Source organism: Zingiber officinale, chromosome 11B, assembly GCF_018446385.1.
Source record: "Zingiber officinale cultivar Zhangliang chromosome 11B, Zo_v1.1, whole genome shotgun sequence".
Lineage (NCBI taxonomy): Eukaryota > Viridiplantae > Streptophyta > Magnoliopsida > Zingiberales > Zingiberaceae > Zingiber > Zingiber officinale.
Window position 1 is genome coordinate 1,483,381 of NC_056007.1, and position 71,286 is coordinate 1,554,666.

At 35.5% G+C, this 71,286-nt stretch overlaps 5 protein-coding genes and 1 pseudogene across 13 annotated transcripts; 4 read left to right on the forward strand and 2 right to left on the reverse strand.

The window, feature by feature from the left end:
* The first annotated feature begins 5,692 nt into the window (after nt 1-5,692).
* Nucleotides 5,693-10,359, forward strand: LOC122035084 (N-acylphosphatidylethanolamine synthase-like). Of its 9 annotated transcripts, none has more exons than XR_006126887.1 (6): nt 5,693-6,083; nt 7,078-7,205; nt 7,668-7,753; nt 7,856-7,993; nt 8,830-9,386; nt 9,731-10,359. XR_006126887.1 is itself a non-coding variant. In XM_042594467.1 (6 exons), the coding sequence occupies exons 1-6, from the start codon at nt 5,863-5,865 to the stop codon at nt 9,248-9,250; spliced, it is 702 nt and encodes a 233-aa protein (XP_042450401.1). In that variant the 5' UTR covers nt 5,693-5,862; the 3' UTR covers nt 9,251-9,444. The 9 variants fall into 9 exon arrangements, 4 of the variants coding, with proteins under 4 accessions (XP_042450401.1, XP_042450399.1, XP_042450400.1 ...); XR_006126888.1 differs by having other exon boundaries at nt 9,749-10,359; XR_006126885.1 differs by having other exon boundaries at nt 9,752-10,359.
* Nucleotides 10,360-14,843: 4,484 nt separating this feature from the next.
* On the forward strand, nt 14,844-29,855 carry LOC122033475 (kinesin-like protein KIN-14I). The gene is made up of 24 exons (XM_042592502.1): nt 14,844-15,270; nt 15,357-15,741; nt 16,689-16,761; nt 21,848-21,979; nt 22,070-22,308; nt 22,425-22,752; nt 23,328-23,427; nt 23,543-23,724; nt 23,791-23,906; nt 24,006-24,108; nt 24,529-24,681; nt 24,780-24,926; nt 25,051-25,251; nt 25,935-26,099; nt 26,197-26,301; nt 26,433-26,573; nt 26,751-26,945; nt 27,072-27,198; nt 27,302-27,504; nt 27,661-27,843; nt 28,199-28,294; nt 28,537-28,734; nt 29,019-29,290; nt 29,394-29,855. Exons 2-24 carry the CDS (start codon nt 15,587-15,589, stop codon nt 29,590-29,592), a joined length of 3,813 nt encoding a protein of 1,270 aa, XP_042448436.1. The 5' UTR covers nt 14,844-15,270; nt 15,357-15,586; the 3' UTR covers nt 29,593-29,855.
* Nucleotides 29,856-31,113: 1,258 nt separating this feature from the next.
* Nucleotides 31,114-33,171, reverse strand: LOC122035183. Its single transcript, XM_042594588.1, has 2 exons — nt 32,662-33,171; nt 31,114-31,478 (listed from the first exon to the last, which is right to left on the reverse strand). Exon 1 carries the CDS (start codon nt 33,081-33,083, stop codon nt 32,688-32,690), a length of 396 nt encoding a protein of 131 aa, XP_042450522.1. The 5' UTR covers nt 33,084-33,171; the 3' UTR covers nt 31,114-31,478; nt 32,662-32,687.
* Nucleotides 33,172-36,222: 3,051 nt separating this feature from the next.
* Nucleotides 36,223-39,030, forward strand: LOC122035182 (cinnamoyl-CoA reductase 1-like). The gene is made up of 6 exons (XM_042594587.1): nt 36,223-36,481; nt 37,519-37,691; nt 37,787-37,969; nt 38,308-38,470; nt 38,564-38,753; nt 38,853-39,030. Exons 1-6 carry the CDS (start codon nt 36,358-36,360, stop codon nt 38,986-38,988), a joined length of 969 nt encoding a protein of 322 aa, XP_042450521.1. The 5' UTR covers nt 36,223-36,357; the 3' UTR covers nt 38,989-39,030.
* A 13,105-nt stretch (nt 39,031-52,135) lies between these two features.
* On the reverse strand, nt 52,136-52,478 carry LOC122035265 (annotated as a pseudogene).
* A 2,716-nt stretch (nt 52,479-55,194) lies between these two features.
* Nucleotides 55,195-59,856, forward strand: LOC122035210 (cinnamoyl-CoA reductase 1-like). The gene is made up of 6 exons (XM_042594623.1): nt 55,195-55,439; nt 58,087-58,259; nt 58,352-58,534; nt 59,040-59,202; nt 59,296-59,485; nt 59,580-59,856. The coding sequence occupies exons 1-6, from the start codon at nt 55,316-55,318 to the stop codon at nt 59,713-59,715; spliced, it is 969 nt and encodes a 322-aa protein (XP_042450557.1). The 5' UTR covers nt 55,195-55,315; the 3' UTR covers nt 59,716-59,856.
* The last annotated feature ends 11,430 nt before the right edge of the window (nt 59,857-71,286 follow it).

Here is a 71,286-nt window from a genome sequence, read left to right on the forward strand (position 1 = left end):
TGAGATGGGACCTACTTCGCAACCATCTCACCAACCTTCGATTTGAAGAAGACGAAACCATTACACACCTTTACTCGAGGATTAAGGAGCTCATCACCGGACTTTCGAATCTCAGAGAAAAAGTAAGCAACCGAGATTCGCTAATGTATGCTCTTAATGCATTCCCTAGAAATACGAAATGAGCATCATTAATAGATGCCTGTTATATCTCTAAGGATTTAGAATCTGTTACCTTAGAAGAGTTATTTTCAACTTTTGAAGTCCATGAATCGAGATGTGCAGATACAAAGAAGGAGCCGAAGCACGACATTGCCCTTAAGGCAATGATAGATGAACAAGATTCAGAATCCTCTCTCTCGACGACGAAACGGTAATGATGGTAAGACGTTTTAAAAAATTACTTAAATCTAGAAAATCTAACCATCCGCAGGGTAGAAAGAGAAGAACAATTAGATGCTACCACTGCAATGAAGAATGGCACATTAAAGACAACTGCTCTAAGTTAAAGATCAACAAGAAGAAAAAAGTAAGAACAAGAAGCTCATTCAAAAGAACAAATACAAGACCCGAAAGGCAACGTGGGATGAAAAGTCATCCGAATCAGAGGTCGAAGCCTTTTCCGGACTTGCGTTGATGGCAAGTCATTAAGAAGAGGAACATGAAGAAAGCTCATCTGAAATGAGCATCGAGAGCATCGATGAAGGGAGAGTGTCAACAGAAGAAAGCAGCAGTTTAGGGGGAGCTACAGACAACGAGATCGACAAGGTAAGTCAAGTACATTCTCTTCCATCTAATAAGTTGTTTAAATGTGTTAAATTATTAACTAAAGACTGTTGTAAACTTGAAAAAGAAAACAAAGACTTAAAAATAATTTTAGCCAAATCATGTTTGTTAGAAGATTTTAAAAAATTTAAATTGAAAATGATAAGTTGAGGAAAAAAGTAGAAAACTTAGAAAATCATATATGTTTAACTGTTCAAGCTCAAAATTTTAAAAGATTAAGATAATATCTTAGATTTCACAGGGGTCAAATTAGAAAAATTCTAAAAAGTAATATACCCCGTAAATTTCTAATTAACCCAGTAGGAAAGAACCTATATTGGGTTCCTAAAGAATTTTTGAATTGAAATTTTCGTTAGGCTTTCAGAAAGTAAAATTAAATGTTTAAATTCTTTAAGAGGTTTTGTCTAGAAGTGGTTGATGATCTAATAACCAAGAAAGCTTAGTGCCTCGCCACAGCTTGGAAGTCAATTACTGAATTGAATATTTAATTGACAAATTGATAAGTATGAAATATTTAATTAAAATAATATTTTCAATCTATATCAATTGTTTGAAAACTTCATAACTTAAAAATTATTTTTTTTCAAAACTTAAAATATTGACATTGTAATTTTTTAATAATAAAATTATTTTCAAAGTTTGTCACGTCAAAATTATTTTCAAAAACTTGATAAGTTTTTCATTTTTTTTGAAAACTTGATTTTTTTTTTTTTTAGAAAAGTTACCCTTAGATTTTTTTAGTACCCTATTTTTTTATGTGATCAAATGGGGAGAAGGGAAGATTAAATCTAGGGGAGGTAATAGTTCAAATTTTAACTTATGGTATTAAATTCAAATTTTAATTTATAATTGAAATTTTTTTTACACTTTATTACCATTTTATTATCTTTACTTGGTATTGTAATTTTTTTTACTTGGTATTGCAATATTTAATTTATGGTTAGTTTACCCTAACTTAACTTGGGTTGCTCACATCAAAAAGGGGGAGATTGTTGGAACCCCAAGGTTATTTTTTGTGTGATCAACCAAGTTTAGGTTAGCTCCTGTTATGTTTTGATCCCTGTGTCTAAGTGTGCGAGAGCTTAGGAGCACATGAAGTCGAGCGGAAGACGCGGCTAGTGAGAAGGACGGCACGGGAGAGAGACGACGGGCTCGGTGCGTCTGAGTGGCGAGATGCTGTAGAAAAGTACACCGGTGGACGAGAAGGATGTGCACGACGTTCGAGGGAGGAGAAGCCGGAGCGGAAGCCTGCTCGAGGAGAAGGCCGGAAATTGGGTTCAGGTGAGCCCTATTTTGATTGACCGAAATCACCCAGACGATCGGAGCAGCGGAAGAGCTAAAGTGGAGCTACTAGAGGCGCCTTCAATAGGAGTTGAAGACACCTCCGCAACCTTCAGGCAGAAGGCGCCTTTAATGGTTGAAGGCATCTTTAATCAGCCATGGAAGGCGCCTTCGACCAGGCAATTCTAGTCGTTGCAGAAAATGATAAAGTTTTATCGTTGCCCTTGTTGGAGGCGCCTCCCAACCCTATGGAAGGCGTCTTCAGCTTGCGGATAAGATTTTTTAGGGGCTATAAAAAGACCCCTAGACCTAGGAAAGATATAACAACTTCTGTATTCATTTCCTAACAATAGTCTGAGCTATTAATGAGTGTAAGAGGCTTCTCCGTCTTCACCGAAGGAGACTTTTTAAGAGCTTTCATTTGTCTTGGATTAACAACTGCCTAGGTTATAACCAAGTAAATTCTGGTGCCTCTTTCTTTAGTTTCCTATTGTTTAATTTTATTTGTTATTGTTGCTAACCTGAGTTGAAAGATCGAGAAGGTGTTTGTTTTAGTGTTTCAGACAATTCAACTCTCTCCAGCCAGCCTACCCAGTCCAACAACCGAGGCAACCCTTATAGCTGAATTCCTTCCTAAGGACACAGAAAGCTCATTCTAGATTAGCATCGATGAAGGGGGGGAGTCTTCGGAAGAAAGTAACTCTACAGGGGGAGCATTAGAAGTCAACAAGGTAAGTCACGTACGGTCTCTACCTCCTGACCAAATGTTTAAACTTATAAAAATATTATCAAAAGATACTTGCAAATTAGAAATTAAAAATTATTAACAGAGAATAATGAGTTAAAAGGAACTCTAGCAACAACTTGTCGATTAGAGGATTTCGATAAAATAAAAATAGAAAATGAAATGTTAAAGGAACAAATACAAACTTTAAAAGTTTCTGCATGTTCAAAATTCTCTACTTCAAGTTTTAGAAATTATAATAGACTAAATTAGAAATTTAAATATCACAATGGACAAATTAGAAAATTGTCAAGAAAGCATGTATCTAAAAAATTTCTTGTTAATTCAGTAGAAAGAAATCTATTTTGGATTCCAAAATCATGCTTGTATTAATTTTTTTTTTTTGCAATTGAATTTCTTTAACTACTAAATTCCTTTTGAGTTTAATTATTATTCGAAATTAATTTGGTCCTAATTTTTTTTTTTTGAGAAAGTGGAACTCAATACTAACTAAGAATATTTTTCTAAAATTTTTTTTGAGTTATTTAAATATTTTTTTTAAAAAAGGAATTTTTGAAATCTTGAAAATGTATTTTCTTCTGTCAAAATGTATGCTCTATTTTTTTAGGAAATATTTCAAGATTTCTAAAATTATCTTAAGGCTTTCACTTTCTATTTTTTTTTGGAGTATTCTTTTTGACTTGTGTTTAAGATTCATAATTTTTTCCCCAAGTCATTTTAACTTGATAAATTCAAAGTTTTTTTTAAACTAAAAACTTTCTTATTTTTAAAAAATTATCCTTAAATTTTTTTTTTTGTAACCCATTTTTTATGTGATTAAAGGGAGAGAAGGGAAGATTAAGTTTAAGGGGAGATAACTTAACTTTCATTTCAAATTTTTGTATTTAATTGCAAATTATTATCTTTACTTTATGATTGGTTTATCCTAACTTAACTTTGGTTACTCACATCAAAAAAGGGGAGATTGTTGATACCCCAAAGTAGTTTTGATGTGATCAAACAAGTTAGGTTATGTCATATTGTGTTTAACTCTGTGTCTAAGTGTGTAGGAACTTAGGAGCATAGGATATCAAGCAAAAGACGCATCTAGCGAGAAGGACGGCACGGGAGAGAGTCAACGGGCTCGGTGCGTCTGAGGGATGAGGTACTGCGGAAGAGTACACCGTCGGACGAGAAGGGAGCGTGCGATGTTTCCGAGGGACGAGAAGCCAAGAGCGGAAGATTGCTCGAGGAGCAAAAGACGTAGCTAGCAAGAAGGACAACATGGGAGAGAGCCGACGAGCTCGGTGCATCCGAGGGACAAAAAGCTGTGGAAGAGTACGCATGTGGACGAGAAGGAAGCACACGGCGATTCTGAGGGACGAGAAGCCGGAGCGGAAGCTTGGTCGAGAAGGGCGGAAGTTGGTTCGGGTGAGCCTTATTCCGGATGGCCGGAATCACCCAAGTGAGCGGAGCCGGAGCGAAAGACTCGGACCGAAGCAAGTGGAGTTAAAGTTGAAGGCCCGGAGAGAAAGTCAACAAAAGGTTGACTTTCACCTTTGGGGCGCCCGAAACCATTCCGGACAACCGGAGCAGTCTAGGGTGCCCGGAACCCAAAACTTAGTCAAATTCAACGTGGCGCGTACTGTTACATCGGGGATAAAATATTATCTCATTCCAAGCACCTAAAACACTTCCAGGCGTTCCGAGCAAGGCTATATAAGCAACCTTACTCCAGAAGCTAACAAGAACGAGAAATATTCAAACAATACTTGTGCGCTTTTACTTTTATGTTTAGCTTCGTCTTTCTATGCGTTCATTGCTAAAATGAGGTTTCTCCGTCTGAAGGAGATTTTTAGTGGACTTTAATTTTCTTGGATTAACAATCTTCTCGGTTGTAACTATGTAAATTCTCAATGTCTCTTTCCTTTTATTTTCTTTATTATTCTTTTATGCAATTATTTATTTTAATTAAATTATAAGTTCAAGAAAAATTTATTTGCTTGATTTGTACAAGAGTTATTCATCTCCTCCTTAGCCGACCGCCGAGGATCCGACCAATTCATCTTTATCACGGGCAATTAGAGGGAAAAAAAAAAGTCTAACTCAATTCATTGACAAAAAAAACTTTTGTTTACCAGAAAATATAATTAGTTTTTATCTTTTCCCCGAGGAAAAAAAAAATAAAAGTTCGAAAACAAACCGTGCTCAGTGGTGATTTATTAGATGCTAATAATTAGTGTCTGAAATTTTCAACTCTTTAAATATAATGTCTAAATTAGCGAATGAATTTTTATTCAGTTACTAAATATTAAATATTAGTATATTAATTTAACCATTAAAATTATATTCCATCGTTACTTTGGTCGCTAACTCGATTGCTAAATTTGTGACCAATTTAAATTTATATTTAAAGATTGATTTTATTTCAGTTACTAAATTTAAAGATCTAATTTAAAATTTAGATGAGTCAAGAGGTGGAGAGCCGGAGAAAAGGTTATAGGTAGTATAAGTATAATGTTATACTTGCTACAGTTGAGAAGTATAGTAATTTTAATTACATGGACAAACTAAAAAATAAAAACAAATATAGCAATTCTTTGTTATGTAGCTCTTTTCTCTTAATATGCCAAATATTTTAGTGTTTTTTATTTCATTTGAAATGATAATAATTATATAAATTTAAAATTCTAGAATTTTAACACGGTGTTAACGGAGAGGTATTTTTTTCATTGAGTTTTTTCTTTCATATTTTTAAAATTTGAAATTGAAAATTGAAAGAGTAGAGTATATAAATCAGAAATCAACAACAAATAATAATAATAATATTTGTTATTAATATATTAATTTATTTATCTATATATCTCCCTTGTATCTCGATATATTTAGGGAGGATATGGGCCGGGCTTTTGGTCTACCAGCCCTAGTCTGATTATTGACTGAATAGCTTCCCCTCCCGACGTCCATCGAACACCGCAGCCGTCGTGGTCAAGAGGAGACTTCCGAGTCGACCGACCTCCTTCTCCCTGTAGATCGAGGGCCGCCGGCGACGGACTATCGAGCTCGGCTGCGGGATGGGCGGAGGAAGGAGGAGGATAATGGAGTGGGCGGGGCGGGCGGAGCACCTGGGCGGGATCCCGCGGGCGCTGACGATCTTGGCCGTGGGAGCCTTCGCAAAGACCGTCACTTGCTTCCTCAACTCCACCTCCGTACACAACCCTCAAACACTCATCCGCCTCGTCAAGTCCCGCCCTACCGGCGTGCCCCTCCTCACCGTCAGCAACCACATGTCAACGTCAGTCTTTCTCTCTCATTTTACTTGCTCGCTCCAACTGAGCTCGATGGAAAAATAATTTGCTAGGATTTATAGAGCAATAGTATTCTATGCATCTCAATATGATATAATGCATCTCTAGAGGAGTGATGATACAATAATGGAAAATGCATATTCAATAAGAAATTATGCTTCTAGGATAGTAAAATGATTAGATGCCCAGCCATGAACATTGTGATAACCAATAACAACACTCTAGAACAAGAGGAGAAATTAATACGGGGCTTTGCAGTCAAAATGGTCGGAACAAGAATTAGTTTATCAGGTTATTTACCCTATATTATTGGTTTGTTAAGATCAGTTTTAAGAATATTTTCCCATGATTGATCTCGCCATGAGGTCATGTCTTCACTAATACAAAAGATCATTTTGTTTACTTAGTTCGGGTTTCCTGTCACCATCTGACTTGAGTGGTATAATTATAGGATTGTGGTTTTCATTAAACATGATAAGAAGAGACCCTGATAGTTTGTAGTTAAGGAAATTATGCTTAATATTAAATTTTACATGGAGATTCACAATCTAGACAAATTGTTCTGCAAGTGGAGCTGTCTTACAACACACTAATTTTTGGTTATCGTAATTTTTCCCCATGTACTATCTTTGTCATCTGCCTCTTTAAGGTAAGTAACTTGAGCTCTTTTCTGATTCAACATATGTAATCAGAATCTCTCCTGTCTCAGCCAGTAGTATTAACTATTAAATGAATCTGAATATTTGTTCTGATATCTGAGCAAAAACTTTCACATCAAAAGGTTTATGGATCAAGTACATTGTGATTACACATGACAATGAGTAGAGGTTCATTATTCTTGTGATTCCTGTATTCTCGTTATTGATTTGTCACATTATTTTCTTGTTGAACAAATCAACAATATAGTTTATGTACACCATTTTTTTTCTCAAAAGTGATAGTATTTTTTTTTTTTCTAATTTCTTTTGCATCATATATCAGATTGGATGACCCACTTATATGGGGTTTTAAGGGTTTCCCAACTATGGATGCAAAACTTGCAAGGTGGGTTCTGGCAGCAGAGGACATATGCTTCAAAAATAAACTTCTCTCTTACATGTTTCGCATTGGTAAAGCTTGTTCCACTTTGTAGTAGTATTTAGTTATAGTTTTTCGTACATCAACATTTCACTATTCAGCTGCTATCATGTAAGTTGTATAATTCTCTTTACATGCATAAATAACAAATCGTATTAGAGAGATCCTCTCTCTATATAAGAGGAAGTATGCATTATCCGAGTAACAACTCAGATAACTCTATTTATCAAAAGAATTAATGGTTTGTTTTTAAAACTTTCTACTTCCTTAGATTAATGTTCTTTCTCCTCCCTGTTTCACAGATTGATTTTCTTACACAAGTCCCATTATGACAAGAAATTTAATTGACATTAAATTTTACTCTGCAGGCATTTCTCTAAGGTTAAAATAAGATGCTCTATAATATTATTTCACTTTCATATCAACCATATTGGTGGATGTCTTTGCATGTATTTTAATTATCCATTGGAAAATAATGAGAGTTTAATTCACAGGAAAATGCATCCCAATAAACAGGGGTGGAGGAATTTATCAAGAACATATGAATGAAGCTCTTGAAGTGTTAAGTCATGGAGGTTGGGTATGGTTCACTACTTTGTAATATTGATTTCGTCATATCTATCTTTTCCTTTAAGGAGTACCTGGCTCAAGTTTTCCTGATGGTATTATTATGTTTTAACAGTTGCATACATTTCCTGAAGGAAAAGTGTCCCAACTTAGTGCTCCTATTAAGCGTCTGAAATGGGGAACTGCTAGTCTCATTGTTCGTGCACCAGTCACCCCTATTGTTTTACCTATTGTTCACTCTGGTTTTGAGAAGGTATTGTTCATGCTCTATTACCTTCTTGAATTATTGCAAACCTCATTATTTTTGCATAGATGCTATTACTACTAATGTAACATTACATATAATTTAATTTAGGGATAACAACGATATTGTCTACTCCAAGTAATCCGGATTAATATTACTTTTTGATGAATGGTTCAGTATATTAATTATTTCTCGCATATAAGTCTAACTAAATCTTTGGTTCAACACGTAATAATGAGACTGACTATTCAGATGATTTTCTAAATCAGTTTATTCGAGCCTCATATTATTTTCTCCATTTTCAAAAATCGAACTTACAGGTCATGCCAGAGAAATCATTCTTTGGAAGGCGGCCCCCAGTACCTCTATGTAACAAAAGCATCAAGATTGTAGTTGGTGAACCAATCGAGTTCGACCTAGGAAGGTTAAAGCAGGAGGCTAGGAAAGCTACTCAAGATGCACCTTTCCATAGTTTAGGATGGCCAAAAACTTCTGCAGATGGCCTGGGTGAAATCCCGCAGCGATGGTTATACAATAAGATATCCGATAGGATTCAAGGAGTGATGGAGAAGTTACGGACCATTAAACTCCAGGCTATAGAAAACTCAGGATAATAAAATTTTCACCATATGTGACTGGAAACTAAATTAAGTTCCAGATTTAGGATCTCTCATATCAATCCATATTCTTTTAAATGCTATATGTATAAACATTCATATTTCCTCATTTTTGTCTATTTTTCTTAGACATTCAATCAATATCCTGGAGTTTCTATTTTACAATTCTTTGCAATTGCTTTAATGAACCTACCTTGTTGACTAAATCATTCATAACAAAATGACAAGCTTCTGAGACATCTTCTCTGCCTTCTGGGAACATTAGCACATGCCCTGCAAGCATCATCAATTCATCCATTCAGAATGAGTATGACAAAGGGAGGAGCCCACCAGCCACTCAGGTGCTTCACTATCTGTACAATTGAACCCCATTCCTTATTGCATGAATCATGCATGTGCATGTGTGTGAAACATGAAGAAAACAGTCTAGGCACATGCAGTGTCTTAATCGTGGATTTCTTCCTGATGCCATACATGTATTTCAGTTTAAGGAAATCTCTGATTATTGAATAATTTCCTCTCGATTGAAATTTCTTTTCTTCCAAGTGATCTTTGATGAGGTAATGTCATTAATGAGGAAGTGGCTTTTTTCTTAAATATCTTTTCTGAGCAATTTTGAGGAAATGTTGGCAGGTTTAAAAGGAGGTAGCTGGCTGTTGTTTCTTTCTCCAAGCTCAAGTTCTGGGTATCCATCACTCAAAATAGTCATGGAAAGTAATTGCTCACTAGCCACCATCAGTGTCATGCGGGAGGAGCTAACTTCATGCTTTTGGAGTTTATCTCAAGTAATCTCTCAACTACTGGATTAAATACTCCATTGTTGAAATAAATTCTTTGGCTTTACACAAACGTCTTAAGATATATATTTTTTATCTGCTATATCTTCCTTGCTTCTAAAGCCCACAGATGCTGAAAGAGAAACTGCTTTAGGAGTAGAAATAATAGTTGTGTTTGTTTCTCTGTCTTAAAAATTAACGGTGAAATAATTATTCTATTGTCTATAAATTTTTGTTGAACAAATAATTTTGTGTTGTATTGCAACAGTAGATCCTTTATTTTATTTCAAAATAACTATATCTTATCTATTTTTATTTTAAAATGAATATGTTGGACAAAACAACCTGAACAGATGATCTCATGCTACCAGCAGCGGTTGGTTTCTGATAGGTGTGAATGCTGCACAGTGTTGATAGAATGGGTTGATCGGCCGAGTCGTACGAGCGGATGCAGCAGATCAGAAAGGCCGATCGGGCAGAAAGGTTGATTGAGAGGACAGACAGACCTGGTGAGAGGCAGGCCGGACGATCTGGTGTCGGGCGGGCAGACAAGCAGGTCGGGCGAAGCAGACCGACTGAGCGAGAGGCAAACTAGGCAGACAGGTCGGGCGAAGCATATCGGCCGAGCGAGAGGTAGACTGGGCGGACAGACAGGTTTGGCGAAAGGCAGATCGGGCAAACAGAGAGGTTGGCTGGGCGGATAAAGAAATCGACCGAGAAAATTGACCGAGACGTGCGACTAACACAGTTTTCTTGAAACATATTTGCCCCACCTTCGACAGTGTTTCGAGGTTTACTCGGGTCGTCTATTTTTCATGATAGAATGGTTGATCATGATTCCACCAAGCACTGTTAATTGTTCCACTTTGACAAATTTTGTCTCAATCGATCTGGCATTCGACGTGCACTGGTCGTGCCCGCACACGAGTCAACATGGTTCAATGCAAATCTGAGCTCTGGATTTGTACCCCTTGCGCATCCACGCGTGAAAGAGAGTCTCTCCCCATGTATTTGTTCACATCCTCAATGCATGAGAATCAATATAAACCAACCAACATATCATAAAACTCTCAATGTGGGACTAAAGTCTTGTTCACCGTGAAATTTTTTTCCTCTTCTATCTCTTCTCCATTCACATCATTTATATTCAACAGAATATATTTAATGTCATGTAATTCTTCAAAAATGTACATAATAGATTAGCAAAATAGATAGACTAGACTTGACGATCATGAATGAATGAATTTAGTCATGTGGGTGTCGATGAGTAGGTTGAGTAGATTGAGAAAGGGGATTGTGACCCGGAGAGAAACAATGATGAGCATCTGGACTTGGTTTAATAGATCAGTCACACAGTTTAGAAAAATCGCATGAGATAGACAAATTAGAAAAAATATTTACAAATTATAATTATTTTATGGATCTGATTTATTTGTTAAGAATAATTATTTTATTTTTGTCTGTGAATCAAATTTACAACAGTTTTTTTTTTTTTAAACTCATGTCTCATTCAACCCCGGCCTCATTCTTATAATCCAATTAATTTTAAGACGACTATTCATCCCTATAAATTTCTTATCAGCCTCTAAAGATAAATGACGGAAGTTTACAGTAAATCTGTGGTAATTTATTTTTTTTACTGTCCATAAAAGTTCTTTCTTTCTCAGTTGTTAATAAATGACTGTGACATGATCTGGTACCACACTGGGAATCATTTATGAACTCTCCTGTAGGATGATCATACCACAAAATTCGCATTATTTTATCTTTGATCATCAATGTCTAGATTCCGAATAATATAAAATATTTGTTCTTTCGGGCGATCTAATGATTAACGGTTAACGTATGAGATATTATTATAATGAGATTTGAGGTTTAAATCTCGATAAAGTCGAGATAAATATCTTCTTTACGTGTTAGTCACTTTTTCAAAAGCTAGTAATCGTTCGTGATTTGTCTCCTCCGTGTTGATCCTGAGACGGATTGACAGGGGCGTTGGGGGCGAGCGTATTCGCCTTTTGTTACCGAATAATATAAAATATTAATATTTGAATTTAAATTTAAATTTGAATAATATAAATGATATTTAAATTTTATTTAAAATTCTAAAATACAAAAAATTATGACTTAAACTTATTCAAAATAAAATTCGAGGCAGGTTCGAATTGTTCGTGTATAATTAAATTATAAGTTTAAAATGACTTAAATTTAAATTTGGTTCAAATTATTTAAATTTAAATTTTAACATACTTAAATTAAAATTATGTAAAATAATCATAATTCGATTTGAATTTGACTCGTGAGTAGGGCTGTAAACAAGCCGAGCCGAGCCGAACTTAAAATGAATCAAGCTTTTGAAATGAGTGTTCAAGCTTGGCTTGGTTTATTTTTGATGAGCTTGAGCTTGTTTGAAGCTTGACTTGAGCTTGGTTCGTTTAGATGTTATCGAGCTCTCAATTCAAGCTTGGCTTGAGCTTGGTTCGAGCTTGGTTTGTTTAGATATTATCGAGCTCTCAATTCAAGCTTGTTTGATTGTTTAAAACTTTCAATTGTTTGATTGGTTATTGAGCTTGATAATTTAAATTTATTTATTTTATTTTATTATTTATTTAGTATATTGAAAAGAATTTTATTATTGAATATGGTTCATGAACATTGTTCATAAACGTTGTTCACGAACGTTGTTCATGAACGTAAACGAGCTGAACACATATGTATTCAAGCTTGTTTGTTTAGCTTAACGAGCTGTTCAAGCTTGTTTGTTTAGTTAATCTTGTGCATATTGAACGAACATAAACAAGCTTTTACCAAGCCGAACGCCAAGCTTGTTCACGAACGCTTGGTTCATTTATAGCCCTACTCGTGAGTAACTCATTAATAATCTAACAAAATATTAATAATCTAACAAAATATCATATATGTGAATACTGTTTGAAAAAAAATATTGTACCGTTTGATTCGAATTTGATAATTTTAAATATGAATTAAATATTTTTAAAGTTGGCTCGAAAAATTCAAGAATAAGTTCGATTCATTTGCACCACTAGTAGATTTACATATATTCAACTTGTAAACATAGTAAACTCTATGGAAATGGGCTAAAGACAAAATGATTTTTTTAAAAATAATTTAAGTACATTGGTTTTCAATCCAACTAGTTCTAGAGGTACATCAGCTATCAAGTAAATTTGGAAGCATGAGCGACTACTCTTCCCATAGCCAACGTTCCAGATTTTCCAAATCTTTAACGGAAAATGCTTTGAATCAAAATTCACATATTTGAGAAATTATTTGAGCACTTTATCACTATGACAATTTGTTACAAATTAATTCTGTAATTTATTACTTCACATAATTTAAAGACGGCCGGTAAAAGACACCTTCGCAATGACCTTTGCTGTTAAAAAGGGACACAGTATGAACTTTTTGTCATTTGGGTGAAAGCCTTTTCAGATTTCAATAAAGATTTTTGCAATTTTTTTGTCCAATTATTGACATTGAGGAATAATAGTTGGATTCCACATGCAGTTTGTCTTTTATGTCAGGAATAATAATAATAATAATAATAATAATAATAATAATAAGTCGTGTGATGGATTGCAAGAAAAGACACTCAAGCAAGCATAAGTTATCTGACTGAGTAGTGACCGGCCATGGCCGGACACTGATGCAATGTTTTGGTGTATTCCATGGTCGTGTAAGGCATTAGTTTACTGGGCCGTCTGGTTCAATCAGAATTGATTTTGACCGGACCGGTTCAAGGTTTAATGTCGGCAGTTACTCCTATTTTTTTGAAAATTATGCCTTACCATACCAACTTAAAGATTAGTGGGTTGGATGTGGACATGTATTCCATTATATTTGCTTGTGAATTAGGACACAATGATTAGAGAAGTTGTTTATATTTTTTTTCACACCCTAATCTTCTCTTTATTTGCCATTTGCCATTTGCATTAGGTGGAAATAGGTTGAAGGGATTCTTCTATTTTTTTTTACCCCTAAATCTCTCTATATTGTGCCATTTACCCATTGATATATGTTTTTTCTTTGACCCGGTGTGAAATCTAATTGTCATGAGCATGTAAAGCTGTCAGATAGTCGACTCGTCATCTAGATAAGTTGGAAAATCTCTAACCTAGTTCAAGTCAAGGTAATTGCAAGTTAAGTGAATCAGTCCATCAAATTTTTTTAAAATCTCTAGGCCAATCTGAGTTCGCCACGAGATATGCAATCCGCACCGGTAGACCCATTTAGAATTATTTTTAAATGGATTAATAAAATTTTAATTTAACTTGCTTAAATTTTTTCACGGGGCTATATCAATCGGGGCGGATCAATTCAAATTATGACCCTTGTTATCATTCTCTTATTTTGATAATTATATATTTTTGCATTGTAATTTTTTGATGTCCTTAACCTTCTTATATCAAATCTGGATATTATCATTTGTGCCCCTCAAAACTATGATGCAGTGAAAAGATGTTCAATTATTAACCAAATACCTATCAACTATGCCACAACGCGTATGGTTATTTTTTTTAATTTTTTGATATTGTCATTCGCATCTAAAATTATTTTATGTCTAGAATTTCTTTTTCTTTCAATTTTATCACCCTTAATCATTTCATTTGATTTTAGAATACTACTTTATTATCTTCCTAACTTAAACTTTCCTTATCCATTCAAATTTTAAGTTGATTTATAAGAAAAATCAAATTACTAAATACTTTCTAATATTTTTTAATTGACACCATATATTCAATTATTCAAACGGATTAATTTTAAGATTGATCAATTTAATTTTACAAAAAATTTCTACAGACTATCAAGATAGATTGGGAGGTGTTTGTGGTGTTCTATCAAATTCATTTTCTCAAGTCCGCTACCTATTAGACGGAGACTTTTCTACAATTCACCGTAACTAAATCTCAATCCTAAATTTATGGCATATGTACTTAGAGATCTAACTACTATACCATAATTTTGGAGGCTATTAAGGTGACGTTTGATTAAATGAGCGGAATGACTATTGATATGAGTTTGATAGTAAGGTGGAATGAAAATGAGAATGAGAATAGAAATGAAACCCATATAGTTATATGAGTTTGGTTGATTCCCATAAATTTAGAAATCATTCCTAAATTCTCATTCCAAAATCCACAATCCAAACACTATCTTTTACTATCATTCTATTCCCTCATTTTTAAACTCATCAACCAAACACCCCCTAAATAGTTTCTCATGTACTGTAATCCAAATGATTTACACCTTAATTATTAAAATTTTATTTTTGAATAGCTTAGGGTCTTATTCGAAAAAGACGAACATAAAATATTCATTATATAAAAAAATAAAATAAAATTTACTCAATTAATTAATTTTTGGCTTAGGAAAAAAAAAATGAAAAAAAAAAGAAAGCGACCTTTGCCTTCAAGTCTCTCATTTGCTTCTTCTTCTCTCTCTTCCTCTATTTTTCTGTGATTTCTTTAATCCTCGTGACCCGCGACGTCTTCCCTTTTGGCTACTTCGAATCCGGCCTCCCTCTTTAATGCCGTCCGATTAGATCTCGACATCTCGTCACGGAGGAGACCAGAAAAGCGGAACCCAACGCTGGCAGCAGCGGCGGCGGCGGCGGAGGCAGCAGCCGACGAGGAAGAAGGAGAGCAGATTGTGTTGCTCGCTGCTGTCGGTGAATAGGGTTTGATTTCTTTATTTGCTCTCTCGCCCGCTCATTGTGCGGGTGGGGCATTCGACTTCGTGCCGACCACATTTGGGCCTGGATTTCGTCTTCTCGGTTTCCAAGGCGGTGACTTCGTTGCCTGATCTCTCATTTTCGTTCCGACCACAAGTTCCCACCTCTCGATCTGTTTCTCCTCTTCTGGAGGCGTCCAGTGTAAGCTCAGGGCTTGTTGTTGTTCGAGCTGATGCTTTCTCTAGATTTCGGCTGTATTTGTGTGGCTAATCGCAGTGATTTTGCAGAGTGAAACAAATCTCGTGCTATAATCTCTCTTGTGGTTACCAGAAGATTCCTCCTTTCAGCAACAAGCGTTTATATGAATCCTTCCGGGACTTCATCTAAAGACTTCTTTTTTCTGGTCGGCAGGATTAATGTAGCATGAAGTTTGTTGTTCTTTAGAATCATCTCCGCTTCTGTTGGAAGGTAGAAAATTAGCGAGCTGAATCAACGGCAGGTGGTGCACAAGGAGGAAATGGCTATTGATAATCCCTCTGCAACAATACAAGTTACTAGACCAAGCCAATCGTCCTTTAGCTCCAGCAGTGACAATATGACACCTTTGCACGTCTCTGCTGCCAGCGTAAATGGGGATGGTTATGACAGTGATGGATCCTATTTTGCTCCTCCGTGAGTTGATACCTCCTCTTATTTTTTCATACAACACGAGAATCAGAACAAAAACTTAATTCTCTCAAATTTTTTTTTATAGTTTTTTCTTAATAATTTCAGCTCGGACTCCTTGTGTCATCATACCAGCTGCAAAGAAAACTTAATTTAACAACATTCAGGATTCGCTTATTGTTTGAAGTTCTGAATGCTTGTTTACAAATTATGGGTGGGAGTGGGCTATACCAATCTACAAGTTTCCTCACCACATTGATACAAAGATTTTTTTTTTCTCCATCTTCTATGAAGAATAATTTGTCCAAGATGAAACAAGTGGTCCAATTATTTTTTTTTATAGCTATTTTCTCATCTTTGAACCCATAACTTCAATTGATAGGGTGTTTGACTCTCTTACCATATGTACCTTTTTGTGGTAATAATCCAATTGTTAACTTTGGTATATTTTAGTAACTTGCTAGAATCAATGATGAAAAAAATGTTATATTTGTAGCTACAACTCAGTTTCAATCATTAGCTCTCATTGCTTGCTAAATTATGATAACTTACAAAATCTGACTGTGTTGTATATCATATACCTTATCCAACATGAGATGTTCACTGATTTTTCGGCCTCATTCTCACACTCAGCTCTGCAATAAGATTTGTAGTTCTACAAGGTCTGTATAAATTGGTCGTCTGAATTTTCAGTTGAACTCCTTGAAGGAATTATTGTGCAACATAGCAGTTGATCTATCTCAGTCAAATATAGGGCTGTTCTGCCTAGCAAATCTCATTCGTAAATTAAGCAAACATTGTTGCTCATTTATTTATTTTTCATTGTCACTCAATTCACATTTTTGCATTTATTGTATTTTATAAATTCATACATCTGAAGCCTCTAGTAAAGCTGCTTAGCTTCCAGCTTTCCATATGCTTGTTTCCTGATGCGTTTGCTTTTGTTTTTGCAGCACACCTACAACTTTATCAATGGCTCTACCTGCCGAGCTTGCTGGGGCTATATCTTTAATCGATAGGTTCCAGGTATGCATAGCAATCTTCACCAACTCTATCATTTTAAGAACAGGTGTTCCATAATCCTTGACTGTTTTAACATTTTGTTGTTTTGTGCACTGCTGCTTAATTTTTTTGTTTGAGGAATTCTTTGTTATGTAAGATTGTGTTGGTCCTGGTAGCGGTCGGCTAGAGGGGGAAGAATAGCCCTGCAATAAAAAATGAACCTTCCTTGAACTTTTATAACGTAATTAAATCTAACACTTGCATAAACGGAATTAAGAAATTAGATAAACGAAAAGAGGCACAATCGATTTACTTGGTTACAACCGGGGAGGTTGTTAATCCAAGGAAGTTAAAAGCGTATTAAACTCTCCTTCAGGTGGAAAAAGCGCGGAGGCGCCTTCAACTTCCATTAAAGGCGCCTCCAGCAACGCTTACAGTCATGTTATGCTCTTTTGCATCTCTGATCGCTTGAGTGATTTCGACCAATCGGAATTGGGCTCACCCGAATCCTTTTTTTTTTTTTTGGCCTTCTCCTCGAGCAGACTTTCGCTCCAGCTTCTTGTCCCTCGGACCGCCGCGCGCGTCTTTCTCGTCCGTCGATGTACTCTTCCGCAGCACCTCGTCCCTCAGACCCACCGAGCCTGTCGGCTCTCTCTCGTGCTGTCCTTCTCGCTAACCGCATCTTCTACTCAACTTCCTGTACTCTTAAGCTCTTGCATACTTAGACACAGGGTTAAACACCAACAGGACCTAACCTGACTTGGTTGATCACATCAAAACTACCATGGGGTACTAACAATCTCCGCCTTTTTGATGTGATCAAACCCAAGTTAAGTTAGAGTAATTAAAAAAATTTCTAATTTTTGCAAAAAAATTTGTAAGTAAGAAATTATTTTTAAGTAAAATTTGCTAGAAAAATTTTACAAAAATTTTTTTTACCAAACCTTTTTGCAAAAAATTTTTTTGCAAGTACCCTCTATACTTGTTCTTCCCTACTCTCCCTTTTGATCACATTAAAACTGGGATTCATTTAAAAGTCTAAGAGTAAAAATAATAAAATCAGTGAAAAAATTTTCTAACTATTTTAAAAAGATAAGAATTAACTAAAAAAATATTTAATTAGTTTTTATAGAAAATTAAGGCATTTTTATAACTTCTAAATGCTTAACAATTAGTCAATTAAATACTTATTTCAAAAATTGACTTCTGGCGACCCATTAGGTCTTCATGAATATTGGAACAACAACCACTTTCTAGATAAAACCTCTTAAAAAATTTAATATTTAATTTTCTATGAAAGACATAATTTAAAAACATTCAATTTAAACATGATTTTGGAACCCAATATAAGTTTCTTTCTATTGGGTTAATTAAAAATTTCTTAGGTATGTATTTTTGTGAAATTTTCCTAATATGGCCCTTATGGTATTTAAGGTACCAATTCAATCCACTATATTTTCTAATATATTGAATATTTGAGCATGCACGATTTTTCAATTTTTCTATTTCATTTTTCAAGCTTTTATTTTTATTTTTTATTTTTTATTTTATCAAATTCTTCTAATCGACAAGATTTAGCTAGAGTTGATTCCAATTCTTTAATTTCTTTTTCTAGTTTACAACAATTTTTTGTTAATAGTTTTATAAACTGAAATAACTTATCAGGAGTAAGAGACCGTACCTGACTTACCTTATTAATCCCGTAATCCGAAGCTCCCCCTGAAGTACTGCTTTCTTCCGATGTCGCTCCCCCTTCATCGATGCTTTCAATGCTCATTTCGGACGAGCTTGTTTCGTCTCCTTCTTCTTGGTGACTTGCCACTAGCGCAAGTTCGGCGATGACTTCAATTTTCGATTCGGACGATGTTTCGTCCCACGTCGCTTTCATATTCTTGTACTTGTTCGCTTGGGTCGGCTTCTTGTTCTTGCTCTTGTCCTTGTCTTTCAATTTAGGACAGTTATCTTTCATATGCCCTTCTTCATTGTAGTAGTTGTATCTTATCCTTCTTTTTCTACCCTGTACTTGATTAAATCTTTTAGTTTTAAATAACTTTTTAAATTTATGTACAATCGGTGCTGTTTCATTATCATCGAGAGAAGATTCTGAATCTTGTTCGTCCGTCTTTGCCTTTAAGGCAATGTTATGCTCCTTCTTCGGACCTGCACATCTCATTTCATGGACTTCAAAAGTTGAAAATAATTTTTCTAAAATAATTGAATCTAGATCCGTAAATATAATAAGCATCTACTAATGATGCTCATTTTGTATTTCTAGGAAATGCGTTAAGAGCGTACCTTAGCGAATCTCGGTTACTTACCTTTTCTCCGAGATTCGTGAGTCCAGTGATGAGCTCCTTGATCCTTTGGTGAAGGTGTGCAACGGTTTCGCCTTCTTCCAGTTTGATGTTGCTGATCTGGTTTTTGAGCAGATCTCGTCTCGCGAGTTTCGCCTCCGAGGTTCCTTCGTGTAGTTCCAAGAATTTCTCTCAGAGCTCTTTTGCAGATTCATAGGCTCCGATCCGGTTGACTTTTTATGGCAGTAAGACGTTTAGCACCGTTTGCCACGAAATCGGCCTGCTCCTTTTTGGTCTAGTGGTATTTTTCTTTACCTTCGGTTGCTCCAAAATCAAATTTCATTATTAAAAGCAAATCGAAATCAGTTTTGAAAAATAACTCCGTCTTCTTCCAGTTGGCGAAATCCCCCTCGAACTTCGGTGGGTAGATGCTTGATCCGGTCATCTCGTATGCTTCGTTCGACAGTTAGTCCTCATGAAGCGAACCTCTCTCTGATACTACTTGGTGGTCCTGGTAGTGGCCGGCTAGAGGGGGAGAATAACCTTGCAATAAAAAATGAACCTTCCTCGAACTTTTATAGCGTAATTAAATCTAACACTTGCATAAACGGAATTAAGAAATTAGATAAAGGAAAAGAGGCACAATCGATTTATACTTGGTTACAACCGGGGATGTTGTTAATCTAAGGAAGTTAAAAGCATACTAAAACTCTCATTCAGACGGAGAAGCCTCTTTACAGCAATTTGCACACTCAATTATAGAACAGAACTCAAGAAGATTCAATTACAAGTGTTGTGTTCTATTACCTAGGTCCTAGGTAATTTTATAACACTTGGAAAATCTTATCCTGGGCTGAAAAGCGTCTTCCATAGGACTGGAAGGCTCCTCCAGCAAGGCGCTAGTGGATAAAGGTTTATCCACTGCCAACGGCAAAATCTGTCTAGTTGAAGGCACTTTCCATAGGGTTGGAAGGCGTCTTCATACTGTTCATAGAAGGTGCCTTCCAGACAGAAGGCGCGGAGGCGCCTTCAACTTCCTTTGAAGGTGCCTCCAGCAGCGCTTACAGTGACGTTATCCTCTTTTGCCACTCCGACCACCTGGGTGATTTCGGCCAACCGAAATAGGGCTCACCCGAACCTTTTTTCCGGCCTTCTCCTCGAGCAGGCTTCCGCTCCAGTTTCTCGTCCCTCGAATCGCCGCGTGCGTCCTTCTCATCCGTCGGTGTACTCTTCCACAGCACTTCGTCCTTCAGATACACCGAGCCCGTCGGCTCTCTCCCTGCTGTCCTTCTCGCTAGTTGCGTTTTCCGCTTGACTTCATGTGCTCCTAAGCTCCTGCACACTTAGTTTAAACACCAACAGGACTTAACCTGACTTGGTTTATCACATCAAAACTACCACGGGATACCAACATATTGTGCTCACTGTTTTCAAAATTATCAAGGAGTTGTTTCCATTGGGGCAATGAATGATCTGTTTTCTTTATCCCATAGGCATTTCATTGGGAGCAAGGAAAATACATTACATTTCAATCATTTGTGTATCAACCAGTCAACTTGTTTAATAATATGCTTAACATGGTCCAAAGAGTAGGCATTGTGGTATTTGTGCTTGAGAGTTTAATCTTCATATCATTGCTCCTGCAACTACATATATGGTCAATTTGTTTGGCGTTAACATTAGATAATATCATCACATTTCATAAATATTATAGTGATATATCTAACATTCTATCTGCAACTAGTTGGACCATTTAACTTGATAATTGTTTCCTTTTGACAATCATTTTGACTATATCAGTATCAAAGTTTGTATTGTAAATTGTTTGGGTGAATTTTGGATCATGAATTGTAAGGTTCAAATAAAATTATTAAATATATTGAAAAAGAATTCTACTTTGTTTGTAATTATTTTGATATTGTAAAATATGCAACTAATATGATAATTTATTTAGTAAAACAAGCTGATGTTGATCCATAACAAGTATGTATAGGATTATTTTTTATAATGGTGACAATGGATAATTTATTGCCCATTTAATCCGTGTAAGATTTGAAATGAAACGAACAAAAGAAATTTTATCTTTGAATGCTTTTGATATAGAAAAATCATCAATTGGTTGGACTCTTACTATCAATTGAGTCTTGAAAGCATCAATACAATTGAAGAGAAAAAAAGAGGCAGGCAACAACAATGCAACTGAACAAGAGACATGGAAGATAACTATGACATAATTATATAATTTACCAATAGTTTCACTCTCATTGTCATTTTGTATATCCATGTGAGATGACTTGTTCTCATTCGTTATTAGGTGTTTGAGTCTAGGCTGTTGTCAACTTTGTGTCTCTAGTGACAAGATCTACTTCACGTCACCTTTGACTCTGAGATTCCACTCTTCTTTTACTTTAATCATAGAACATAAGATTCATCTCTACTCTCAAATTTATAAGAATTTTGATTCAATTTTGAATATATTGGGTTTGATTTATTGCCTTATTGAGTTATAAATACTTTTAACTGGTTGGATTTAACTTCCGTCGGATTCATATGAAATTAAATTCATAAGGAATCACTCAATGAAACCAAATCATCATAGTGAAAAACTATAAGATAATATCATTTTAATCAAATGACAACTTTAGTCTACATTAATGGAACAATTAATACAATTTACACAGGAGCTTTTTGTACTTGGCATGCATGTTATTGGTCACTTTAAATTCTCTCTCACAATATGATATGTGGTTCTCTTGTTATTTGCACTTAATTTACTTGTCTCTCCTCAGTATCTTATATTTTACCTTCCTTTTTAGGTTGAGGGATTTGTGCGATCCATGCAGAAACAGATCCAATCTGCTGGAAAACGTGGGTTTTTCTCCAAAAAATCTGTAGGTCCTCAAGTTCGTAAAAAGTTCACGTTGGAAGATATGCTTTGTTTTCAAAAGGTGAAGCTTAGCTGAGCAACATAAGCTTAGACATAAAAAGAAACATTCTCCTCGGAACTTATTTTGATATGCTAAATTATGGTATGGCAGGATCCAATACCTACTTCGCTCCTCAAAATAAGCAGTGACCTGGTGAGCCGTTCTGTGAAGTTATTCCAGATGATCTTAAAGTACATGGGAATTGATTCTTCTGATAAAATAATGCCATTGAGTGTTGAAGAAAGTGTAGACCTTGTTGCAAAAATCTATAAGCATACTCTGAAGCGTTCTGAACTTCGAGATGAACTTTTCGTCCAGATTTCAAAGCAAACTCGTAATAATCCTGATAGGTATCTGATATAAGCTCGTTAAAGATAAATACATGTTGAAATATATGATTGAGTTTTCAGATAATCTTGATAGGGACAAAGGAATTCTGATAATGTTGAAATGTTCATTGTTGCAGCAAGTCTCTAGAAAAAGCTTGGGAGCTTATGTACATATGTGCTTCTGCCATGCCACCAAGCAAGGATATTGGAGCATACTTATCAGAATATGTTCATTATGTGGCTCATGGGTTGAACTATGAGCCTACCATACAAACCCTTGCTTTGAATACATTGAATGCATTGAAATGTTCTGTAAAGGCTGGACCTAGATTAGCCATACCTGCACGCCAGGAGATTGAAGCTCTGTTGACCGGCAAAAAGCTTACAACAATAGTATTTTTTCTAGATGAAACTTTTGAAGAAATTACTTATGACATGGCAACAACTGTTGCTGATGCTGTAGAGGTAATAAAGGATTCTTATCTTCTTTTCCATTTGGGGATTTTACACCATTCATTAATTATTTTTCAATCACACTTAACAATGCATACAAAGATTTCCTCTTGTTTCTGTTGTTTTATAAGCATGTTACATCTTTAGTATGTTAGAAATATCAAACAATAATTCAATTTAGTGTCGACAGAAGACACAATTGAAAGTTAGATTATTTCTAAATCTGAATGAGGACTAAATTCATTTTTTCTAACAAGGACACACTATATTAGCAGTGTGACTGAGTGAATGAATGAATAAATAAATGTATAAAGAGCCATTGAATTACTAGTCATTCAACCGATTGAGTTGTGGAATCGACAATCGACTTAATTATGGCTAGGGAAGCATGTCTCAAGTTAATTATGTGAAGTTGGTCCCCTCGGATGGGTCTAGTGGCTAACGCATGAGGTGTTGCCTCAAAGTTAATTATGTGAAGTGCTCTTGGCTTTGGCTAATTGTTGTGATATTTGGTTTTCATATGTACCTGAAATATCTATATTATTTATTAATACGTGTTGTTAAAAGTTGAAACATTCTTCTTGTAGGAACTTGCTGCAATTATCAAACTATCAGTTTATTCCAGTTTCAGTCTATTCGAGTGCCGAAAAGTTGTCAATGGTTCAAAATCTTCTGATACTGGAAATGGTAACTATTTCTTTAAAAAGATTTGAGTAATGCAAAAACTTTAGTTATTAAATACAAACAATTATGTCTGCTATTTTGATCATAACTCCATTGATCAATCTTGTTATGCATGTAGAGGAATACTTGGCTTTAGATGATAACAAGTATATTGGCGATTTATTGGCTGAATTCAAGGCAGCTAAGGATCGTAGTAAAGGAGAGATTTTGCATTGCAAACTTATCTTCAAGAAACGATTATTCCGTGAATCAGATGAAGCTGTAGCTGACCCAATGTTTGTACAATTGTCGTATGTACAGGTATATCATCTTGATTGAAAATTGTTTGCAACTTCAATAGTGATATTAATGTTATTTATGTTCCAGTTACAACACGATTATATGCTTGGAAATTATCCTGTTGGAAGAGATGATGCTGCTCAGCTGTCCGCCTTACAAATTTTGGTTGAGATTGGGTGTATTGAGCACCCTGATTCATCTATGTAAGTGTTTCATAGCTCACTATTGAAAACATATATAGTTTTTTTTGTCAATCAAAGGTTGGTAGTAGATTTTCTTCTAAGTTGATAATGGTTTTGCAGTGAGTGGATATCACTTTTTGAAAGATTTCTTCCTAGACAAATTGCTATTACACGTTCGATGCGAGAGTGGGAGCTTGACATCATATCTCGCTATCGATCCATGGTAACGCACACCTTTCACTTAGACATTGTTCTCATTTGTCTTTCTTTCCTATTTCCCCAGGCTAGAAATTGGCATCATTTTTGAGTGGAAGTTGTTATGAAAATGTTGTATAACCCTGTGGAATTTCAAATATGTTGCTCTAGTATTATTCTTCATCTATAAACTAATGGATAAGGATTGATATTATTTGTTTAAGACACTTTATTTAATGTGATATACATTTATTTTCATGTTCCTCTATATGATCACGCATAGCATATACCAAGAAATGTTTCTGTGTTTACCATTTGTTGATTTTTGACTTGATTGTAAACCAAATAACACGCTTCAATATTCTTATAAAAGACCTTTGCAAAACATTCTTTTACTAATATTCACCATAACCATTCATTGCTTATTTATATTTGTGCTTTCTGGCAGGAGCACTTGTCAAAAGATGATGCTAAACAACAGTTCCTTAGAATCTTGAGAACTCTTCCTTATGGGAATTCTGTTTTCTTCAGTGTACGGAAGATAGATGATCCTATAGGCCTGCTACCTGGACGAATTATTTTAGGAATTAATAAGCGAGGGGTTAGTTTAAACATATTGTGGGTTATGTTTCTACTTTTTTGGGGCTCATCTACTTTAATTTGGCGGATTTAATGAATCAATTGCTCCTTATGTTTTAGGTTCATTTTTTCCGTCCAGTGCCAAAGGAGTACTTGCACTCTGCAGAATTAAGAGATATTATGCAGTTTGGTAGTAGCAATACTGCAGTATTTTTCAAGATGAGGGTTGCTGGTGTTCTCCACATTTTTCAGTTTGAAACTAAACAGGTTTTGGTGTATAAATCATTTTTCCCACTAATTTTGTTTGCGTTACTTGTGGGCTCTCTCTATTCTTCGTATTTAATATTTTTTCTGAAAATGTTAAATTTCATATATAACATTTGTTTTTTAGGGTGAGGAAATATGTGTAGCGCTTCAGACACATATAAATGATGTGATGCTTCGTCGATATGCAAAAGCCCGCTCAGCTACTGTTGGAGCTGTTCAGGGTGATTTTTCTCATTCTGGTAAAGCACCATCCTTAGATATGCACGAAAAGCGCATTCAAGAGTTGTCCAAATCAAATGAAGAATCACAAAAGAATGTTGATAGAGTAAGTAGTCCATTTGATCATATGTTTTCATTTGATCTATTTTATCATAAATGGTTTGTCCAGATGATGATTTCTATTAATAGTATTGAATCCACTTCTGTATTCCAATGGTACCATTCTCTTCTATAGCTTGGTACAAGCTTATTGCATAATGTAAGTTATACATGCTCTGCCTCTACCATGCATCATTCTGATCAAATATATCAAAACTGATGCAAGAACACTGCACTTATTATGCCCCCCTTGCATAAAATAAAATTTTTACATTAATTACTTCTTTAACCTTGTCAACTACTAGTCACATGCTAGGCATCTTTAAAATCAAATTTTGGTACATCTACGAGTTGATTCGTTAGAACATATAAAACCAACTTTAAGATGGTGCACAAATCTCCATTGTCCTTTGGTATAAGATCACATCTCGAAGATTGTATTCAAATTTGTTCTTTAGAAAAAAAAAGGTTAGTGAAGTTGTTCATTAGAAAAATCTCTGATCATGATTTAGCATGTGTTGCTGATGTTTAATTTGGATAACAAGTCATTATAGTGACCAAGCAACAAAGTTCTCGAAGTACATAAACATTCTTTTCTTACAACATTTTCCTTTTGAATTTGTTAAAAAAAAAACCTTTTTTGTGAATTGATTTTTGTTAAGGAATGATCTCCTTGCTCTGCACCAACAGTTGTTACAAGAGTTGCATTCAAGAGAGAAACAACAATTAGAGATGCAGGAGGAATTAGAAATGCTTAAAGAATCATTGAAGTCAGAGAGGCAACATCTAAGAGATCTAACTTGTGATTATGAAAAACTCAAACCATTATTTGATGAAAAAGATTCTGCATTGCAGGTAATCCCTTGTGAATAGATAGATATTGCTACTTTTTTCTTCTAATTGATGTTAATTGTGGAATCACTGGTCCTGTCATTCACATGTGTATCCATAGTCTTCATTGGTGGATAAAAGTAGTTTGGAGGCTGAACTAGCAAGAATGAGAATTAAAGAGCATTCTCAAGTTCAATACAATCATGAAGAATGTGTTGATACCAAGGTATGTAAAGTCAATTATGAGATTTATTTGGTTCTCATTCTTAATTTCCATTGGTTATTTTATCACTTGAAACAAACATTTATTTTGAATGTTACAACTTGGGTCATTTATTCCATATGCTCTTTACAAAGATGTTGAAAAAAACACAAGAGGATTTAAAAGCATGCATTAAGGAGTTGCATGGATCAAAAGAAAACTATAACAGTTTGCTGAAGGAGAAATCTTTGCTTGAACAAAAGATCCAAAACCTTATGGAAAAGAACAGTGATGAGGTATTGATCCATTATTCATATGCTTTCTTTTCTTCAAATTATGTTCAATTTTACTATGCATGATCTTGTAGCCAGTAGCCAATTTTGACATTCTGAGATGCACAACTATCCTAATTTCATTTTTCACTTGTCTTCTTGCTATAAGATAATATTTAACTTAATTTTCATTGACAACAGAAGAATGATCTAGAAAAAAAATTCACAGAGGAGAAAAGGATACTCAAGATACATATTAAAGAATTGGAGCAAAAATTACAAAGTGCCATACACGATGTGAATATTGCTAATGCCACTATCACCATAAGAAACTCAGAGGTAGATGAATTACAAAATAATTTAAGAGAGCTGGAAGAATTGCGAGAATTCAAAGAGGTATTGTCTATCTCATATTATTCTATAATTAGTTTCTTATAAAAAAATTAATCTAGCATATGCCATGGAGACATGGTTTTCACTAGAAAAATCTAATGCATTATGTTCCACATTTTATTGTGATAGGATATTGATCGGAAGAATGAACAAACTGCTTCCATTTTAAAGAGACAAGGAGCACAAATCATTGAGTTAGAAGCACTTTACAAGGAAGAGCAAATTTTACGGAAGAGATATTATAATACGATTGAAGGTTTTATTAAAATTGAAATTTGACTATGATTTTGTTACTATTTGCATAGTTTAATTGTACCGTCTCACAATGATAAATTATTCCTTAATTGTTAACTTAACAGATATGAAAGGGAAGATAAGAGTGTATTGTCGTTTGCGCCCTTTAAATGAGAAGGAGAATATTGAAGGGGAAAAGGCTATAGTTTCTGCTCCTGATGAGTTTACATTGGCACATCCTTGGAAGGATGAAAAATCGAAACAACATATCTATGATCGTGTGTTTGACGAAAGTGCATCTCAGGATGTAGTTTTTGAAGATACAAAGGTGACATATTCTTTAATGTTAAATATGTTCTGCTAAATAGATTTATCCTTAATGAGGGACAATTGTATGGACATGTTTTGTTTCTCATCCGTTTTACTCTTTTTATGTAATTTTTCTTGCATTTCATGTATTAAATATTCTGTAATCAATGTGCAGTATTTGGTGCAATCTGCTGTTGATGGGTACAATGTTTGCATATTTGCATATGGTCAAACTGGGTCTGGAAAAACATACACGATCTACGGTTCTGAAAGCAATCCTGGGCTTACTCCAAGAGCAACTGCCGAACTTTTTAGAGTCATAAAGCATGATAGCAACAAATACTCTTTTGCCTTAAAGGTGCGTTCAAAACTGAAGAAATGCAAATTTTGCTTTTGTTATAGTTGTAACATTTTTAACAACTACGTAAATTGAATTCAATTCAAGAAATTGAATTTGAGCTGTTTGTACAATTGAAATATTATTTAAGACTTTGGTCATTTCTCATCAGAAGTTCAATTCTTGGTTGCATGTTGTGACCGCTAAACTTGTGATTATTAGTACTTGAAACTTTAAAAAATTGGATAAACAATGACATTTTTAAAAGTTTGATTTTGAAACTTTAGGCTATGATTTTTTTTATTTATTATTATTTGAGCATTTCTCTCTTGGTTTGTCTTGATATTTGACAAAAAAAAAATTGTTGTTATTTCAGGCTTATATGGTTGAACTGTATCAGGATACTCTGGTGGATCTATTGTTACCTAAAAATGCAAAGCGCTTGAAGTTAGAAATAAAAAAGGATTCAAAGGTACCATTTTTCTTCTGTCTTTGATGTCAGAGTTTTGGTAGAAGCATTTAGGTTTTATATACTCTGTTCTCCTGTTTGATTAGACATTTCAATCAAAGCTCCATCTGGCATCCACTATTAATAGTATTTTGTAGACTATCTATAATGTTGTTTTCACTTGCAAACAAACACAACCATGATTTCTGAAAAAAATTTATTCTTCAGATCGAGCCTACTGAAATTTATGGGTTTTCACTCTGCAGGGTTTGGTCTCAATTGAGAATGTGACAATATTGCAAATTTCTAACTTTGATGAACTAAAGGCTATTATCTCAAGAGGATCAGATAAACGACATACTGCTGGGACACAAATGAACGATGAAAGTTCCAGATCACATCTAATACTATCAATTATTATTGAAAGTACCAATCTTCAAACTCAATCTCTTGCTAGAGGAAAGGTACCCAGATTTCTTCTTTTATGATCTATTTCTCACTATGTTTCATTATAGAAATTCATTTATTGATCACATTAGTGTTATTGGATAAGTGAATATAAAGGATTTGTCCCACAAACTAGTATTAGACATATCTTTAAAAGCTATAAAAACACCAAATGCTTAGCTGGAGAAGAAACAAAATCTCACTTCCATCTGTTTACACTATATTTGAATTTAGCTTCTCTCAGTTCTTATTGCTACTCAATTCTGTTGCCCCTTGTTAATTTTCCCTCCTCAATTTACAGCTTAGTTTTGTGGATCTTGCTGGTTCAGAAAGGGTTAAGAAGTCTGGTTCTTCAGGAAATCAATTGAAAGAAGCGCAAAGTATCAACAAGTCTCTCTCAGCTCTTGCAGATGTGATTGGTGCTTTATGTTCGGATGGACAACATATACCATACAGAAACCATAAACTCACAATGCTTATGAGTGATTCCCTCGGCGGCAATGCAAAGACTTTGATGTTTGTGAATGTATCTCCAGCAGAATCAAACTTGGATGAGAGCTATAACTCTTTAACGTGCGTATGCCATTTTCTTTCATTTGAGAAACATTTATAATGTGCAACCTATGTTTCTGTCAAACACGACATTCTCTAATCTTTGTTTGATTGTGTTTTCCAGGTATGCATCGAGGGTTCGATCAATAGTGAATGAACCGAGCAAGAACGTCTCCTCGAAAGAGGTTGCGCGTTTGAAAAAGCTGGTGACTTATTGGAAAGAACAAGCAGGAAAGCGAGGGGACGACGAAGAACTAGAGGAGATTCAAGAAGAGCGAAATTCGAAAGACAAATCTGAAGGTGGTGGTCGGCTTTTCACTTAAAATGTAACATGTCTCCCCCATTGCTTCAGTTTTCCCTACAGCACAGTTAAAATGTTCTACAAAGTCGATGTACAGCCAAAAGACTACACTAGTTAGATCTCAATTATAAGAGAAGAGATGATACTGCCCTTCTTTTCAAGTCAGAAAATATCAGTTAGAAAAACCGTAAAAATATGATATGTTATGTAACAAGTTGTTAGGCGAGTTAGATTTAAAAGACATTTGAGTTCATATGTCAATAGAACACTAGTTTAAGGTACAAATGAGCATGCCGTTTCCGAGCTGTTTGAGCTGTTCAGTCCAAGTTCGACTTGAGCTTGGAGTTAACTGAGTTCGAGTCGGCTCGTTTAACATTCAAGTTGATCTCGAGCTCACTTAATATTGGTTTGAGTTCGGTATATATAATATATTATTTTTATTTATTTATGTAAATATCGAATAATTTAGTATCATGTAAGTATTAGGTAAAATTTTAAAATTTAGAAGTTTATTTTAAAGGAATCAAACCGTTATTATTTCTTGATTTATAACATAAAAAAATTATTGTAAAATTACTTCTATTTTAATTATAACTTTAATTCGAGCTTTTCAAACCGAATTGGTGTATGTGACTAAATAGTCAAGCCGAGCTCAAATTTGTAAGCTCAATCGAGCTTGAGCTGCTTAGGTTTTTTGAGTTCGAGATGAGATCAGGGCTCGATTATCGCCCTAATTCTTTACTCTTTAGTAGCCACAATATCTATGGTAGTAAAAGATAAAATCTATCATCCAACGATTATATACAATCGGTCCATGATCATATATGAAGAGATAAATTGAAAAGTTATAGTTAACTAATGCGGAGGAGTATTCTTTTTCTTCGACTTTATCGAGATTCAAATTCTTTATAGTAACAACTCTATTCTACAGTAACCAACTTAATCTTGTCCCAACTTAACCTTGTCGGCAGCCATATTATCTACCTCCAACATCTCGTGGTCAATAATAATAATATTTGCTACTTTTATTTTTTTTTACAAAAAAAAAAGAGAATTGGAAGGAAATTTTATTAGTTTTATTAAGTAGTGAAAATGTACAGCTCGTGCTTAGTAATAGTATTATTAATTTCGGGTTCAAAACCGGCTCATTATTTTAAAAGACACTTTAAGTAAAATAATAATAATAATAATAATAATAATAATAATAATAATAATAAATAAAAAATAAAAAATAAAAAGAAGAATTGGGTAATATGAAATTTGAAATGACTGATTTAATTTTATAAAATTTTTTACTGATTATCAGGATAAATTGAAGATTAATCATGATGGATGACCTAAAAATCTAGTATCTTGTGATTACGTATCTTATTTAGAAATAAAATCTCTACTAATATATCGTAACTGGAAATTGAACCACAAATGTACGAGTGACAACTTAAACTCTTCTACTGCACTACAGCCACGGGAAAAAAAACACAGAAAAAAAAACACGTTTAAGTGATGAAATAGTTGGTTGTGGCAGGTGAACTATACTTAGAGATTCTCCTTAATCAAAGCATTAATTCACGTGCACAATAAATCTAAACATCAGATTCCCTTAGAATATTCAAGTAATTGAACAGATTAAAAAAGAGCAACCTCCATCTCAATTTCTTCATAAATACAGAGAATTGTAATATGTGATTTGAAGAACATAGTGCTCATCATGGAGCTTTAAAGAAGGCACCTTTATGTTTGTCTTTGATCATCCATTCCATCTCAACTTCTTTACAGATACTAGTGAATGGAGTAACCTCCGGCCAACCATGGTAGTCGTAAAACTAAAAAAGATGCAATGTGCTTTCGATGAAGAGTGACTTTCGCGTTGAGCTTGCCATGAAGAATCAACTAAGCAAATGCCTTGACCTTGATGAACAAGTAGGAGGACCAAATTAGATGGGATTACATATCCTCCATTTTTCAATGTGACAAATAAGCATAAGCTAAACTAACAAAATAAAATACTTCGAGGTCGAGACTAAAAAAACAGAATAGAACATTAGCAGGCCATCTCCAAAGTCGCATCAATTGTGCACAAGCCTGCTAGAATAATACATACTACATGTCTAAACTCCAAAGAGCATCTAGATGGATAAAACTAACAAAGGAAATCCCATGTATAGTAGAAGAGAAATTACATTGTCATAAGAATAATATACTGCTTAATTAGCACATAAACAATTGTATTTAGTTGTAATGTCTCTTCTAGAAGGAGCCTTAGCGCAAAGGTAAAGTTGTTGTTATGCGAACCAGGTTTGAGTCCCGTAAACAACCTCTTGCTTATAATAGATTCAATGTGGTCCAACCTTTTTCCAGGAGGAACTTCGTACACCGGCCTACCTTTTAGATGTAATGTCTTTTCTCTAGTAATCCATCCAAATCTTAGCACCAAATCAAATAGTATAATTAATTAATTCTTTTTTGTACTCTTTTTTAAAGTGTTTAATAGTACTACGTATTTAAAATAATTTGCTCTTTGTAACTACTACAACTAGTGGTTTCAGACCTACTGTCTTCAAATTCCCCTCCAAAATTACATAGTTTCATGCCTCACTTTACTGCTCTCTTTAGCAACCTAAGAGAACCTTGTTAGAACATACCAATGAAATGGTCAGAGATGGCACCGGCTAATCAGTTTCCAGCCGGCTGGTTGCCGGTTTCCAAGGTTTCATGCGAGACTGTTCAGGTTGTTGAAGTTGTGCATTGACCTTCTGTTGAATTGGTTTCTCTCAACACAGTTTTCTGTTTACATTTTCTAATTTTATATTCTATCTATGTTTCATAAATTTTTGTTCTTATGTTGAGAAAGATTAAGCATCATTTGTCTAAATCATAAATTTTATGCTGATCTCACAAGCATTTAAATTGAACATCTATAGTTTCAAAGCATTGATGGCCATGTACTCTCACAACTTGTAGGTCAAAGTTGGTATTAGCATTGAAAGATTTATGTTGTTCTCACAAACATTTGATCGAACACCTATAGTTCAAAACCATCGATGGCCATGTTGTTCTCACAGACATTTAATCAAACACTTATGGTGCGTACCGGATGAACTCGACGATAGGAGGGGATCAAGGTCGGGCGCCGTTGGGATTATCGTGGATGATGAGGTTGACGCCGTGGGAGCGAAGGGCGTTGAGGATGGCCCAGACCTTGGTCTGGTTCTTGAACCCCTTCTTGGCCACCTCCTTGGCGGCGTCGGCGTGGATGGGCTCCCGGGCGAGGCCGTCGACGCGGAGGCGCATGGCGAGGACCTCGCCCACCGCCGCGGCCGCCTTGGCGTTCACCGTGCGCCCGCACTCGAGCCCTTCCTTGAGCGGCTTCTCCACCGACGACGCCGTCGCCGCCACGCGGCCCAGGCGGCGGTCCACCACGTTGGCCGTCACGTACTTGAGCGAGATGAAGAGCCGGAGCACGTACCTGTTGCTCGGCAGCGGAGGCCGCAGCGGAGGCAGTGCCGGCGGCATCAGATCGGCGCTTAGTCGAACAGGGGACAGGGATACGCGACCCTGTTTAGTAATTCCATTTCGGGCCTCTGTTTACGACGACGGAAGCAAGGGGACAGAAAAGAAAGGAGAGAAGGTCAAAGCATTCTGTTCTGTTTCAGTTGACCGAACTGATAAATGTAATTTAAGAAAGTCGAGGCGCAAGTTTAAAAGAAGCAATAGATTTGAAAACTTTCGGGACAAAAGTGAAAATTTTCGAAATTTAATACATACCATAAATGGACTGCTGTGTGACAGCTTGCTGTCCTCGTTTGGTTGCATTGGGTGGGGGTTATGGTGCCGTCGTGGTAAGATATTAGGGTAATTTTGCATGCAATTCTTATTGACAAATAAATCTTTGCATGCAGTCCTCATCCATTAAAATCTTTGTTTTCACTCCCAGTTAAGCATCTTTACCAAATTGCCCATGATATTTTTAGGTACAAAAAGTCTAAAAATCAGTATAAATCCTCTTAAATTGAGTATATTAACTTAGAATTTAGTATATTTTCTATCAAATTGAGTACGATTCTAAACCCTAAACCCTAAACCCTAAAACCTAAACCCTAAAACCTAAACCCTAACCCTAAACCCTAAACCCTAAACCCTAACCCTAAACCCTAAACCCTAAACTCTAAACCCTAAAAAATAAGAGGAACAATTTTGATAGAAAATATACTCGATTTTTAATATAAAGTACTGACTTTAAGAAAAATTATACTCATTTTTGGACTTTTTGTACTCAATTTTGAAATTTTTGTACTAAAAAAATCTGAGGGGCAATTTAGCTATCAATATTTGCATGAGGGAGTTGAAACAAGTAATACTTTGCATGCAGAGAGTGGAAACAAAGTTTTTTGGACATGGGGATTGCATGCAAAGTTAACATTATGATTGGGGATTTTTCTCTAATTTACCGAAGATATTATTCAAATATTTATAATTTAATTTTTAATGATAATAATAGGTTGTCTTCAGGGTATGACATATACCGTGGACATATGATATCTTTGAGATAATAATCAGAGATCGTTTTTTAAAAATTAATGATCTAAAATTTATTTCATCATGTACCTATGACCTATATATTATATGTACCTTCTTCTCTATCCGTAGAATCGGTACTAGGGGTCGCTAAGGTAGCGGATCTATTTTTTTTAATTATGATATGTTTATAATTTTTTTTTAAATGAGATGTATAAGTAAAAGATGTTAGACTTCTGAACTGGTCTGCTATGTGTGCTTATCGATTTATTCAAATGATGGGTGAGAAAATTTCATGGACCATACTGATCACTTTAATTGTGGACAATAGCTAGATTTAAGGTAACGTTTGGTTAAATGATGTGAATGATTATGAGTATGAGTTTGATAGTAAGATGTAATGAGAATGAGAATGGAAATGAAACCCACTTAATTATATGGGTTTGATTGATTCCCATAAATCTAGAAATTATTCTCAAACTCACAATCTAAATATCATCTTTTACTATCATTCTATTTCTTCATTTTTCAAATCTATCAATCAAACACCCCTAACGATGATAAATGGAGAAACTATACAAAACTAATCATTGAAATTAACTAAACTTATCAATTTTTTAAAACATGATTTAATTTTTTTTTTATGCCCGTTAACTTTGAGTTTGAGCTGTAAGTCGAGCTCGGTTTTAAATATTATTAAAGAGAACGACATTTCCCACTCGCCTGACACCTCCCCTTCCGGTCCACATTAATTTTTTACCCTTATACCCTTCTCCTTCTTCTACTGTCCACGTTTTTTTTCTAAATTTTGTTTTTTTTAAAAAAATTTGTTTTTAAAAGTTTTTATTGGTTTTTCTGGTTAATCAATTTTTTTATACTTTTTATTAATTTTATTTTTTATTAATTTTTTATAATTTTTAGTAGAAGATTGTATTTTGATGTGATAATAATTTTCAAAAATATAGATTCTAACTAATATATTTATGATGTCCATGGTTTAAATAAATTCAATGAGAATAATAGATTGATTATCAAATTTTACTTATTATATATTTGATGATGTATCTATTATTTCATACTATAAATGGACAAATAATAAAAATAATATAAAATAAAAAATTGTTGAAAAAATAATAAATAAAATTAATTAAAAAACAAAAACTAAAAGAGTTAAAATTAAATAACTTATTATTTTAAAAAAGAGGTGGTATACAGGTAATTTAAAAGGGAAAAGAGGGTGGGTGCTGTCGGAGGAGTGGGAGAAGGAATTTACTTCAGTTTTTACGGAAAAAGCGCCCAGTTAAGACGGATGTTTTATAATAACGATCAATTATCTTAAAATTACTGATAGTAAATTTAATTTTGTGTTGGAAAAAATTTATTTTCATTCTTTATATTCTTTATATGTGTAATTTTTTTTATTTCAACTTCCTTTTACCTTCTTACTGCACATCAATTTTAGTTTTTATTTCAACTCCCTTCCAACTTATTAATGCACACTAATTTATCTATTTTTTTATTAAAAAAATTTAAAATAAGATATAAATATTTTTAAAATAAATGTAATATATTTAAATTAAGATGCAGTATATTTTTTTTTATCAAATTGAAGATGACTTTTTTTTATCTTGATCAATAAATTAATATATTCAATTTTAATTAAATGATACTAAATTTAATAAGAATTATATTATTATTTTTATTTAAATTCAGTATTATTTAATTAGAATTGAATGTATCAATGGATTAGTTAAGTGAAAAATAGAGTTAAATTTGATAAAAAAAAATATATATTAAATTTTAGTTTAAATGTATTGAATTTAGAGAAATTATAAGTTATTTTAGACTTTTTATTTAAAATTTAAAGGTAATTAGTTAATTAATACGTATTAAAGAGTGGGAAGCGAGTTGAAACAAATACAAAAAATTTAAGGTAGGAATAAATGTTTTTCCAGACGTAGCCGTCGTGAAATATAATAACTATCAAACCGTAAATGTTGTTGTTGTGTCCACTATTAATGTTTTACTTAAATTGGAGGTGAAATTAATGGAAGGACTATAATGTAAAAACCGTAGACGGGGTTGCTGCTGTCATGATAAAATATAGCCCCGTCCTCATTTGGAATAAAATGGCGACTGTATGATAAATCCTCCACCTTGTAGTAGCTTGCTGGTCCTCGTTGTCGCCGAAGAGTTGCGTTGCACAGCTGTGTAGCAGCTGGCCGCTCATCATTTGCCGTCGGCGAAGAGTTGAGTTGCCTTGCGTTGCGATATGGATCCGGCGGCAGAGAAGAAGAGGGTGTGCGTGACCGGAGCCGGAGGCTTCATCGCCTCCTGGCTGGTGAAGCTGCTGCTCTCCAAGGGATATGTCGTCCACGGCACTGTCCGAGACCCGAGTAAGTCCAACTATCCGCCTCTTGCCACTGGCGGAGCCAGGATTTGTAGCCCGCCTGGGCTGCAAATCTCCTCTAAAGGTTTCCCGGGCTAAGACCCATTTTACTCTATTTGGGAATGAAAAAAATCAATACAATCAAAGTTAAAAATTAACACAACTTTAATTGGGCCACCGGGCTATAGCCCAGGTATCCTAAAGCCTGGCTCCGTCCTTGCCTCTTGCTCAATGTCCCCCAAATATCGTCCGGTTTTCATAGTTTCTAGGGCATCGGGTGCCCTCCTCGTTGTTGTATGAAGGTAGTTCTTTCTTCATTAGGTTGATCATAATGGATTGATTTTGAGCTTTTCCAAAATTCCATTTGTTGGGGTTTAATCAAAGTACTATGTTGGAAAGATTTGATAAAGATCATGAGTTTAAAAGTATGAATATTTCAATTGACATAAGGTCTTTTGGAAAGAGTCCAAGAGCAAAGTCATGAGGGCATAGTCTCAAAGTGGATAATATCATGTCATTGTGGAGATATGTGAATATCCTTTGAGCATAATAAATGATATCAGAATCATGATCCAGACCAAATGCCATGTGAGGTGGTCTTGAACGAAGTTGAGGATATTTGCGGGGAGACCTAGAGCAAGTCAGGATGACCAAATGCTTGCGGGAGGCACATATCATGAGAATAATTGTAGTCCTTCATTTGAGGAGAGAATTATTGGACTTCAATGAAAGTCCCATATTGGAAAGATTTGATAAAGATCATGAGTTTAAAAGGATTTAGGATATCTCCATTGACATGATGTCTTTTGGGGAAATCTCAAAAGCAAAGTTATTAGGACCTAGATCCAAAGTAAATAATATCATGTCATTGTAAAAATATATGAATATCCTTTAGATATAACACTATTAAAATATTTCTTCTTTTTTTGCTTGGATTGTTCGTGGTGTTGCTTCTCCAAAGAGTTTTAATTTAACTCTTTAAGAGGGATAAAAGAGATTGTAGGATCTGATGGATACTTGATGTAAACATTAAAATTTATGCAGGTGATCCCAAGAATTCCCATCTAAAAGAACTGCACCCCACAGCCACTGAGAACCTCCAGTTGTTTAAGGCCGATTTGCTCGACTACGAGTCTGTTGCCTCTGCGATTACAGGATGTGAAGGGGTGTTCCATGTTGCCAGCCCTGTCTTTTTGGCCAGAGTGCCTAATCCGGAGGCAAGTATCTCAAGCATGCAAGCATATGAAATGTTTTAGTTATGCAGTCTTTGCTACAATCGTATGATATCTGAAGCTCTTTTGATGTGATGCAGACAGAGGTCATTGAGCCTGCTGTTACAGGCACTCTGAATGTTCTCAAGGCATGCTCTGAAGCAAAAGTTAAGCGAGTGGTAGTGGTTTCATCAATTGCTGCAGTGGCAGTGAGTCCAGATGCGAAGGATAAGATCTTAGATGAGGACGCATGGTCTGATGCGGAATATTGCCGGAAAATTGAGGTAAATTGGTGAAAATTTTCTTTCTGTAATCATTGGAGTAGCATCATTGGTAACAAATTAGAATGTTTGAGTGTAACACATGGGTCTTTGGTATATATTCTCGTTCTCTTGGTGTTTACTATTGTTATTATGTTAGGCTCTAAGGGGAAGATAATGAAAGCAATTGCAAATGTCATAGCTGTGAAGGATTGCTCACTTTAATTGATACTAAATAATTCAAACAAACAAGACTTTGATTTCGATGATAAGATCATGGCTGTGTTCAAATGGATATTGCATATGCTGAATGCTTGCCTAGAAGACGCTTATTTAATCTTTGATTCTCTTGGTGTTCATAGACTTGGTACTGCCTTTCAAAAACACTAGCAGAGCGCGAGGCATTGAACTATGGCGAGAAACATGGACTCAATGTTGTGACTGTTTGTCCATCTTATGCCATCGGACCGTTGCTCCAACCCACTTTGAATGCTAGCAGCATGGTTCTCATCAATATGCTGAATGGTCTATCATCTATACTTTTCTTTTGTACTATTAGAACCCTTGAAGATATCACACATGGTCTGATCCTATGCTCTCCTCATCGCCATGTTGCAGGTACACACAACTCCATGGAAAACATATTATACTATTTTGTGGATGTTCGGGACGTAGCTGATGCACTATATCTGGTCTACAAGAATCCAGAAGCGTCAGGGCGATATATCTGTGGACCTTGTGAAGTGAAACTCTCTGATTTAATACATATGCTAAGGAGCTTATACCCAAACTACAAATATTCTGAAAAGTGAGTGATGTAAAACTACTGCAATTCAATTCAGAATCATTTCAAAGAACTTGCTTTCTGTCAACTTTTATGTATCTGGATTTGTTGAACATCATGCAGATTCACAGAAGCAAAGAGTTTCACAGTGCATTCTGAGAAGCTGGAGAAGTTAGGGTGGAGATATAGGACACTGAAGGAGAGCCTCATTGATAGCATTGAATTTTATCGAAATGCCGGTTTTATAGACAGAGCTTAAACTACATCTTTCTCGTTGATTTTGTATTATTGGGATGCTAATGAACCAATAAAGTTTGTGATAGCATCTGAATGAATTCATTTTGTTGTTTGAATCAAATGAGTTGTTATTAAGATTGTGACACATGAATTCTTGTGAAAATGAGGATTTAGAGATATTGTCCATTTAATTTGGAGACGAGGAGCAATGCGAACAAGTCAACCATGAATTTAGGATCTCTGACTTTAGCAAAGTGTTTTGAGAGAGTAGCACTATCAAGAAAAACAGATGCAAATGCACTTTGTTAAGATGATCCTGATGCTCCTTGGACGGGAGGGTGTAGGCTTTGTCATCTTCATTAGGTCCTTCAAACTGAAGAGACCCATTTTGGGCCTCTGTTTAAAACGGTCGATGTCAATCCTAAGTCCGGATAAGCACTAAGTCTCTATATTTCTATATTAATCATGGACGATATTATTTTCATAGATGAAACACGTGAAAAAATAAATACTAAATTTGAATTTTGACGGAAAACGTCATAAGTGAAAGGTTTTTAGAATATAAGAATTTAATAATATTATACATATGACATAATTGTTAAAATAGGAGATGATGAACTCTAATTGAGAGTTTTTAAGTATTTAGAATTATTTTTTATTAAATGATCGATGGATTAAGAGAGATATCTTACATAAAATATAAGTAAGATTATTGAAATGAAGAAGAGCGTTAAATATTTTTTTTATGATCTATCTCTAATATTTTAAAAAAAGGTTTTACAAAATAACAATTAGACTTGTTATATTATATGGAATTGGAAATTAAACTATGACTCGAGTACATGAATAGAAAATGAAAGTTGCAGAGATGAGAAAGTTGTTATGAATGTGCGAATATATAAGGATGGACATGAAAACAAATAAAAAAATATTAGAAAAAAAAACTCCTCTGAAAAATACATTTAAAATGGTACCGACATGTATTTAGATAATTAATAAATAATTTAGTTAGACAATATAAAATTATAACAAATGTGTGTATCACACGAGAAAGAAGAAGATAAAAAAAATGGTAAGTAATATATATATATATATATATATATATATATATATATATATATATATATATATATTTTAAATATAAATGATGATATTTTAAGAAAGAGTTTAATGGCGTAAAGAATCCATGTAACTAATCCTATAGAGATAAGTTGTTATATTTCGGGCCTCTATTTACAATGAAGGAACCAAGAGGGGTGGATAGGAAAGGAGAGAATGTCCAAGAATAGTGTTATGTTTCAGTTGACCATTGATGCGGTAATGAAGAGGGGTCCCACCAAAGGTAGATCAGTTGACATGGAGGTTGAGATTGACTGACGTGGAGGTCAAGGTCAAAATAGTCAAAGGTCTCGGTCGACCGCTCTGGCAAGGATGCCGAACGACTCGCCCCAATGACGACAGATGGAGTCGAGAGGTAGATGATGATCCACAACGAGCTGGTCTCACTAATCGGGCGACACGTCTGGTCGGACGAAGGTAACCAATGACAGTCGGGAAGCAAGGAAAGGGACGAGCCATCATATCCGATGGCCACGACCGAGTGAGGGTGTCTTGGCCAATCGACTGTCGTTCGGCCGTCAACGGGACCTACCTACATATCTCCCCACATCCTTTTGGAGGTTTGTGCCACTGACAATGGAGAATGTTCTGCAGGTAGATGGTACTTTGGAAGCTTCCAACCTACCATATCAGAGATATGGATTCTCGCTTACGGAAAGATGCCAAGGACACTTTTTGACTTGTCTTTTCCTAGGACACTTTGGAAAATGTGCATACGCTTTGAGATATGTGCACAGACACTACAGTGACACTATAAAAGGGGATTCCCATCTATAGACAAAGGTATGCACAAGTTCATCATTCTACACGCTCTTTGCTACAGCATTCTTGTTGCTATCTACATCGCCGAAGACTGACTTGAGCGTCGAAGGGCTGATAACCATAATTTTGCTACATTATTTTGATTCATAATGCATGCTTTTAATGATATTTTCATAGATTGAACTTATATTTTCATCATGTTTCATTAATTACATTTAATTTTGGACTTAATTGTAAATTAGTTTATTATCATGGTATTTGATGCTAATATTTGATTATTATTTATAGGCATCAAAAGGGTCATGGACCCGATCAGATCAGACCACACTTGGGCTCAAATCTAGGGCTAAACAAGTCGATCAAGCCTTGGAGCGATTGGGACCGTTCATTGAAGATCGGAGAAATCTGATCCATCCGTAGAGGATCTGGCCCATCCAACCTAATGAGGAGCAGATCTTGTCTGTTGATGAAGATCTAGAGATTTTGATCCAGATCCAAGACGATCTAGCCATTGATCAAGACCTGAATTGATTTGGACCGTCCGATCAGATTTGAGAAGGGTTTAAAAGCCGTGAGAAGTTACAATGCCCTTTGAGCTCGGTGTTTTCGTGACATTTTCTACTGTTCATCCTTCGTCCTCGGCGCTCCTTCCATATTATAGATCCGAGATGCAGAACTTCTTCATCGACGACGATTGCTGATTGCCGGCGTTCATCTTCCGATGGTAGAGAGCGGCAGAGGACGTTCCCAGTCCACGAGTTGAATTTCTGATCCGCGACCACAAATTTGAGGGCGTTCCCCAATCTATGACTTCCATCAACCAACGGAGCTCGAAGGGCGTTCCCAGAAGCTTCAGATTTCATTCGATCTTCCATTTCATCTGCTGCATTTGAATCGAGCTGATCAATCGATCGAGTGACGCAAATTCTAGAATTCGACATCTGTTCTTTGCGCGATGAGAGTGCCAGCTAATTGGGAGCTCGAAGGGCATTCCCAGAAGCTGTGATCGTAAGCTTGCATTAGCTGGGAGCTTGGTTTTTCGTCGGTGATTGTTTGATGGACGTTCCCTGATTCATCTCTGTTTCACAGCAGAGAGAAGAGGTTTTGTTCCGGAATTTGGTTGTGGAATGCATTTGTTTTGTTAGTTTTTCTGTACATTTCTTATATCTGCTCAGATCTAATGATCTGATTTCTTAGCTTTGCAATTCTGTTTTAATTACCTAGATTTGCTATCTAATTTCTTTAAATTCCTGCAATCCAATTTCTGTTCAGCAATTCTGATCTTGCAATCTATTTTTGGTATGCATATTTACATTCTTAGTTTTATTTAATCCATTCCTATATCAAAGTCAATTGATCTCAACATTTGATCTTTGGGACTGTGAACACGCTTGTATGAACGAATGCTCAATTTGAGATTTCAACGGCTACTGTGAATATTAATGATTAATGCTTGAATGTTTTACTACTATGAATGTAATGGAAGCTATATTAATTGATTCATTGATTCAATGATACATGAGAATGGGATTTAATGTTTGTTTACTTGATGAGATAGAAGAGGATCATGTTTTGAGGAGAATAACCTTTCTTTGACTCTATTAGTGATTTTATTAGATGAAACCAATTTGTAATGTGAATCAAATGGAAAAACTTAATTGACTTTGTGATGAAATAATTTGATTGAATCAATTCTAGAATTCGCATACACTTACTAGTTATTTTTGGAGAAATATGACTTGGAGCTCGTTACTACATCTCTTATTTAGTTTGGTTGAGTTCTCTATTTTTATTAATTTGGAGCGCCTAGTGACATGCAAAACGGCGACTACCAAGGTGTTGGAGTGTATACTGAAAGCCTAAGCTTTGTAAACATTCATTATGAATAAAGAATCACATTTGGTCAAATTGTCTACATTTGTTTGTAGTTGTTCATTTAATTTATATTGTAGATAACATAGTATGTGGTGTCACATGCAGAAGATGATGTTATCAGTACCTTATAAATTATAAACAGTAGCTCACGACCAAAATGGAAAGGAACAAACCATTAGAAGATCGTAGTGTAATTAGGTATTAGTTTATTTGACTATATAATTACACTAGTACACTCAGAGTGTATTGAGTAGGACCATTTGAGGTCGTTTCTTTTATACTGACTTTATAAAGGAACAAAAACCTCAGTTATTATGGAAGTGTGTGCTCTTAATCCTAATATAATAACAAGCACATATATTTGATATTTATTTCTTTAATTTATCAATGGGTGAGATTTAGTTCGATGAATCAATAAGCCCGATAAGTTGGGAAATGATATCACTTATAGTGTGTGTTGTTGATTATAGAAGGAAACTGTGTCCTAGAGATACTAGGTTGATAATGTCCCCAAGAGGAGCTCATAAGGATTGTCATGTTAAACCCTGCAGGTGGACTTAGTCCGACATGACGATAAGGTTGAGTGGTACTACTCTTGGACTTAGATATTAATTAAATGAGTTGTCAGTAACTCACTTAATTAGTGGACATTCGATATCTTAAACACAGGGAGACTAACACACTCATAATAAGAAGGAGCCCAAAAATATAATTTGGGATTGGTGCGGTAGTTCAATAATAGTTCTCTAGTGGAATGAATTATTATTGATAAAATTAAGTTGTGTGTTAGGACGGGATGCTTAATTTTATCGGAGACCAAAACCAATTCCTCCTCTCGGTCCCTATCGTAGCCTCTTATTTATAGAGTACTATACCCACCTATACCCACCTTCTATACCCACCAATAGGGGGCCGGCCAAGCTGGGTGGTCGGCCCTAGCTTGAACCCAAGCTAGTGGGGGCCGGCCAAATTAAATTAAAAAGGAATTTTAATTTTAATTTTTATTATGTGGAAGAAATAATTTATTAAAGAGAATTAAAATTAAAATATCTCTCTTGTAAAAGATCTACAACAGATTAAAGAAAGAGATTAGATCTCTTTCCTTATTTGTAGATTGGTGAGATATTTTATTTTCTCTTTAAAATTATCCACATGTTGATAGAATTAAAATTATAGAAATTTCCTTTTATCAACCATGAAGAGATTTTTAAAGAGAAATTTTAATTTTAAAATTTCTGGAAACAAATTAGGAAGTTTTAATTGTTGATTAAAACTTGTCTAATTTTACTCCTTTGATGTGGCTGACCATTAGAGATTAATTGGGGAAATTTTATTTTATTTTTCTCAATTAAATCATGTCAAGAGAATTAAGGAAATTTTATTGTAATTAAATTTCCTAATTTGCCTAGGCCAAGGAATATAAAAGAAGGGGTGAGGGTGCCTTCATGAGAGACAACCTCTATTATTTCTCTCCCTCTTTTATTCCTTGGAGTGGCCGGCCATCCTCTTCCTCTCTCCCTCTTTGTGGTGGCCGAATCTCTCAAAGGCTTGGAGCTCTTGTGGCGGCCGGATACTACTTGGAGAAGAAGAAGAAGAAGAAGGAGAGAAAGCTAGCATCTCTTGGAGCTTGGTTGGTGTTTTGTTCTTCATCCTTGGTTAAGCTTCTTTTGTGGCCGAACCTAGATAGGAGGAGAAGAAGGTGGTTGGTGGTTTCTCATCTTGGAAGATCGTTGCCCACACAACGTCCGAGGTTAGAAGAGGAATACGGTAGAAGATCAAAAGGTTTTTCTACAAGGTATAACTAGTAATTTTTCTTTCCGCATCATACTAGTTATTTATGGAAATAATACCAAATACAAGAGGCTTACGTTCTAGAATTTCGAATATGTTTTTCGATGTTGTGTTCTTTTGTGTTTTTTTTTTGTGATTTGATTGTTCTCTTCGGTTAACCTAAAGTTATTTTAGGAAATTAAATATTAGATTTCTATAAAAGGTTTTGTCTAGTCGGTGGTGGTTACTCCCATATCCAAGAAGGCCATGTGCCTCGCCACGTCAGTACTGGTAACCGATTATGGAAATTAATATTTAATGGAATTAATAACTTAAGGTGATTTGGGTCGAACGTGTTAAGTTCCACAGGAGATCCAAGTCAAAACCTAAAAGAACAAATAGATTAAGTTTTGGATCAAACATGTTAAGTTCCGCAGGCGATCCAAAATTTAATTTAAAAGAACACATGGTAGCTAGGAAAAGGTTCAGACCTTTGTACAAAATTTTTGTACAGTGGAACCTCTAGGCTTTCCGAGTAGCAACCAACACAAGGGCCAATGCTGGGAACCCCTTCCCGGCCCGACACTGACGTTTTTGTGTTTCAAGACCACATGGAGTCTTTGCTTTGCCAACCTTCAAGACACATCCCCATCTTACCATCTTCTCTGTTTTCAGTCAGGATCATATTTGGCGTCATCTGTGGGAAGTATACCTGCATCCAAAATGAAAAGATGGAAGACGTTGGATGACTTACTATGGTAATGCTAATGCAAGAAGATTTGGAGATGTTGATACAAGCATGAGCTACGAAGATGATGAAGCATTAGCAAATAGTTGTCGATGGCTGAGCGAACAACCCCGTGATGCCGACGACCGGCCAGCAAGCTGATCTCAAAGCCTGAGCGAAAAACCCTGCCGGTCGTAAGCCAAGCAACAGGCCGATCGGCGACTTCGGAGAAGCGCCGAACACGCCAATCCTTTACCACCGTGCATTATTCCGCACGCCATCCGAAGAGCAGGGCTGAGCAGATAGGCTACATAGTTCCTCTTTGGAGGACACACTTGCTCAGGATGAGCGGAAAGGTAAAGCACCCCGGCTTGACGACTCACCTGAGCGGATAAATATGCAGTTCTCTCAAGAGATTTTGGATGATCAACTGCCACGATACTATAGGCCACTGACGATCGGAGAATATACAGTGGCAACTGACCCCGAGAACCATCTTATCAAATTTGAAAACATGCCCACACTCCACTAGTTTACTAATGGAGTCAAGTGCCGAGTATTCCTCACCATGCTTTTCGGATTAACACAAAGGTGGTTCAGGTGACTGCCGATTAGATCGATATGTAACTTCAAAGACTTCTGAATGACATTCCTCTAGCACCATGCAAGCAACCACCGCTACCAGAACACTAATGTCAACCTGTTCATGATCAAACAAGGGCCCAAGGAAGCATTACAGGCCTACATTAAGTGGTTTAACCAAATGCCCATGGAAGTTCCATCGACCACTCCAGAAATCTTAATAAGTTCTTTCTCCCAAGGACTTGTAGAGGGCGAGTACTTTCAGTCACTCATCTAGAAGCCTCTGAGAGGCTTCAATCATTTGCTTAGATGAGCTACCGAGCACATCAATGTCGAAGAAGCGCAGACGGCTCAGAAGAAGGAAGTGATCCCTGGGTCGGCCGCTTTCTCAGAGCACCGAGCGACCCACACGCACTAGCCGCCCAAGTGGCCCCGAGCGGGGCATATCAGTTTGATAGCTATTGTATGATTTTTGGGACTAATGCTTTGATAAATTAATTTGTTAGGTGAATTTACAAAGCAAGGAATATATGAAGTTGATTTTGTTTATTGCTCGATATTCATGATGTTTGCCTCATTTTGTAGGAGGAGGAGTTGGGTTCATGCAACCAAGAAGAATAGCTAAAGCTATGCGAACCAACAAAACCCAACCTAAGCCATGTGACTCAACCCATTTGATCAGCCATTGTTGAACCAGGTTGAAACAGGGATTTAAAAGCCGAGTTTGGCACGGTGAAGAGTGGCTTGTGCTACTATTCACCGTGCCATCTTCATTTCTAGGCGCAGACGCAAGCTCCGTTCCACCTCTCAGATCTAAGATCCAGTTTCCCCTGTCCATGTGACCTGAGCAACCGACGATCATCGTTCGAGGATCAGAGTGCAAAAGGCGGTGTTTCCCCTTTCCATGATTTTGACTTCTGCGTTCCCAGGCGAGCACAGATCAGAGGGTGTTTCCCCGATTTGAGCTTCCATCATCCAACGGAGGTGGCAGCAGCGTTTTCTCAGCATTTTCGATTCCATTTCATTTCCAAATTCATTTGTGACTTTTGAATCGATCAGATCATTCGATCAGAACTAGCGAATCCGGATTTTGAAACTCTGTTCTTCGTGAGTCGAGAGTTTCATTCGATCATGAGCTTGAAGGGCGTTTTCCAAGAGCTGTGAGCATCATCTGTACTAGCTGGAGTTTGGATTTTCTTTGTCGATTGCTTGAAGGGCGTTTTCCAGGAGCATCTTTGTGTGACAACAGAGAGAAGAGATTAGTTCACTGATCTGGAGTTTGTGGAATGTTTCATCACTTAGATCTGGGTCTTATTTGCTAGATTGAATGCTCAGCTTTATTTTTCTTATCCTTGCAATCTTGACCTTATTGGCATTATGCACTTTCAAGTAGTTGCACTTAAGAACTCTGTTTTGGATCTACATTTCAGATTTCTCAAGTTAATTGTTACACGTTACAATTCTGCAATTGATCTCTTGATCCTATTTTAGTTAGCTTAGCTTTTGCATAAGTCGTGTTCGGTAGTTACATTTCAACGATTTTATATTTCTGTTCCTTAAAAGTCATTTAGCTTAATTTGGATAAGAGTAGCTTAAGTTAGTGTTAGTTGTTAAGTAGTCCATTAATGTTCTTAGGTCAATTTCTGCATTCACTTCAATGCATTTACTTCATTTACTTCACATTGTAGTTGTTACAATCAACTGTTTTCAATTTGATTTAATGAGTTGCATTTTTTTCTTAGTATAGTTATTGAGTTTAGTTAAGTTGCTTTTCAAGTCTAGTTGTTCGTTTATTTGTTAGAGATTAGTTTTCTTAAAAATAAGTAGTTTAGTTACAGTTGGGATTTAATTTCTATTTTAGATCGAATTAGTTCAATGGAATTTACTTATTATGATTGCATTTCATCATTCATTTAGCAAGAAAATTGAAATCCAAATCCACATTCTAAATAGAAAACCCAAAAAGAATTTTGAATCTAAATCAAGCACACATTTATTAGCTATCCTTAAAAAAATACGACTCGAGACCTATACTACATCTTTTCTTATGAATTAATATGGGTTTTCAACGATTAATAATTTGAAGTGTAACGTGACATGCAATATGGTTCACATCAAATTTTGACATCGTTGCTTGAGAAATCACTAGTAGTGTGTGTTTGATTTTAGATTGTGCGTAGTTTTTATTTTCTTTTGTCTTGCATTTTTCTTGATTTTATTGTATATTTGCTTGAATTCTCATTTTGACTTGTTTTCATGACTAGCACTTCAAAAGACAAATTATTTGAGTTACATTCAGAGATTGAGAGAACTTTCAGGACTTTGAGAATTCAAGAGAGATGATCAGAAGTTTCTGAGAGTAGTTCTTCACATATAGACACTCTTATGACTAAGCATCATAGGACTATGAAGGAACTTGCAGGTCCCGATGAGGCATTCAAGTATTCATGTATCACTTATCCAGATTTGGCAGGAGATTTTGAGCTAAGATCTGGACTGATTCATTTGCTTCCCAAATTTCAAGGATTATCTGGAGAAGACCCTAATAGGCATTTACATGAGTTCCATGTGCTTTGTTCTACTATGAAGCCACAGGATATTTTAAAAGAGGATATCAAGCTAAGGGCTTTTCTATTTTCTTTAACAGGGGTAGCAAAGGATTGGTTATATTATTTGCCTCTTGGATACATTACATCTTGGATTGATATGAAGAAGACTTTCTTAGAGAAATTCTTTCGAGTTTCAAGAACTGCAACTATCAAAAAGAGTATCTCTGGAATTCAACAAGTGGTGGGAGAGACATTTTATGACTATTGGGAGAGATTTAAGAAGCTATGTTCAAGTTATCCTCAGCACCAAATCAGTGAGCAGTTGCTTGTCCAGTACTTCTATGAAGGTTTGCTACCTGTGGATAGAAGTACGATAGATGTAGCAGCTGGAAGAGCTTTAGTGAACAAGACTCAAGAACAAGCTAGAAACTTATTTCAAATATTGCTTTGACACAACTACTACACGAGCTTCTACGCGTCCGATCAGCTTTTCGACTACTCCGGTTTCCTACTACTGCTTCATAGAAGTTTGTCTGCCACCAAGCTGCTCTTCCGAATTATCCGATCATCTCCGACAAACCGACAACAACACACGAGCACTCTTAGTTGTTGATAATATTTTATTAAGTATTGCACCTTTTATTACTATTTTAAAAAAGTGAAGAATAGGCTGTTACAATATCCTTATCTCTTGTATTCGATCATCTCTTTCAGCGGTTCCGGCAGAGGCATTTAATGGATTGTCCATCGATAGATTCGCAGGACCTGAGTCTTGGTGTAGGAGTCGTCGAAGGTTCTAAACCAAGTAAATCCTTGTATTCCTATCTTTTTCCATTTCTATCTATTTCCTTTTCTGCTGCGTACTTTTGTTTTAAAATGCAAAAAGATGAGTTTTTAAAAATCACATGATTCACACCCCCCCCCCCCCTCTCATGTGTGTCTCGATCCAACAACACGTGATATTCAATTATAGGTGACATTAATGAGGAGGGAGAACACATGATTAAGGGGCATGACCAAGCGTGCTTGACATTAATAGTAGGGGATTTGAATGATTTTCGAGAAATTATAGTGACGACAGTAGCAATTAAAAGGCAATACATGGAATGAGCAACAACTGAGCGACAACTATAAACCCTTGAGCGAAGAACATCACAGTCGAGTGACGACTATTAACCTTTGTGCGATGAGCAATAGCCGAGCAATGACTATAAACTCTTTAGTAGAGAACATCATAGTTGAGCGACGACTATAAACTCTTGAGCAGTGAAGATTACAATCAAGCAACGACTATAAACCCTTGAGCAGCAAAGATCACAGTTGAGCAGTGGCTCTAAACTCAAGGACACCAGGTCAGGAAAAAGAGTTCCAGAACACGCTAACTGTCCTGTCAGTCGAACTTGCAACCTCCTTTGACTAGACTTAAGGAGAGGGTTTGTGATGCAGTAATGAAGAGGGATCCTACCAAAGGTAGACTGGCTGACGTGGAGGTCGAGACTTGTTGATGTGGAGGTTGAGGTTAAAATGATCAAAGGTCTCTATTGACCGTTTGGGCAAGGATGCCGAACGGCTCGCCCCAATGACGGCAGATGGAGTCGAGAGGTAGACGATGATCCGCAATGAGCTAGTCTCACCGACCGGGCGACATGTTTAGTCGGACGAAGGTAACCAATGATAGTCAAGAAGCAGGGAAAGAGACGAGCCAACAGATCTGATGGGCACGATCTAGCGGGGGTGTCTCGGTCGATCGGCTGCCATTCGACCTTCCGCGGGACCAACCTACATATATCATCATATCTTTTTGGAGGTTTGCATCACTGACAAAGGAGCATGCTCTGCAGGAAGATAATACTTTGGAAGCTTCCAGGATATCACATCAGAGATATGCATGCTCGTTTAAGGAAAGGTGTCAGAAATACTTTTTTATTTGTCTTTTCCTAGAATGCTTTGGAAAATGTGCATATGCTTTGAGATGCGTGTGTAGGATCGATGTGTGCTAGAGGGAGGGGGTGTGAATTTTCATTCGTGGAATTTTCATTCGTTTCGGAAAACACAGAATAACGCAGCGGAATAAAGAGAGAAAACAAAAGCAATGCTAACAACCTGTGACGACTCCTACTCTAAGGCCTGTGATCGTTGATCACTTTCGATGGGCAATCACTAATAGTTTGAACAAAGATTACAGACTTGAAGTATAACATCAATATAATAAAGTTACCGATAACAATAGAAATCATTCATCGATTGTCGGAGTAGTGTAGAAGAGAGCAGCAGTTGTTTATTCTTGATCTTAGAAAGTGCCTTGTCGAGCCCTCCTTAAATAGTCAAGCTAGACCTGATCTAGATTCACTGATCTCGGGATCATGTTTGACTCGTCGATGATCAGTTAACTGATCCTAACGTCCGATCGACCGATCTTGTCTAAATCGGTTCATCTTCCCATCTAGATTCAGCTTCGGATGAGTCTTTGTTCGATCGACAGATCCCTCTATTCGGTCGACTGATCCCACTATCCTCGTTGGCTTATCTGGTCTAATCCGATCAATCCAGCCTAATCTCGGCCACCACATCCACTGTTCGATCGATCGATCCCGAGGTTTGGTCGACTGATCCCTTGATCGAACCCGATCAGTTAGCTGGAAATCCGATCTGTCTACTTGGAGGTTCGGTCAACCGATCCAGAGGTTCGGTCGACCGATTAAGGCCGAAACTAACCCTGTAAAAGTGTTAGTCTCCTGTAAAACAGAGTTAGAATAATAGCAAATAATAAAGCAATATAAAAGATAACTTTTAACAGTCTCCGGACTGTCCGGTTTAGACTTTTGAATTTCATGGAAACACTAGGTCGAACCGACGCCTACTGCTCCCTCTTCGGGGAACAAGTCCTCACCTACTGTTCTCAGGAGAGTTTACCTTTTACCAGATTGGTCCTCTAGACCGTCTGGACTTTTGCTCAGCGTCCAAGACTTCAGGTCTTCATGTTAAATGTCCGCTCCACGACCCGTCCAGACTTTCACCTGGTCCGCAACCCCAGGATTTTCATCTAAAGTTTCTGACTCTAGGATTTTACCCAAAGTGTTCGACCCGCCAAGACTTCGCACAGTCTCCCGGACTAGGACTTCTCTTGCCTAAGGTTACCATCCTCTAGGACCTCCCCCTAGGGTTTTCTACCTGCTTAGTATCCACTAGAAATTTTACCTAAGAATACTTAGCACTTTCCTACAAGCTTAATCATACTTGTTAGACAATAAGTAACCTTAACTTTGGATCTTTTGTCATAATCAAAACTTATGTTCGATCGGCTGGTGCTCCCTACACCAACAACGTGCACAAATATTATAATGACACTATAAAAGGGGGTTCTCATCTACAGACGGAGATATGTGCAACTTCATCATTATACACACTCTTTGCTACAACACTCTTATTACTATCTACATCGCCGGAGATTAACTTGAGTGTCGAAGGGCCAATGTCAAAAACTCCTTTCTAATCCGGCACTGACATTTTTGTATTACAAGACCATAGAATCTTTGCTTCATCAACCTTCAAACCATATCCTCAACTTACTATCTTCTCCATTTTAAATGTAATTTAAGAACCTCCAGGCGCATGTTTAAAAGATGCAAAAAATGAAGACTTGATGCACTTTGAATTGGTTTCTCTCAACACTGTGTCTGTTTACATTTTATAATTTTGTATTCTATCTATGTTTCATAAATTTTTGAACACTTGCCTAAATCATAAATTTTAAGCTGAACATCTATAGTTTCAAAGCATTGGCATCAAGGTCGGCCGCCGTTGGGATTATCGTGGATGATGAGGTTGACGCCGTGGAAGCGAAGGGCGTTGAGAATGGCCCAGACCCTGGTCTGGTTCTTGAACCCCTTCTTGGCCACCTCCTTGGCGGCGTCGGCGTGGATGGGCCCGGGCGACACCGTTGACGCGGAGGCGCATGGCGAGGACCTCACCCACCGCCGCGGCCGCCTTGGCGTTCACCGTGCGCCCGCACTCGGGCCCTTCCTTGAGCGGCTTCTCCACCGACGACGCCGTCGCCGCCAAGCGGCCCAGGAGGCGGTCCATCACGTTGGCCGTCACGTACTTGAGCGAGATGAAGAGCCGGAGCATTTACCGGTTGCTCGGCAATGGCTGCAGCGGAGGCAGTGCCGACGGCATCAGATCGGTGTTGTTTACTGATTCCATATCAGGCCTCTATTTACGACGAAGGAAGCAAGATAGACATGTGGCAAAAGGCGATTCGCTCGCCCCAGCGCTCCCGTCAATCCGTCCATAAGTCAACACGAAGGAGATAAATCATGGATGACTACTAACAGGAAGCAAGATAGACATGAACAAAGGTGGAAATTAAAGTCAACAAATAATTGTCTGAAAAAATTGATCTATAAATATTATTTATGAATATTAATCAACTGAATGTATTTATTTATTGAATTGATGATATTAAATAAATAAAAATAAATTATTATTAAGTTTAACATTAAATTTATTCATAAATATCATTTACGAACATCACATGGATCTAACGATAGAGAAGAAAAGGATTGGGATGATGGGAGTCAGAGGAGGAACCTTTGGAAAATTTAGGAAATCATTGTAAATTTAGAACAAAATTAATTTTTTATAATCATTAATGACTTTTGGTCAATAATTATTAATAGATTTTAAAGATTTATAATTTTTAAAAATATAAATAAATTCAAAAGGCCATTTAAAATTAGTAATATTAATTTAATATAAATTTAAAATTTTTAAGCATCGATGCTTTTTATACGGAAGTGTTTAATAATAATAATAATAATAATAATAATAATTTGATTTAATTCAATTTAAGAAAAACAATTAATATGGGAGAAAAAAAAATTTGAGAAGGACGTCTTATTTTATTTTTATTTGTATTTGGAATCATCGTGAAAGAACGTTCCTTTGTTATTTTTAATGAAAACTTCACCCATCTACTTCCAGTATACTGTTTTGATTATTATTTTATATTTAAAATCCTGAATAAATTGGATACATTATAACGGTTATAATTTTAGCTGTTATACTACATATTTAATTAGTTAAAAAAGATTCATGATATAATATAATAAAATTTTAATTTTATTTATTTATTATTTATGTTATAATAATACTTATGAGCTATTATTATAACAAGTAGGAGCGGTGCCAGTCCCGGTCCTAATAATCCGGAGGCCCGGGGCGAAACGATCAAAATAGGTCTTGAATTTTTTTCATAAAGTAAAAATTATTTATAATAATTTCTTCTAGATACAAAATCATCTATAATATGAGTAATTTCAAAAAATTTTAAAATCTCTTTTTCGATAAATAAAATTACTAATCCATTTAAAACCTTCAGATGCAGCGTGTAGGAGGTGCTGGTGCAGCCGTGTATAGAAGTGGCAAAGGCGCAGCTTCGCTGTGACGCTGTCGTGGAGTCGCCGATAAAAAGGAGAGCAAATAAAAATGAAAAAAAAAAAAGCTAAAAGAAAAGTGATGTAATTGTAAAAAAATTTAAGAGAAAACTAAGAAGTAGAGAATATGAAAAAGGAGAGCGCTCATGGAAATTGTAATTTACTCGAGCTTGTCTGCTTGTGCCGTTGTGCGACGACGGGAGAGCAGGTGCAATGGACAAACAGTACCAGATTTACAAAACCTAATTCTTAAAATAATTAATATATATATATATATATAAATTATATAAACATATACAAGTTGTGGCCCCTCCAATAGCTTTGGCTTGTGCGGCGGCGGAACAGCGGCTGCACAATGCAAGGTTTACAAAAATTTTAAAACAATTAATATTTATATTATATAAACATCTCAAATTATGGGCCCCTTCCAAACTTGGGCCCTGGGCAATCGCCCAGGATGCCCCGGCCTCTGGGCCGGGCCTGAGCGGTGCCCATTAATATTTTACTTAATTTGGAGGTGAAACTAATGGAGAGATTATAATAGAAAAATGGCTCAAATCTCCGATCATAATTTTAGAGGGCGCTTTGTTTGTCGAAGAGAATGAGAATAGGAATAGAATTCATTAAAGTAAAGAATGAGAATGGAGAATTTCAATTTGATTCTCATTCCGTCATTTTACTTAGTAATAACTCAATCCTATATTTAAGGGTTTGAATCCGTGAGATCCACCATCAATACTCAAAATCAAACACCAACTTTCAATCTCATTCCTCACTTCCCTTCCATCCAACCAAGCACTCCCTTAATTTTGCATATAGTTATCATGTCCAAAAAACTTTGTTTCTATTCCCAACATATAAAATTTTATTTGTTTCAACTCTCTAATGCAAACATCTTTATTTAACCGTTCCTCATCTTTTTTAAGTATAAAAAGTCCAAAAATAAATATAATTTCTCTTCAATTAAAATCAAATATATTTTCTATTATTTTTTGATAAATATAATTTTTTTTAAAATTTAGCATCATTTAAAGAGAATCTAATATATTTTTATTTATTATTTAAAAAAATTTAGTATATTTTTCAGGTGAAAAAAAATTATATTTAATTTAATAGAAAATATATTGTATTTTAATTTAATCTCTTGAATTTAAGAGGAATTATATTTATTTTTAAATTTTTTAATCTGAAAATGTTGGAGGTAATTAGATAAATTGGATTAGGGTGTTGATATATATATTTATTTAAGATATAGGAACATGTAAAGTTAAATTGTAACGGAGGATTTAAGACAATTTTCCCATAAAAAAAACGTAGACGCGGTGCGCCCGTATCCATCTAAATTCTCCCATCGAAATTATCAAAAGTCAAAAACTCCGTCCTCATTTGGAATAAAATGGCGGTGGATAATAAATCCGTAGCTTGCTGGTCCTCGTTGGCGGCGAAGAGTTGCGTTGCACCGCTGTGTAGCAGCTTGCTGGTTCTCATTTGGCGTCGGCGAAGAGTTGCGTTGCACAGATCATCACTCGCATGGATTCGGCGGCAGAGAAGAAGAGGATGTGCGTGACCGGAGCCGGAGGCTTCATCGCCTCATGGCTGGTGAAGCTGCTGCTCTCCAAGGGATACATCGTCCACGGCACCGTCCGAGACCCGAGTAAGTTCCACTCTCCGCCTCTTGCTCAATCTCCCGCAAAGATCGTCCGGTTTTCATAGTTTCTAGGGCATCGGATATTCTCCTGCTTGTTGTATGAAGTTAGTTCTTTCTTCATTAGGTTGATCGTAATGGATTGATTTTGAGGTTTCCCAAAATCCCATCAAAATATCTTCTTCTTTTTTTGCTTGGAGAATCTTTACGTCTGTTACTAATTAATTTCATCTGTGCCTGTTAAGAATGGTGTTAAATCGAAACTTGAAAATCTCACCTCTATCTCTTTAAGAAGGAAAGAGATGGTAGGGATCTGATGGATACTTGTGTTGGAAGAAAAAAAAATTGTGGAAGAAAAAATTACACTTTATGTGGAAGAGGAAAATAAGGAAACGAGAGCTTCAAAGTCATGATTTCATTCACGAAGACTAACAAATTTATAGGTCTATTATATAACTCAAATAAGACCACTTAACACATACTATTACCACTAATATCTCATCTGTCCACTACTTGCCACCTCATCACCTACTAACTCCATCTCTATCAAAAGCCAAGTTTAATTTTCAACACCCCCTCTTAAACTTGATTTTACAACCCCAAGTAAATTTTGCAGCTTGATAAAATCTCCAAATTTGAGCCGCTTGATAAAGATATCAGCAAATTGATTTTGAGACTTTGTGTATTCCACTTGCACCTCTTTTCTTATAATGCATCCTCTGATATAATGATAGCGTGTACCTTGAGTTTATGTGTCTCTTCCACGTCTTTTTGTTGAATTTTCTTCTCTTTCATAGTTGTTATTGTAACCCCATCCTTGCTCATTAGAACGACCTCGTCCATATCCACAATTTCTTCCACACGGACTTCTATTGTTATTGAAGCTTTTATCTTTCTTAGTTGGTTGAAGAGTCGTCTTAAGGAGTTGTTAGTAATCTCTTCATTTATCTTCTTCTTTTAGTGAACCCAAGAGTCGCTCTATCGCCATGGCTTGTTGATATTTGGTCTCTTAAATGATGGTTGTAATACTATCAAATCTTGAATTCAATGACCGAAGAATTTTCTTAATGGTAGTTACTTTTTCTATCTTCTCACTATTTCTCTTAAGTTGATTGAAAATGGTAGAGACTCTAGAAAAATAATCGGATATCAACTCGCCTTCCTTCATACGAAGAGCATCAAATTCACTTCTTAACGTTTAAAGGCGTACATTTTTCACTTTTTCTTCTCCTTGATACAAGACTTAGAGCTTTTCCCATGCTTGCTTGGCCGAAGTAGCACTTGAGATTTTCTCAAAACCACCCTCATCTAAAGCTTGATAAATGAGAAAGAAAACCTTCTTGTCTCTCTTTCTTAAATTTCTCAGACTGTCTTTTTCAATCTGAGATAGCGTCGAGTCATCACGCTGCTCAATGTAGCTTTTTTTTTCCATAACCTCCCAAACATCATGAGCTCCAATAAACGTCTTCATCTTGATAGTCAAATTATCTTAATTACTCGCCTTGAGCATCAAAACTTGGAAGGGAGTCATACCTCCATTAGCCAGAGATACCACCATTGGAATGAAAAAAAATTGTGGAAGAAAAAATTGCACTTTATGTGGAAGAGGAAAATAAGGAAATTAGAGCTTCAAACTCTTGATTTAAATAATGAATAAAGTGATTTAAATAATGAGTGTCGTCTTAAGGAGTTGTTGAGTAATCTGTTCATTTATTTTCTTCTTTTAGTGAACCCAAGAGCCGCTCTATCGTCATGGCTTGTTGATCTTTGGTCTCTTCAATGATGGTTGTAATACTATCAAATCTTGAATTCAATAATTGAAGAATTTTCTTGATGGTTACTTTTTCTAGCTTCTCACTATTTCTCTTTAGTTGATTGAAAATGGTAGAGACTCTAGAAAAATTATCCGATACCAACTCGCCTTCCTTCATACGAAATGCATCAAATTGACTTCTTAACGTTTGAAGGTGTACCTTTTTTACCTTTACTTCTCCTTGATATGAGACTTGGAGCTTTTGCCATGCTTGCTTGGCCGAAGTAGCAATATTTTCTCAAAATGATCCTCATTTAAACCTTGATAATTGCAGAAGAGAGCCTTCTTATATCTCTTTCTTAAATTTCTTCAATTGGAGATAGTGTCGAGTCATCACGCTGCTCAATGTAGCATTTCTCCATGACCTCCCAAACATCATGAGCTCCATGAAGAGCCTTCATCTTGATACTCCAATTATCATAATTACTCGCCTCGAGCACCAGAACTTGAAAGGGAGCCATACCTCCATTAGCCATAGCTCTGATACCACTTTCTTGGAAGGAAAAAAAAAATTGTGGTAGAAAAAATTGTACTTTATGTGGAAGAGGAAAATAAGGAAATGAGAGTTTCAAGATTTTATTCACAAAGACTAACATATTTATAGGTCTATTACATAACTCAAATAACACCACTAACTCCATGTTTATCTCCTCACTAACTCCATTAATGCATATACTATTACCACTAATACCTCATCTGCCCACTACTTGTCACCTGATCACCCACTAACTCCATCTCTATCAAAAACCAAGTTTAATTTTCAACAACTTGATGTAAGCATTAAAATTTACCCCATTTTAAGAACTCATTAGCGCTCTAAATCCTGTTGAATCTTTTATGCAGCTGATCCCAAGAATGCTCATCTAAAGGAACTGCACCCCACAGCCACAGAGAACCTTCATTTGTTTAAGGTCGATTTACTCGACTACGAGTCTGTTGCCTCGGCGATTGCAGGATGTGAAGGGGTGTTCCATCTTGCCAGCCCTGTCCCTTCTATCAGAGTGCCTAATCCAGAGGCAAGTATCTCAAGCAATTGCATGAAATGTTATAGTTATGTAGTCTTTTGCTACAATTGTGTGATATCTGAAGCTCTTTTGATGTGGTGCAGGTAGATGTCATTGAACCTGCTGTTACAGGCACTTTGAATGTTCTCAAGGCATGCTCTGAAGCAAAAGTTCAGCGATTGGTAGTGGTTTCATCCGTTGCTGCAGTCGTAGTGAGTCCAGATGCAACGGATAAGATCTCGGGCGAGGGCGCATGGTCCGATGCTGAATATTGTCGGAAAACCGAGGTAAATTGGTGAAAATTTTCTTTCTGTGATCATTGGGGCAACATCAATATAATGCTGCATGCCTTTAGTATCAGATTAGCATGTTTGAGTGTAACATGTGTCTTTGGTATATATTCTCGTTCTCTTGGTGTATATTGTCGTTGTTATGTTAGGCTCTAATCAGGGGAAGATAATGAGCGCAATTGCAAATGTCATAGCTGTGCAAGGATCGATCACTTTATGTATTCTTTCATAGTTAGCCAACCCTAAATAATTCAAACAAACAAGACTTTGATTTCGACGATAAGATGATGGCTGATATTGCATATGCCGAGTGCTTATCTAAGATGCTTGCTAAATTATCAATAACTTTCAGCCTCTTGAGGAGAAGATAATGAGAGGAATGCAACTATTGTAGTTTTGCAAGCATTGTTTGGTGTATGTGTTATTTTAGTTACTTGACCTGAGTTAGTTTTGCAAGCATTGTTTGGTGTATGTTAATGTTGATGTTCTTTTGTGTTCATAGAATTGGTACTGTCTTTCAAAAACACTAGCAGAGCATGAGGCAATGAACTATGGTGAGAAGCATGGACTCGATGTTGTGACTGTTTGTCCAGCTTATGTCATCGGACCGTTGCTCCAACCCACTTTGAATGCTAGCAGCATGGTTCTCATCAATATGCTGAATGGTCTATCATCTATACTTGTCTTTTGTACTATTAGAACCCTTGGAGATATCACATATGGTCTGATCTTATATTCTCCTCATCGCCATGTTGCAGGTACACACAACTCCATGGACAACATATTATACTATTTTGTGGATGTTCGGGACGTAGCTGATGCACTATATCTGGTCTACGAGAAACCAGAAGCGTCAGGGCGATATATCTGTGGACCTTGTGAAGTGAAACTCTCTGATTTAATACATATGCTAAGGAGCTTGTACCCAAATTACAAATATCCTGAAAAGTGAGTGACATAAAACTACTGCAATTCAGAATCATTTCGAAGAACTTGCTTTCTTCTGACTTTTATGAATCTGGATTTGTTGAACATCATGCAGATTCACAGAGCCAAAGAGTTTCACACTGCATTCAGAGAAGTTGGAGAAATTAGGATGGAGATATAGAACACTGAAGGAAAGCCTCATTGATAGCATTGAATTTTATCGAAATGCCGGTCTTATAGACAATGCTTAAACTACATCTTTCTTGTTGATGTTCTATTATTATGGAATGAGGAAATAAGGAGATGCTAATGAACCAATAAAATTTGTGATAACATCTGAATGAATTCATTGGGTTGTTTGAATCAAATGAGTTGTTATTAAGATTGTGACACTTGAATTCTTGTGGAAAATGAGGATTTAGAGATATTGTCCATTTAATTTGGAGACGAAGAGCAACGTGAACAAGTAACTATGAATTTAGGATCCCTAACTTTAGCAAAATGTTTTGAGAGAGTAGCAGTAACTATCAAGAAAAACGGATGCAAATGCACTAACTTTGTTAAGATGATCCTGAAGCTCCTTGGTGTTAGACGTTGCAGGCATTTAGGAAGTGAAGGGAAGTGAACGGATGCAAATGCAAATGCACTTCCTCCATTTAATCTCTTAATGAATTAATTTTAATGCATCGGTTACAAATCGATGCAAGCTTCCTACATAAACCTGGTGTTTAAGAACAATCAAAGGGTGTGACGGCGAAACAAGGTGTAGAGAAAACATCAGTAAAGAGGGATTTGGTTTGTGACACTTCTAAGAAGGTTTCAAAGGGGTGATTCTGGGCAATAGTAAGCTTCGCAGATCAGAGTCGTCTCCAACATCTTTTTCGATTTTTCTATCGTGATCGTTGTTCCAACTTCAAGCCAGGATAAAGATCATCTCGAGAGTAGGTGTATAAATGAACCAAACCGCTCATGAGCTTTTCAAAACTCGATTCGATAAAAGCTCGTTTAAGCTTGTTAAGATAAACAAATCAAGCTCAAGTTTCACAATATTCAACTCGTTAGCTTGTGAACATGTTTGTTAAGCGCATGAATCATCTTTTAAATAAAAAAATAATAGTTTTGATATTAAATTTATAGATTTTACACTCTATTAATGAAACATATAGACAAATATATTAAATTTATTTATTAAAAAATTATAAATTTTAATTAAAAAATTTGTAATTTTCTTTAAATATATAATTTAGTTTTTAATAAATATTTTAAATTTATAATTTATATTTATTAAACTCGTTTAGGATCCATAAAAGCTCGAATAAGCTCGTCAGCTATGAATATATTCGTTAAATAAAGCTGAAGTTTGGCTTGATTATGAACAAACTAAAATCAAATATTCAAGAATTCAACTCGGCTCAGCTCGATTACATCCCTACTCGAGAGATTACTGTAAGTTGTTTGCATATTTGTTTTGTCATTCATGCTTTTTAGATGCAATAATAGTATTAGACCCATTACTCTTGAGAGGAGAAATTCATCCGACGATCGGAGATCGCATCGTGGTATTTACCACATAGTTGTGTAGGGAAAAAGCAACTGAGTCATTTTCTCTCCATCACCAGAACTGACACAAGCATCGGCAAGGGGCTGGCGATCAGTGTGTCCATGGGTGGTGAGCATCTGCCACCGCATTGAAAGTCCGACAATAGACGACCAACACGTTCGTAGTGGTGGAGAAGAAAAAGTTTAATTGAATCGATTAAAATATATTTAATTGATTAAAAAATTTGTATTGATACTGTGCATAAAGGTGGGACCCGATAAAGCTGGGCAGTCAAAAGTCAAGGAAACGTGGCAGTTAAGGACAGTAAAAAATCAAGGGGATGTGGCGGTCAGAAGTCAAAGGGACGTGACAGTCAGCAGTTAGGAGAAAGAAGGAGTTAGACCGCCTCGTGTCACCAGCCACATAATTCCTGGTCAGGTACAAATAGAGGAGGGTCTCAAATCTGAGACATAAGACGTAGCCTGGAGTAATGCTTGACCCCGACTGGTCGGGCTTCCTCAGCTTGGGCCGCATAGGCAGGCGCGGTACTTTCAATAAGACAACTTCCGATCGGTCCTTTAGTGATCTAAGCGTGAAAGATGGGGCCCTCACCACAGCTCGTCCCCCTCATCAAGACTCAAGTCAGGTGTCACACCCAAACGTTCATCCCGAGTTGTCAGTAGATAAACCCGGGCGGACGGAAAGCACTAGGTGACAACAATGTCAGGGAATCGTAACCTCCTGTCAGAGAATAACTGTCATACGTCAAGGAATATTCCAGTGGTCTGCTATTCTCTACGAATGGAACCTTTCTTCTGTTGGATCGTGAATGTTCGATAGAAGGGGAGGTGAATATCGATTTAAAACTTTTGTCGAGTAAGCACAGCAGAAAAGGAATAATCGAAGAAACAACGCTAACACAGTTCGATTTACTTGATTCGGAGCTTGTGTCGACTCCTACTCCAAGGCCCGCACACTAGGGTGCTTTCGTTGGACAATCACTAATTAATTCGAAAGATTATTACAAGACTAAGTACAGAATTAATTAGAAAAGAATGAACCGACAATAAAATAAAAATCAAAAACAAACTGGCACTTGTCGGAGAACTTTTCGCGGCGTCGCAAGAGCATAAGAGAGAGCTGATCATGAGATTCTGAGTTCTTGATTGAGCTTCAGCCTTGACCCTCCTTATAAAGGAGGTTCGGGGCGCTTGGAATCTTCAGGGCGCCCTGAACATGACGTAGCCGAGCCAACCAGGGCGCTCCACATGGCGAGGTGTCGCCGAGGATAAATTTTCACCTCCGGGCGCCTGGGTACCTCCCGGGCGCCCGGATCCTGTTTTTCAGCAGATTCCTTCCTGCAAGAGAAACGTTACTCCGAGGCACTTATATATTCTGCAAAACAGATTATTAGCACAATTCATAATTCAAAATAAAAAGAGTATGACTTAGAGTCCGTCTTTCCGAGACCGGAATCTAGTCACGATCTCGACTTAGAGTTCTGAAATAGTTCTAAGTCGGATCGGTGCTTAAGTTCCCTTCCTGGGAACACGTCCTCACAGTCACTCCCCTCCAGTGACTTACCTTTACTTACCTGCCAGACGTCCGGTCAGCCCTTCGACTCGTTTGGACTTCGCGCCAGCTATCTGGTCAGCCCATCTACCTAGCTGGACTCGTGCCAAACGTCCTGTCAGCCCGTCGACCCGTTTGGACTTTGTGTCAGCTATCCGGTCGGTCCGTCGACCTAGCTGGGCTTCGTGCCAGACATCCGGTCGTTCGGTCGGTCAACCTGTCTGGACTTCTCCTGCACACTCGGTCAGAGTGTTACATCAACAACAAAACTAACTTTAACTTATTTTGTCATTGATCAAAACCTGGGTTAGACCGTTAGTGCTAACCGCACCAACAATCTCCCCCTTTTTGATGGAATGACAACTTGGTTAAGTTAGTGTAAAATGCAAGTAAAACAAGCATTAACAGGTTTTTAAGTTAGTTTTTATTTTCAATTTTGTTTTAACTAACTTAACCACCTAACCCCCCCCCCCCCCCTTTGGCATTCATCAAATATAAACATGGATCAAATGCACCAATAATCAAAAGCAAAAAAAAATGCAAACTGAAATCAGATCGACTCAGGGGAGTTGAATAGTTAGAAATTTTGCTTTAAAAAATATTTCTTATCCTAAAATAGCTAAGTTACTTAGAAAGAGTAATTGTTAATAACATTTCCAAATAACTAAGTTTTGAAAGATGACTAAGTTAGAAAGATAACTTAGAAAAGTTTTGCAATATTAACCAATAAGTCTTCAGGTTGAAAATACTTTGAAAAGATTCAATTTTGAAAATTAAGGAAAATAATTTTGAGAAACTTAGTTTGTAAACTTAAACTTAAGTTTTGAAAAGTCCAATTTCCAAAATTTTCAATAACAAAGCAATTTTTTTTTAAAAAACTATTTTTTGGTAAAGTTTAACTTTCAAATCAGATTGTCAAAATAAGTAAAATCAAATTTTTAGAGCTAGATTTTTAAATAAAACTAAGTTTGTACAATTTGATTTTCAAAGCCAATTTTCAAACTAAGTTTATAACCGACAATTTAAAAAAAATTAACATAAAATTTAGTTTTACAAAGGTTAGGTTTTTTTTTTGAAATATTTTTAGGAGAATATTTTCCAAACCCTAAAAAGTATTTTTAATAAAAAATATGAAAGTAATTATCGCTCCCCTGAAAATGACAATATTAAATTTGTCTAACCAGTTAGCTACTTACTGACTATTCAGAGGATAACAGTTTTCACTTGGTTAGTCAAATTAAGTCTAAGTATCAGTTAGTGTTTGACTATACTGAATGACTTAATTTGATTGATATTCATTTGGTATTTAATGCCCAGACTTATATTGATGCACTGACATAAGTATCTTAAGTCCAGACAATCTGCCTATGCATCTCACTCCTTTCTATGTTTGGCAATCACAAACAAGGTAATCCTAGGGTGTTGGTGAGATGCTCAAATACTAGCCCTAGGGGAATATGATTTCTAAGGGATTATTCTAGTCTAAGGCTAAAATCCTTTTGAAATTCTAAAAATAGGAGGTTTTGAAAACATAAAAGCATTTTGCCTTAGAATTTGAAAATAATCATTTTTGAAAAACACTTTTAAAATTCCTAATCTATTAGGCACATCCCTAATTTTCTTCGTAGATTGCTAAATTCAATTTCAGGGAGGGATTTAGTAAATATGTCGGCTAAATTAGACTTTGACTCAATGTATTTGAGTTCAATGTCTCCTTTAGTGACATGATCCCTGATAAAGTGATGCCTAATTTCAATGTGTTTGGTTCTGGAGTGATGCACTGGATTTTTTGTTAAATTGATTGAACTGATATTGTCAATTAACACTTTTACATTTGTAAGGTTTAAGTTGAAATCTTTTAGCGTGTGCATCATCCATAATAATTGTGCAATGTATTCTCCTATGGCTATATATTCTGACTCAGTTGTAGATAGTACAACACAGTGTTGCTTTCTACTAAACCAGCTAACAAGTGATGGACCTAGTAGTTGACAATCACCACTTATGTTTTGCGGTCTAATTTGCACCCAGCATAATCTGAGTCAGAATACCCTATTAATTCAAAATTATTAGTTCTAGGATACCAAATACCTACATTTGTTGTTCCTTTAAGGTATCTAAAGATTCTTTTAACCTGAGTTAAATGTGATTCCTTAGCGCAGGTTTGATATCTAGCACATATACTAACTGCAAATAAAATATCGGGTCGACTTGCAGTTAAGTACAGTAGGCTACCTATGACACTCCTATAATATTTTAAGTCAACCGGTTTTCCATTTGGGTCTTTATCTAGGATTGTGTTTATGGCCATAGGCGTTTTAATTTCTCTAGCATTTTCCATTCCGAATTTTTTAGGTAATTCTTTAATGTATTTTTATTGATAAATATAGTTTCCTTCAGTTGTTTGTTTGATTTGTAATCCTAAAAAATAAGTTAGTTTTCCTACTAAACTCATTTCAGATTCATGTTCCATTAGACTTGTGAATTCATCTAAAAATTCTGAATTTGTTGGCCCAAAGATGTATCATCTACATAGATTTGGGCTATGAAAATATCCTTTTGTATTAACTTAACGAATAGGGTTGGGTCAATTTGACCTTGGTTGAACCTTTTAGAAATTAGGTAAGCAGTTAGTCTTTCATACCATGCCCTACGGGTTTGCTTAAGTCCATATAAAGCTTTCTTTAATTTAAAGACATAATCAGGGTGTTCTAAATTTTCAAACCCAGGTGGTTGTTCTACATAGACTTCTTCTTTTATCAGTCCATTTAGGAAGGATGACTTAATGTCCATTTGGTATAGTCTAAACCGTTTATGGGGTGCATAACTAAGTAACATTCTAATGGACTCTAGTCTAGCCACTGGGGCATAAGTTTTATAATAGTCAAGTCCTTCTACTTGACTAAACCCTTTAGCAACTAGTCTAGCTTTATTTCTTGTGATTTCCCCTATTTCACTTAATTTATTTCTAAATACCCATTTTGTTTCTATTATCTTTTTATTTTTGGGTGGTGGCACTAAATTCCAAACTTCATTTCTTTCAAATTGAGCTAGTTCTTCTTGCATAGCAATTACCCAGTCTGGGTCAAGTAATGATTCATCCACTGTTTTAGGTTCAATTTTTGAAATTAATGAAATTTGACTTAGATTTCTAAAGGATGGCCTAGTATGAACCCTTAGGTCTAGATCACCAATTATTTGACTGGTTGGATGATTTGGGTTGACTCTAATAGTCCTAGGAGGTTGACTCTCTTGAGGTTCTCTTCCTCTTTGTGATTTAGAAATTGATTGGTTCTTTCAGAATTAATATTTTCTTGAACAAACTCAATTGGTTGAAGTTGGGTTTGTTCTTGGTTTTGTTTGTATTCTTCAAATTTTACATTGGTAGTTTCTTCGATTCTTAAGGTAACCTTATTATAAATTCTATAACCTCTACTATTTAAGGAGTATCCTACAAAAATTTCATTTTCTATTTTAGAAGTGAATTTTCCTAAGTGTTCTCTTGTATTTAAGATGAAGGTTGGACACCCAAATACTTTGAAATATTTTATATTGGATTGTTTATTATGATAAAGTTCGAAGAAGGTTTTATTATGTATTTTGTTTAGTGTTGTTCTATTTTGCACGTAGCAGGCTGTACTAACAACTTCTGCCCAAAAGTACTTAGGTAGGTTGTATTCATTCAGCATTGTTCTAGATGCTTCAAGAAGAGTTCTATTTTTTCTTTCTACAATTCCATTTTGTCGGGGAGTTTTAAGATATGAGAATTCGTGATGATAGCTGTTTTCGAGACAGAACTTATTAAAGTTATGATTTTTAAATTCTCCTCCATTGTCACTTCTGATTCTTTTGATTTTAAGACCTTTTTCATTTTCAACTTGTTTACAAAAGTTTGTAAATATTTCAAAATTTTCATCTTTATTTTTTTAAGAATTTGACCCAAGTGAACCTAGAATAGTCATCAATAATTACTAAACAATATAAACTTTCATTTATTGATTTGACTACATGGGAGTCAAATAGATCTAGGTGTAGAAGTTCTAATATTGAGTTGGTTTGTGATTGATTAGTTGGTTTGTGAGTAGATTTTGTTTGTTTACCTTGTTGACAAGCATTACATATGGTTGAGTCTAAGTTAGGTAATTTTGGTAGTCCTCTAACTAATCTGCTTATATTTCTGAAATTTGTGTGTGATATTCTTCTATGCCATAATCAAGTTTCTTCTTTTTGTGTTAAATAACACTTAACTGAAGAAGTGGTCAAGTTAATTGCATAGATGTTGTCTTTCCTAAATCCTTTTAAGTTTATTTTAGGATTTTCTAGGTGCTTGATTAAACAATCTGAAGCTAAGAACTTAACTTTATATCCTGTGTCACACAATTGGCTGATACTAAGAAGATTATACTTGAAATTTTCAACCAGTAGCACATTTGTAATGATAAAGTCAGTTTTTAACTCAATATTATCTATACCAATTACCTTGAGTTTGCCATTGTTTCCAAAGGCAACTAACTGTTCTTAGATTTTTTTAAGTAAGTTGGGTGAACTTGGTGTGATCTCCAGTCATATGTTTGGAGCAACTACTGTCCAAAATCTATCTGATTTCCTACAATAGGTAGGAATTAAGGTTAGTCTAATTTTAATCTTTTAAAATCATTTTCAAGGTTGATTATTTTATGTAAGAATTTGACTTAGTTTTCAACCACACAGAATATAAGTTCATTGAATTTTTAAGCTCAAAAATAAAATTAAGTTTAAAAATAAATTTTAAGTTTAAAAATAAAATTAAGTTTAATTTTTAAGTTTCAAAAATGAAGTTTATTTTTTTAAAAATAAATTTTACGTTTAAAAATAAAGTTAAGTTTAATTTTTTAAAAATAAATTTAAATAAAGTTAAGTTTAGTTTTTAAAATAAATTTTAAGTTTAAAAATAAAGTTTAATTTTTAAAATAAATTTTAAGTTTAAAAATAAAATTAAGTTTAATTTTAAAAATAAATTTTAAGTTTAAAAAATTAAGTTTAATTTTAAAAATAAATTTTAAGTTTAAAAATAAAATTAAGTTTAATTTTTAAGTTAAAAAAAATGAAGTTTAATTTTTTAAAAATAAATTTTACGTTTAAAAATAAAGTTAAATTTAATTTTTAAAAATAAATTTAAATAAAGTTAAGTTTAATTTTTAAAATAAATTTTAAGTTTTAAAAATAAAGTTTAATTTTTAAAATAAATTTTTAAGTTTAAAAATGAAATTAAGTTTAATTTTAAAAATAAATTTTAAGTTTAAAAATAAAATTAAGTTTAATTTAATTTAATTTAATTTTAATCTTAATTTTAATTTAATATAATTTAATTTAATTATAATTTTAATTTATTTTAATTTTAATTTAATTTAGTTTAATTTTAATTTAATTTAATTTTAATTTAATCCTTAGTCATCTCACCCGATCTATGTTTTCAATCAGGGAATCCTAGAATTTTTTGAGATGAATTAGGTTCAAATTTAGGATTTAGTTTAGGGTTCAACAAATAGCCATTCTTTGAATAAACTTCTTGGCTATGGTAAGTCACTTGGATATTATTAAAGTAATCATGTCTTTGAGGTTTTCCAAATAGTCCTATCTACTAGACTCAGTACAAAACCTTGGTATAACTGGTTAGGATCCATAAAGGGTATGGTATAACTGGTTAGGATCTATAAAGGGTAGCTTCGGTGAGTTCCACTTAGCCAAATGCACCAGGTCGAAGTCATATCTTCCTAGACATGCATAGACTAAGCTTCCCTGACGTACTATAATCCAAAACTTCATCAGTACCATTTTTCAAGTTAAACTTGAGCCCCTTTCTAATTAGTCCTAAGTACCCTGCCGTGTAAATTAGTTTGGGTTACCCTGTCGGGTAGGTTAATTTTGGAGGTGCCAGCTACTCTGGAGCCTCCCCCTGAATTATTGGCCGTTAGTATAATTTTTCGTTCTAGATTTATGTCTATTTCTTTTATAGTTATAATTTACTTGATGATAGTCTGAGTTTTGGTGAGTTTTAAAATATTTAAATTTTGAATTTTTGGTCTAGGTTTGTATTCTGATTTTTGTTTTGATTTTACGTAATATATTTTATCTTTGGGTATGTAGTATTGGTTAAGTTCTACTTGCGTGGTTAAGCACGCTTTCGGAACCCAAGCTTTACTTGTTGGTTTGTGTTGGGTTATTAAGGATTTAAATGTTTTATTTGAGCTTGATTTATAGCCAAGTCCGGTTTTGTTGTAAATTACTTTTTGGTTATTTAAGATTAGATCTAAGTTCTTAGATCTTGTTGTAAATTTTGTTAGGATGTATACTAAAAGTCTAGCTTTTGGTATAAACATTTATCTAGAAATAAGAATCACATTGGTCAAATGTCTACATTTATGATAAATGTAGTTGTTCAATTAATTTATATTGTAGATAACATGGTGTGTGGTGTCACACACAGAAGATCATGTTATCGGTTCCTTATAAATTATAAACAATAGCTCACGACCAAGATGGAAAGGAACAAACCATTGGAAGGTCGTAGTGTAATTAGGTATTAGTTTATCTTAACTATATAATTACACTAGTACACTTAGAGTGTATTGAGTAGGACCATTTGAGGTCGTTCCTTTTATACTGACTTTATGAAGGAACAAAGACCTCAGTTATTATGGAAGTGTGTGCTCTTAATCCTAATATAATAACAAGCACATATATTTGATATTTATTTCTTTAATTTATCAATGGGTGAGATTTAGTTCGATGAATCAATAAGCCCGATAAGTTGGGAAATGATATCACTTATAGTGTGTGTTGTTGATTATAGAAGGAAACTATGTCCTAGTGATCTAGGTTGAGAATGTCCCCAAGAGGAGCTCATAAGGATTGTCATGTTAAACCCTGCAGGTGGACTTAGTCCGACATGACGATGAAGTTGAGTGGTACTACTCTTGGAGCTAGATATTAATTAAGTGAGTTGTCAGTAACTTACTTAATTAGTGGACATTTGTTATCTTAAACACAGGGAGACTAACACACTCATAATAAGAAGGAGCCCAAAATGTAATTTGGGATTGGTGCGGTAGTTCAATAATAGTTCTTTAGTGGAATGAATTATTATTGATGAAATTAAGTTGTGTGTTCGGGGTGAACACGGGATGCTTAATTTCATCGGGAGACCAAAACCAATTCCTCCTCTCGGTCCCTATCGTAGCCTCTTAATTATAGAGTACTATACCCACCTATACCCACCTTCTTACCCATCCTATAGGGGCCGGCCAAGCTAGCTTGGAGACCAAGCTAGGGCCGGCCATGGGTATATTCATGGGTGAATTCATGTGGCTGGCCCTATTAAAATAAAAAGGAATTTTAATTTTAAAATTTTTCTTATGTGGATAATATAATTTAAAAGAGAGTTAAAAAATTTAAATCCTTCCTTTTATAAGATTCTACAAAAGATTAAGAGAAGAGTTAAAATCTCTTTCCTTATTTGTAGATTAAAAGGTTGATTTTAATTTTGGTAAAAACTTTCCTTTTAATTATATTCATGATTTAAAAGAAAGTTTAAAAATTAAAAATTCTCTTTTATTAGTTTCTACAAAAGATTAAGAAAAGATTTAATATCTTTCCTTATTTGTAGATTGAAAGGAGATTTTAATTTTTAGAGATAACTTTCCTTTTTGGAAATTATCCACATGTTTAAAAGAAAGATTTTAATTTATAAAATTTCTTTTTATTAACCAATCATGAAGGGATTAAAATTATTGGAGAAATTTTTATAAATTTCTAGAAACAAATTAGGAAGTTTTAATTTTTGTTTTAATTAAAACTCTCCTTGTTTTGGGGAGAAGAGTGGCCGGCCATTATAATTTGAAAAGAGAAAATTATTTTAATTAAATAAATTTTCCTTTTCAATGGCAAAAGAATTAGGGAAGTTTTTATTAAATTTTCCTTATTTGCCAAGATCAAGGATTATAAAAGAGGGGGTAGAGGAGGCTTCAATGCTAACGACTCTATTCTATTTGTCCTCTCTTTTCTCCTTGGGTGTGGTCAGCCCTTTCTTTCCTCTCCTCTCCTTTGTGTGGCCGAAACCTTCTCATGGTGGAGATAGCTTTGGTGGCCGGATCTAAGAAGGAGAAGAAGGAGAGAAAAGAAGCCTCTTTTCTAGCATCCCTTGGAGCATAGTGGTGGTGGTCGAACCTCTTCATCCTAGGAGAAGTTTTGATGGCCGAAACTTGTAAGGAAGAAGAAGGTGCTTAGTGGTTCTCATCTCGGAAGATCGTTGCCCACACAACGTCCTAGGTTAGAAGAGGAATACGGTAGAAGATCAAGAGGTCTTTCTAAAAGGTATAACTAGTAATTTTTGTTTCCGCATCATACTAGTTATTTTTGGAAATAATACTAAATACAATAGGCATACGATTCTAGAGTTTCGAATTTGTTTTCGATATAGTGTTCTTTTATTTTTTTTTCCCTTGTGATTTGATTGTTCTTTTCGGTTAACCTAAAGTTATTTTAGGAAATTAAATATTAGCTTTCCATAAAAGGTTTTGTCTAGTCGGTGGTGGTTGCTCCCATATCCAAGAAGGTCATGTGCCTCGCCACGTCAGTACTGGGAACCAATTATGGAAATTAATATTTAATGGAATTAATAACTTAAGGTGATTTGGGTCGAACGTGTTAAGTTTCGCAGGAGATCCAAGTC

Coding starts and splice junctions, on each gene's coding strand:
- LOC122035084 (XM_042594465.1), top strand. CDS start 5,863: ATGGGCGGAGGAAGGAGGAGGATAATGGAGTGGGCGGGGCGGGCGGAG. Junction 6,084..7,077: donor GTCAGCAACCACATGTCAAC/GTCAGTCTTTCT, acceptor ATCATATATCAG/ATTGGATGACCCACTTATAT. Junction 7,754..7,855: donor TGTTAAGTCATGGAGGTTGG/GTATGGTTCACT, acceptor ATGTTTTAACAG/TTGCATACATTTCCTGAAGG.
- LOC122033475 (XM_042592502.1), top strand. CDS start 15,587: ATGGCTATTGATAATCCCTCTGCAACAATACAAGTTACTAGACCAAGC. Junction 26,302..26,432: donor AAGAATGTGTTGATACCAAG/GTATGTAAAGTC, acceptor CTCTTTACAAAG/ATGTTGAAAAAAACACAAGA. Junction 27,844..28,198: donor AATACTCTTTTGCCTTAAAG/GTGCGTTCAAAA, acceptor TTGTTATTTCAG/GCTTATATGGTTGAACTGTA.
- LOC122035183 (XM_042594588.1), bottom strand. CDS start 33,083: ATGCCGCCGGCACTGCCTCCGCTGCGGCCTCCGCTGCCGAGCAACAGG.
- LOC122035182 (XM_042594587.1), top strand. CDS start 36,358: ATGGATCCGGCGGCAGAGAAGAAGAGGGTGTGCGTGACCGGAGCCGGA. Junction 36,482..37,518: donor CGGCACTGTCCGAGACCCGA/GTAAGTCCAACT, acceptor AAATTTATGCAG/GTGATCCCAAGAATTCCCAT. Junction 37,970..38,307: donor AATATTGCCGGAAAATTGAG/GTAAATTGGTGA, acceptor TGGTGTTCATAG/ACTTGGTACTGCCTTTCAAA.
- LOC122035210 (XM_042594623.1), top strand. CDS start 55,316: ATGGATTCGGCGGCAGAGAAGAAGAGGATGTGCGTGACCGGAGCCGGA. Junction 58,535..59,039: donor AATATTGTCGGAAAACCGAG/GTAAATTGGTGA, acceptor TTGTGTTCATAG/AATTGGTACTGTCTTTCAAA. Junction 59,203..59,295: donor TCTCATCAATATGCTGAATG/GTCTATCATCTA, acceptor GCCATGTTGCAG/GTACACACAACTCCATGGAC.